The 69,274-nt window shown below is 36.1% G+C and overlaps 9 protein-coding genes across 17 annotated transcripts in view; 2 read left to right on the top strand and 7 right to left on the bottom strand.

Moving 5' to 3' along the window:
* Positions 1–4,368: 4,368 nt before the first annotated feature.
* LOC111788132 (transport inhibitor response 1-like protein) lies at positions 4,369–7,773 on the bottom strand. The gene is made up of 3 exons (XM_023668350.1): positions 6,534–7,773; positions 5,842–6,343; positions 4,369–5,761 (listed from the first exon to the last, which is right to left on the bottom strand). The coding sequence occupies exons 1-3, from the start codon at positions 7,130–7,132 to the stop codon at positions 4,979–4,981; spliced, it is 1,884 nt and encodes a 627-aa protein (XP_023524118.1). The 5' UTR covers positions 7,133–7,773; the 3' UTR covers positions 4,369–4,978.
* Positions 7,774–9,477: 1,704 nt separating this feature from the next.
* On the bottom strand, positions 9,478–21,973 carry LOC111788114 (WD and tetratricopeptide repeats protein 1-like). Of its 4 annotated transcripts, none has more exons than XM_023668313.1 (20): positions 21,765–21,973; positions 20,615–20,683; positions 19,469–19,546; positions 18,592–18,726; positions 18,385–18,492; positions 18,095–18,223; positions 17,761–17,876; positions 17,536–17,653; positions 16,926–17,031; positions 15,734–15,876; positions 15,482–15,649; positions 14,723–14,833; positions 14,003–14,114; positions 12,992–13,335; positions 12,094–12,184; positions 11,638–11,733; positions 11,482–11,552; positions 11,268–11,395; positions 10,286–10,404; positions 9,478–9,866 (listed from the first exon to the last, which is right to left on the bottom strand). In XM_023668313.1, the coding sequence occupies exons 1-19, from the start codon at positions 21,834–21,836 to the stop codon at positions 10,323–10,325; spliced, it is 2,277 nt and encodes a 758-aa protein (XP_023524081.1). In that variant the 5' UTR covers positions 21,837–21,973; the 3' UTR covers positions 9,478–9,866; positions 10,286–10,322. The 4 variants fall into 4 exon arrangements, with proteins under 4 accessions (XP_023524081.1, XP_023524083.1, XP_023524082.1 ...); XM_023668315.1 differs by having other exon boundaries at positions 12,992–13,239; XM_023668314.1 differs by having other exon boundaries at positions 15,758–15,876.
* Positions 21,974–25,113: 3,140 nt separating this feature from the next.
* On the bottom strand, positions 25,114–26,361 carry LOC111788256. The gene is made up of 2 exons (XM_023668559.1): positions 25,475–26,361; positions 25,114–25,154 (listed from the first exon to the last, which is right to left on the bottom strand). Exons 1-2 carry the CDS (start codon positions 26,307–26,309, stop codon positions 25,120–25,122), a joined length of 870 nt encoding a protein of 289 aa, XP_023524327.1. The 5' UTR covers positions 26,310–26,361; the 3' UTR covers positions 25,114–25,119.
* A 2,494-nt stretch (positions 26,362–28,855) lies between these two features.
* Positions 28,856–31,607, bottom strand: LOC111788326 (chaperone protein DnaJ-like). Its single transcript, XM_023668655.1, has 5 exons — positions 31,423–31,607; positions 31,263–31,340; positions 31,099–31,174; positions 29,480–29,553; positions 28,856–29,385 (listed from the first exon to the last, which is right to left on the bottom strand). The coding sequence occupies exons 1-5, from the start codon at positions 31,519–31,521 to the stop codon at positions 29,314–29,316; spliced, it is 399 nt and encodes a 132-aa protein (XP_023524423.1). The 5' UTR covers positions 31,522–31,607; the 3' UTR covers positions 28,856–29,313.
* Positions 31,608–34,362: 2,755 nt separating this feature from the next.
* LOC111788085 lies at positions 34,363–42,099 on the top strand. Of its 3 annotated transcripts, none has more exons than XM_023668260.1 (22): positions 34,363–34,589; positions 34,860–35,477; positions 35,556–35,749; positions 35,925–35,987; positions 36,077–36,211; positions 36,335–36,453; positions 36,532–36,837; positions 36,927–37,014; positions 37,093–37,198; positions 37,284–37,394; positions 37,820–37,983; positions 38,096–38,216; positions 38,332–38,556; positions 38,646–38,836; positions 39,410–39,577; positions 39,673–39,778; positions 40,116–40,253; positions 40,611–40,772; positions 40,851–41,051; positions 41,198–41,392; positions 41,498–41,569; positions 41,694–42,099. In XM_023668260.1, the coding sequence occupies exons 2-22, from the start codon at positions 34,887–34,889 to the stop codon at positions 41,811–41,813; spliced, it is 3,576 nt and encodes a 1,191-aa protein (XP_023524028.1). In that variant the 5' UTR covers positions 34,363–34,589; positions 34,860–34,886; the 3' UTR covers positions 41,814–42,099. The 3 variants fall into 3 exon arrangements, with proteins under 3 accessions (XP_023524028.1, XP_023524027.1, XP_023524025.1); XM_023668259.1 differs by having other exon boundaries at positions 34,363–34,600; XM_023668257.1 differs by having other exon boundaries at positions 34,363–34,719.
* A 948-nt stretch (positions 42,100–43,047) lies between these two features.
* LOC111788149 (probable pectinesterase/pectinesterase inhibitor 20) lies at positions 43,048–47,297 on the bottom strand. Of its 4 annotated transcripts, XM_023668379.1 has the most exons (6): positions 47,199–47,286; positions 46,607–46,651; positions 45,888–45,951; positions 45,373–45,483; positions 44,569–44,817; positions 43,048–43,902 (listed from the first exon to the last, which is right to left on the bottom strand). In XM_023668379.1, the coding sequence occupies exons 3-6, from the start codon at positions 45,907–45,909 to the stop codon at positions 43,208–43,210; spliced, it is 1,077 nt and encodes a 358-aa protein (XP_023524147.1). In that variant the 5' UTR covers positions 45,910–45,951; positions 46,607–46,651; positions 47,199–47,286; the 3' UTR covers positions 43,048–43,207. The 4 variants fall into 4 exon arrangements, with proteins under 4 accessions (XP_023524147.1, XP_023524145.1, XP_023524144.1 ...); XM_023668377.1 differs by having other exon boundaries at positions 44,569–45,483; positions 47,210–47,297; XM_023668376.1 differs by having other exon boundaries at positions 44,569–45,483.
* A 6,836-nt stretch (positions 47,298–54,133) lies between these two features.
* LOC111788096 (ubiquitin carboxyl-terminal hydrolase 16-like) lies at positions 54,134–60,730 on the top strand. Its single transcript, XM_023668278.1, has 11 exons — positions 54,134–54,847; positions 56,076–57,318; positions 57,404–57,492; positions 58,077–58,162; positions 58,264–58,426; positions 58,503–58,623; positions 58,832–58,989; positions 59,134–59,218; positions 59,305–59,517; positions 59,820–59,881; positions 59,963–60,730. The coding sequence occupies exons 1-11, from the start codon at positions 54,570–54,572 to the stop codon at positions 60,327–60,329; spliced, it is 2,865 nt and encodes a 954-aa protein (XP_023524046.1). The 5' UTR covers positions 54,134–54,569; the 3' UTR covers positions 60,330–60,730.
* A 1,727-nt stretch (positions 60,731–62,457) lies between these two features.
* On the bottom strand, positions 62,458–63,648 carry LOC111788257 (AT-hook motif nuclear-localized protein 17-like). The gene has a single exon (XM_023668561.1). It carries the CDS (start codon positions 63,577–63,579, stop codon positions 62,719–62,721), a length of 861 nt encoding a protein of 286 aa, XP_023524329.1. The 5' UTR covers positions 63,580–63,648; the 3' UTR covers positions 62,458–62,718.
* Positions 63,649–68,232: 4,584 nt separating this feature from the next.
* LOC111788230 overlaps positions 68,233–69,274 on the bottom strand; it is a 1,546-nt gene continuing 504 nt past the window's right edge. Inside the window, exon 1 of the mRNA XM_023668511.1 lies at positions 68,233–69,274. This exon is cut by the window's right edge and continues 504 nt beyond it. Within this exon, the coding sequence (XP_023524279.1) occupies positions 68,555–69,274 (720 nt within the window). The 3' untranslated portion in view covers positions 68,233–68,554.

Below are 69,274 nucleotides of genomic sequence, written 5' to 3'. Positions count from 1 at the left end.
GAGAATGAACAGGTTATCTCTGTGGTCCATGCATTCTGGTCAATGTGGTGTGTTCTCTGCTAGTGCTCTGAAAAAGCTTTAAAGAAGTTTTTCAGCAATTCAGTTCATGATGGGCACGGGTCAAAATTCCCACCGTCATAAATGAAATCGAATTTCCGGTATTGCCTAGTGGTTGATCTTTGGTGAGATGTTATATCTTGTCAAGTATCTGGAAAGGTACAATAAGAATGTGATACAGTCACAGTATATGGAATCACAAATTTAGTTCATGATGAACAAGGGTTAAAATTTGAGCATCATAAATAGAATTTGCCTACGCCGTCTAGCAGTTGATCATCGGTCAAGATTTTATATCATGTCAAGAGCATAGAAAGGTACAATTAAAATTAAAACATTGAAGGATGTCATGGTATATGAGACGGCAATTTCAGCCTGTGATAGAACTTCGGTTCACCATCATGAAAGGAAATTATCCATGTTGCCTAGCAGTTGATAATAGAGGTGAGGATGCTAAATCTTTGTCAAAATTTTGTGCATTGAAGAATGTCATGGTTTGTGGAATCCCAAACTCATTTCTCTGTTCATTATTTGCGATTTACATTGTATTTAATATGCATAAATACAAACAAAATACTAAATGATAAGCTAAGCTATCAATGGTACCTATAATGTCATAAATGCTAATCACAGGTGTATTATCTTATACTTTTGCTAGGCAACTTCATATTTACATATGAATCTTTTGTTTCCTAGCATGGAAAGAGCTGAATTTAAAGGCTTTGAGGTGACAAGTTTAGAAGAATCGTCAATTGCAAGTGTGAAGAAAACACTATCAAAAAAGAAACTGAAAGAGCTTACACTTTTCTTTCCTTCTTTTTTGCATGTTTTAGGGTCCCGAGCCAATGAAGTATTGTGCAGAATGGATGACTATAATGAAGTTGAAGTCGCAGGACAAACCGGTCGGAATCATACAGAGAGTTAAGTATCCACTAACACTTCTAACAGTAATAGTATTAGAACTGCTTGAGCTTACAAAGACATTTTAGTTTATCAATTTGGGACTAAAATAAATCAATAAAATACAACTAATAAACTCAGATAGAATAAATGGGTCCACCCACTTCGAATTAGGAGTTTTATAACCCCTTTGAGCTTGGGCTTTAAGAGGCACTCTAGTCTCGCAAGTATGCTAGGACCCGCTTAATGAGTATGGGGGTTGTTAGCCATTGCATGCGTATGGTTGATTAAGTTAAAAAATATTAGAAATATCCTGTATGGTTGTCTTAAAATATTGCATCAAAAGAAAAATAATCTAAAGTAGGTTATAATGTATAATATCTTTAACCAAAATTATGTATAGGCCGGCATATGATTTTTCTTTTGTTGTTTTTGCTGTTGAGATTTGCAACGTTATTATCATTTTCAAGTTAAAAAAATATCATTTTTAGTAGGTTCTAAAGTTTGGGGGGGATTGATGATAATCATTTTGTTTCTATGTTATCTACTAGTGAAAAGTAAAGTTACCCGATAATACATCTTTATTCAATAGATTGGCTTCATCGAAGATAGAAGAGGCTCCTTTTGTATTTATTCATTTTTTCCATTAGATAAGGACCCCATCTAAAACTTTTTGTATTATTGGACATCCACATAGAAGAGGGAGAATGAATATCATAAACCCTTTTTATTATTGGATACTGGCACTAAATCCACAAAAAATAGTTAATAAAAAAACTTGATTTAATTTTATAGTTAAAACTTCCAAGATTTTATTTTAGTCCTAGTTTCTTTTTCCATGTGTTGCAGTCCTACAAAATTGATCGAAATTATGTTGGCCATTTTTCTTTTCATAATGATGATCCATTTTGAAATTTGATATTTTTTTCATTTTAGTTTGTTAACCAGCCTTTATTTATATATATATATATATATATATATATAATGATTTAGTGTTTATACTTTCAAATAGGTAACAATTTGGTCTCTAAATTTTAATATTTAATAATTTTATATTTAAATAAAATCAAAAGAAATTATGTCCCAAATATATCATATTCAAGATATATGTGGAGAGTTGTCTTAATAATGAAACTCCATTTCTAATTATTCTCCAACTTTGACGAATCATAGACTTCAGAACGTGCACAAAGGCCAATCGCAGCTTCAGATTGAAAGGAATGGCTTAATCGGTCGCTGGAAATAGCTTCTTGCCATCGTGGGGTTTCCTCCATGGAAGGTAAATATTTCCAATTCAAGAATTTTTTTGAGAAAAATCTGTTTTTAAGATTGCATATGGCATGACAATAGCAAATACATATTGGGTTCAATCTTTCGGGAAAAAAAAAAAAAAAAAAAATCGCTAGATACATGATTTGGTCCCTATTAAAAGAAAAATTGCTAGATACATGGTTTGGTCCCTATATTAGTGTGTTTCTTCAACGTAGTCCTTATGTTTAAATTTTTTTTTTTTTTTTTTTTTTTTTTTTTTTCAGTTGATGGTAAGGTTTAATGACAAGAATTTAGAGACCAAAATTTCTACCAACTTCTTAGAAATTTGTTGAAAAATTAGAATTAGAAAATTCCTTTAAGTAGATGACCTCGTTCATTTTCTAATACCTTTTCCAACTCAATAGGGATATATTATACAATATAAGCTTATTATAAATTCAATTTTAATATTGATCAAGAGATGGGATATAATTAAAAAAAAATTTAAAAACATGAGGGATTAAATTGAAAATTCTAAAACGATAGTGATTCAATTAAGAAAAAAAAAACCTTAACGTTTAGACTAAAACACATATTTAGCCTATAAATTAAGGTAAAAGCCACTTATTTAATCCTGAATAAACTTCAACTTTATAAAACTTTCAATTTTGTCTAAATGTGAATAAGCGGTAAAATTAACCTTGCCTCCCAACAAATTAGATTATGAAAAAACTCAACCAATAAAATACCCGAACTCTAGTTATACAAATGCTTAAACTAAACTACTCAATTTGCACAAATCAAACTAGTAAAAAAAAATCCAAATGTTCAACTAAAATATATAACACATCAGAAGAACTAATATGCATGAGCAGAATAGCATCATTCATCTACAAAAATGACCCAACTAGCCAAAGAGTAGAGAAAACATAGTTTGGAAACTCGATTAATAAAAAAATATTAATGGTACCATTAATTTAAGTTTTTGTTGAATTGGATATAATTAAATTTTCAATGTTAAACTAGGAATAGAAGTAAAAGTTTCAAATTTCATTAACTTTTTAAGTAGGTATGACATGCTAACATTTTGACAAATTTCTCGATAACTATAACAGAAGAAAATGTAACGCAAGAATGCATTTGGAGTTCAGATAAAAACGAGTTCCATGTAAATAAATATTACTAGAATTGATCACTGAATCCATCAGTGACGTTTGTGGTGTCTCCATCTCTAAATAGTGCATCTTTACAACTCTCTAATTTCTTTAAATTTATACCATTTATTTATCCATAAAATAAAACGTAATTTGTCTTTAATTTCTTTTAACTTGTAACAAATAATTTGACCCATTGCAGGGCAAACGAAAAATCTAATGGAAAACAAAATCTTAAAAAAATTAAAAACTGGGGATTCTTTACTGTTATTTTGCTTTTGTCATTCTCTTTCAGACATATTATCTGGGATTAGTTATAATGGGATTAGGATGTTCTATATTAAGGGGGGAAAAAAGTAATTTCCGTTCCTGACTTCTAGGAGCTTCAATTCTTATCCTTTCGCATTTCCAACCAATTACATTCGACCTCCTCATGATTCTCCCTCCTTGTATAGTAAAAGGGAAGGGTAGTGTGGGGTGGTGGCAGAAGGAGCATACGCTGTTGCCAACTTGCTTAGACAACATAAGGTTAGACAAGAAAGCAAAGCCTCAGCTTTGCTTCCCCACACATTCAATGCCATAGATGCACAGTCAGAACCCACTTTGATGATGGCATTGTCTTTTATCTTCTTCCTACCAAGGAGTGGTTCTTTGTTTCTCTCCTAATAATGAAAGAGAGAGAGAGCCCACTGTGATGGATGGCTCCTTTAAAACGCAAACTCAGGGGATGTGACAAATCATCAAATGATTGACCCTACAGTGACCTATGAAAACGCCCAATCCACATTAAACTCTTCAACAACCCACCCCCCTCTCTTCTTCTAATCTTAACAAGCTCTCACAGTTACACAAATTCAACTTACTTCACTGTGAGAAAGGAGGGTTGAGGGGCCTCCAAGTTGTACTTCTATAACATCTTCCCATAGTCATCAATGTCCATATCACTCTCAATTGATATCGAAATCAAAAGCAGAGACCTTACCATTAGCTAGCATATGGGAATTCTGTCCATCAATATGTTTTAGCATTTATTACTAATCTAACCTTTGCTGATAATTAAACAATATTAAACTCCACAATCAGGTTCTACACTTGGATAAAGAAAACAACATCATCATCAATTTTAGGAAAGAGAAGAATCCTACCTCGGTTTTTAGTGTCCGTCCTCTCATCAATGGCCTAAACCATCTACCGTAGGAATCTAGATAAACAAAAGTTTCTTGTAAGACTGTTTACCTGCGAGGATCCCCTTGCTATTCATGACCTTTAGAGAAGATTTTGTTCTTAGTTCATCAACCCTCCAACGTTTTAAAGTTCTGTCTCGATTCAATGGACAACAAGACCCAGCTCTTCGCTCTTGCTCTACAATTACCGAATGCAGATTTGCAGAAACATTAAGAGTTAGAAAAATACTGATATGATAACATTCTTTAGTCTGATGAATCGGATAGGAATATGCTTCAATATTGAACTTTCTGCGGTGATTCTGACCCAATAAACAGATGGTCAAGCTTGTTAAGAGGGGAGACAGGAATCTTGTTTAGGGCGGTAAAGGACATTCCTGGAACAGTGTGATCTTTTGCTTAACCAGACGAAATAATAGGGAATCTAAAATTCTATAGGATGTCTACACATGCTGGAGCATCATCCCTTGGCCCTTCGAGAGATCGATACATATACAACACAGGAACATAGTTCTCCAAATCACCCATCTGAGGAAGGTGATCCGACTCCTGATTATCATTCCTCATAACTTCAACCACTAAGTGAGGCAATGCTCTGGCAACCTCTTGGCAGCCATAGCGAGACAATTTACAATCTGACATCCAGAGGAATCTCATATTGTAGTAATGATGCAAACCAGATCTTAAGGCTGCATCGCCAAAAGGGCTATCTCTGATTTCAAGTTTTTGCAATCTATGACAGCCCTCGAGCACATATTTCAATCCCAAATCACTGTTTCCAGCAAAAGCAACTGATAGGGTTCGAACCAGTTTTCCGTACTTCCCGATGTAGCTGAAAGCACGATCTGTCAATAATCCAGATATAGCAAGCCTAGTGAGCTTCTTACAGTTGATAACAATGGCACCAAATCCTTCATCCATGGGTTCTCCAGTTTTATGGTCTGGTTGGTGTCGTCCCATAATACACAGTCTAAACACCACAAGATCTTGGCAGTTCTGTGACATAGCTACCACAGCTGCATTGGTCATTCTCTGGCAGAAGTAGAGGATATATTGCAATCTCCTGCAACCCTCAGATATTGCTTGGAACCCCACTTCCGAAATAGGGCCTTCGCCATCTTCTCGAGCATCGGCAGGAAAAACTCTAAGTTCTCGTAGTTCCTTGCAACTTGAAGCAACAGCCTGAAGTCCTTCGTCACTTATCGAATCAAGCGCCTGCAATAGAAAGGAAAAAAGGTTAGCCCTGCATGCCAGATTTCTTCCTAACTTGATATCTCCATCCAAAAATCACATACCCAGAAAGTCTGGAGCTTGTGGCAGTGGCTTATAACTGGTTTGAGTTGTTCAGCAGTTATATTTGCATAGCTCAAATTCAGAGTGGTGAGATTAGCACAAACTGGATAGATACAAGGTAGGTAATCAGGCAGAATGTCCTTGAACCCAGAGAGACAAAGTAAGGATTTGCAAGCAGCAAAAGCTGAGCCATAGTCAGGCTCTGACTCCCCATTAACCATAGCCTCTGAATTACTGAATGAACCAGTTCCAAGATGTGTTAGATGAGGAGCCTGAATCATCAAACGGTAGAGCTGCGCAATGGAAACGTGACGATTCGCCCCGAGTTTCTTCAAGGACGGGGATCGACTCACCAACATCTCCAGTGCCTCAAAATTAATGAGACACTCTACACAATCAAAGATCAGAGATTCAAGACAAGTTTCCTTCTCCGGGAAACAAGATATCCAATCCACTTCATCATCAGTTACGTCTGATTCAATCAGATCAAGTACTCGAAGTTGCCTGAAAAAAACAAGATTACCATTAGTAGCCCCCTCCACATCCCCACCAAAATGCAGCATCCTTCTAAACCATTCTACAACACATCTTTACTTGAACTCAAAGAATCCATCACCCGGAGCACACATTTTTGAAAGACAGACCAACAAAGGTACTATTGAAAATACAAACTCAAGGAAATTTGGGGGCGTACCTGCATCTGGAGGCAACAACGGCAACCCCGCTGGTGCCAAAGCCTTCGCAGCAAAACAAGACAAGCTCCTTAAAGGCAGGAAAAGACTCGGCCAGCAGGGCTAGATCGTCGTCCGTCACAGACATGCGCTTCAAATAGATTTTCTCGAGCCAAGGGTAGGACTTGGCCATGGACGCCACCCATGGGGAGAAGTGAGCGCCCCAGTCAGGAGGCATCATGTTGAAATCTGCGAACCGGGGCTTCCCTTTGATCGTCACGGACCGAACCCGGTTGAACCGCGACATAACACGGCGAGGGGAGACAGCATAGCAGTTTCCGATGAATAAGTCGGATCGGGTTAGTGCTTCCACTCGGTACCACGACTTGCAGACCAACGACGCCGCGTTCCGGTCCTGCCGGGAAGTGAGAAAGTGAAGCACGTTCTCAAGAACATTGTGAAGCACGTTCTCAGCCGTGCCACACCCACCAACGTCATCGGAACCACCGCCTCCGCCGCTGCAATTCCGCGTTTTGTTAGCGGCGGCGGCGGCGTCACTACCCAGATCCAGAGTTGGGGGCCGATCGTTGTCTTGAGACATTTCTACTTGCTCCACTCTCATGTAACTAACACAAATCACCAACTCCACTCTTATTCTCAAAATCCCCCCTTCCGATTTGGGAAAAGAAAAGACAACTTCACATCAGATCATGAATTCTGGGCCTTGGAAAACAGAGAACGGATTGTGAGTTTGAGAGGAGAAATGGAGTTTAGAAGAGATTAGTGTAACAGATCACAAGGACGGTGGAATATGAACTGTGAGCTCTGCTGTCTGTATCTCTGGCCATTGGGATTCTTCAGTCTTCTCTCTCTCTCTCTCTCTCTCTCTCTCTTCCCTAATGGTTCCCACACAGCTGCTCTATTATTTGGGACTTTCCCTCAACAATCTTGTCCTTTCATCTCAATTCTTACTTTTATAATTTCCTCCATATTTATTGCCCTAAGGCTAAAAACAAGTACTCATTTGTTTCAGAAAAGAGAAGGGGGGGAAACGAAGATAAAGAAAAAAAAAAAAAAAAAAAAAACCCAAAAATTTGTGGATCGACCCCCCTAGTTTAGTCGTAAATTACAGAGTGCACATGAAGCGGCATCGAGAATTTACACAGCTCACGCACATAATTGAGGTCGAACATTTACCAGATACCGTTTGTCCTCTACTGCACTTCCCAACATCTTTTGATTTGTGGTTTTCATTTCATTCTGGGATTTTTTTGGAATTTTCATATATTTCAATCGAATATACCCAAATCAAATTGATATTATTTGCATTTAATTCTAATAGTCCCAACGAATAGTGAATTTGTTAAGTGCAGATTAGATAAGGGAATCGGCAGGGTTCCAATATTTGTGTGGCATTTGATGGAAGCTGAACTGGTGAAGATAAGGAAATGCATGTTTGTTTATGACTCTACTTCAACTGTTTTTCCTTTACGAGGAATTGAAATACGCACTCCCCTCCGTACTCTTTCCAGGTACGTAGCCGTATATTTTAATTATTACAAAATTATTTGTGAGTGACAAAAATGACCCTGGAGTTTTTTTTTTTTTTTTTTTTTTTTTTTTTTTTTTTTTTNTATCTAAAGGAGAACTCTGATTGTGCATTCAAAATAAAGCCCTTTTAAGGTTCATGGGGCCAATCACATGGGCCTATTCGAAAATAGGTCAATAGTTGAGTTGAGGGTCGCCCCAATAGGAATGACCGACCATATACACATCCTCATTCAATAAAATGCAAGGGAAAAAATATATTGGAATATGACTTAACCAAGATTCAGGTTCAAATTTGGAATTTTTTAAAATTTAAATGGTTAGTTTTCTATTATCTATATATAATTTCCACTGGGGTGGTATCTTGTTTTGATAATGATTTTGAAAATTAGTGACATGAAGACTTCAAGTTAAGGTATAGAGGTCGATGATAAAACACTATTAGCAAGCGATAGAAAAAGGAAAATATAGAAGATTTTAGCCGTGAACTGTAAAGAAAAGGAGGTGGCGGTAGTTATGAACATGAATGAACCCTACATTTTTGCTTATTTTTTTGAATAACTCCTAGGAATTTGCTTTTGGAGAGCATGTTGATTTTTAGATGAGGTTAATTCAGTCCAGATTATATTTAAAATTAGGATCTAGCCATTATTCAAAAAGAAAAAAAGAAAAAAACAATTATTAGAGTAGTAACTATTTACAAATTTATAGAGTGGTGGGGGCCTCTAGGCGGTACAATGGGAAAAGCCCAGGTAAGAGTGAAGCCGGTAATGGTAGCATTATTGTAGCGACTAGGGATAGTCAGGTCGAGTGGGGTCGTTGAGTATATGGATCTGCATACAACCGGGCCAATTATGTAATAAATTATCAATACGAAGCTTACAAATTCCACTTCTTACATGAATTGATTGAGACCACTCAGATCAATTCTCATGGATAAGGAGATTAATTCTGTCTCATGAATAAGGAGTGTATGAATAAGGAGTGTTTACCGGAGAGTAAAAGAGTGAAAGAAAGAAAAGAAATTTACCTCGTTCAATCAGTCAAAGGGTTAAGGTTTCTTTCGTACTTCCTGTTCAGTCTCTTTGTAATTACCTCTAAAATGGCCCAAAATCCCGAGAAAATGTAAATTTAATTAATTGAAGCAGCTTTTGTTAGTGAAAAAGAGAAATGGCACAAAATCCCGAGACCATTTGATCAATTCATTCTCACTAGCTAACTACTCTCATATTACTTTCTGTAATATATAGTTAATCCTATATTATTTAGTATATCAATTTCATTATCCTATATTATTTATGAATAATATGATAGTATAGAATATTACCAATAATTCTGTATGTGCAAATAACTGTAGATTAATTAGAAACACTTTGATTTAGAGAAACTAAGAGAGCTCTAAACAAAATAGCTATAATAAAATGGAACGAAGGCACATGCCATATACATGTACTCAGAACTCGATTAAGCCGGCCTTCATCTTATTCTGTACATCATAACGTTAAACATCACCACATATATAGAAAAAAGAAAAAACGAAAGCGACGAAATTGTAATGGAAGGAACGGCAAGTTATAAAAGTAGAAAACTGCAGAAAATAAACATTTACAATAATTTACAAAGGCAAAAAAGAGGAGAAAAATTAAATAAAATCCAACACCCTTGAAAATAGTAGCTTGGTTGGTAAATGTTCTATAATGAGAACTTGAACAAGGTTTCTCATGACCTGACTCATCCCATAGGAGTCTGCTTGAACGATATGTTCGGTGCGGTAACCGCTACTAAACCAATTATAACTAGTCCAATTTCTGTCAAAAGAAAAAATAAAAAATAAAAATTAGTACCAGAGTTAAATTCTTATGAGCTTTTGGTAAAAGGAACGCGTTTTAGATAACATAATTTGTTTGATATCATGATCTAAAATCAAAGATTAGTATATAATTTTGTTTAACCAAAATTCACATACAAAGTATGCGTGAATGTGTGTGTGTGTGTGTGTGTGTGTGTGTGTGTGTGTGTGTGTGGAGGTCGGCATCACAGGACAACTAATAAGATGCCAACAGTGGTGCACCAAGGGAACATGACAGGAAGTTGTGAAGTGTGATTGCTTCCTTGAGCACGTGCGTGAAAAGGCTTCAGAGGAATCCCTCTGAAACCTTCTTTACTATGATTGCACGTGAAAGTAATAAACATAGAAAATGTGTGTTTTTAATTTGAAGGCACTTACCTGCGTGAATCCCATATAAACTAATAATACTAGAACTTCAACTCTGAGCACATTCAAATGGATGAAGGCTCCCTTCTGAGAAATCATGCATCCTAAACCGTTCTAAAATTTCAAAAGGCCTGTTGCAAATAAAAATTCATAATTTCCTTAGTAATCATCACAAAAAAAAACATAAAATAGTACACAATACTTGATTGGGATATATATATATATATATAGCTATCGATAGATAGATACAACGAACTGGCATATGCAAAATAGGAAAAAAAAAAAAAAGGGATGCTACTTAGTTACACGAAAAAGATGAGAAGATAATGGACGAAGAAAGAATAACTGGGTATTTGGTATTTCTCCCTCCATTCCTTACATTTGGTATCAGAGTCATGCCCTAAACTTAGTCGTGCCAATAGATTGGTAAATCCTCATATGTCGAACAAAGGACTCCAAAAGAAAAGGAGTCAAGCCTTCTCGAAGACATAGTTAAAAATGACTAAGACTCCAAAGGAGTCGAGCCTCGATTAAGGGGAGGCATACTTTGTTCGAGGGGAGGTGTTGGATGATGAAAGTCCCACATCGGCTGATGTAGGGAATGGTCAGGGTTTATAATTAAGGAATACTCTCTCCATTGGTATGAGGCCTTTTGGGGAAGCCCAAAGCAAAGCCATGAGAGCTTATGCTCAAAGTGGACAATATCATACCATTGTGGAGAGTCATGTTCGTCTAACCGAAAAAAAAAAAACAATTCTCATTGTGGCTACTAGGGGATATTGAAATCTCAAATGTTGTGAGTTATGAAGTGTATATTTAAAACGGTCGAGAACTGATATGATGATAGAAATCATGTGGTCAGTTATTTATTTCAAAGCCTCTCATGAAAATCAAAACAAAATGAGTAATAAACCTCTGAGCCAACAAAACTTTGCATAATAAGTGATGCATATTTAACATATTTTATGAAGACCAAGGGATCAATGAGGCTTACAGTATGGCTTCTCTATTACGGCACAGTCTGCGCTGATTGTTCTCTATTGCAGCCAACACATCGGCAGCCTGCGGTCCGACCACTCCACCAGCAACAACTGAAGGGACCGGAGCAGTTGGAGTCCATAGCTGGGAGAGACGACGACATCAGTAACACTCGGAGAAAAAGATCAATGGCCATTTCACAACATTTTGTCATACATAATAGAACTTACCTTTATGGTATTGTCGATCCCACTAGTAGCAATGGCACAATCAAATGGATGACTTTGCACGCAGTTCACAACTGAAAAAGTGGTTTTGTGCCATTTAGTTTCGGATTGGGTTAAAATGATAACAATTCATCTCTAGAATTATACAATGATATTTACCAGCTCCATCTCCAACGAGGATTTTAATCAGTCTACCAGTTCCTTTTTCCCAAATAAACCATCTCCCATCATCACTTCCACTGGCAACATATTCACCTGAAATATCATTTTAATTAGGTTAACAAAAAAAATCAACACAAATAATAATCCAATCTTTCCACATTCATTTCTTGGAGTTTAATTATCATGCAAAGATAACGTAATACATACAAATTTAAGGATGAAATTCAAATTTTAGGGAAAAGATAGGGTTGATTGCAAATATAAGGATGAAATTGACAAAACCCTAATAGTGCATAAAAGAACTTTTAATTTAACTTAAATGCAATTTCCTCGGGGTGAAATAGGCACTATAAATAAAACAAGGCAACAATTATACACCCAAAGAAACTTTCAGGAACCTAAAATTTTAACAATTTATAATACAATTTGTCGATCCCATGGTTCGGTGAATACCTCTTTGCCCGAGAAAACTAGCTTGTTTGATATCAGTTCCGATATTACAATGACCAACATATCTTTGCTTCATATCAATGACGGGTTCAGGCTGCATGTAATATAACACAAAGCTCACTCAGTATGAAGATACCATTACATTAACTAGGGTAAACATACAGAAGCAAATAATATTCCAGTCCAGACAAAAGACAAGAAGATTCTGGGTACTAGTCAGTTGAAAGCAAAAGTCATGGTTTATAAATAACTTATGTCATGTCATAATCCACCTAATGCGCCCAAACAAGTGGGTCACTTCAGAAGAGACTTTTGTTTGTAATAGCTAAAAGTCATGGTTTAGCTAATGAGTATCCATTTTTTTCCCCCTCATTCCTAATGAGTATCCATTTGAAACAAATCGTATTTCAACTTTTTTCTGTGTATCCCCGGGAGATAAGGGAGGCTGTCAATGTAATCATCCGGAAACCAAAAGTTAAACTTACAGATTTGTCTTCCCCGCCCCCTATTCTTTCCAGAAACTGAATTGCAAGTAAAAATACTATGGAGATAAAGGACAGTCCCTTGGAAAATCGAAAATTGGCCAACCAAATTTGATAGAACACCATACGTCATACTGAATTCTACTGGCACGGAGTTCATTTATCATGGACCCAAGATATGCATAATACGCAATAATAGTAGTGGTTTTCTCAAATGTTCTAAGAAACCCCAAATAATTGAAAGTGGCAGAAAGCATCTATTTAAACATGCATAGCATGTGCCATCTTGCAAACTTCTCAATCCAACGGAGTCATATTTGACTGCAACTTAAGTGGCAGCATAAACAGAATTTTTAAAATTTGTAAAGGAAAAGTTATGAGGAAATTCGTGAAATTCAAAAGAAAAGTATTACTGGAACCTGATAAAGTATTCCATCGTTTTGTGATGATGAAGGAGACCCACAGGTGCCATTTGCGCCAACCCTTTCTCTCGCAGGATCAATTCGTCTATGTATTCTAAGATTTAAACTTCCTTGTAGAACATTGGAATCAACATCATGGGCTTCATCACCTGATAAAGTTTCGAAGTCCAGCTCCACCTCCTCGTCATAGTCAGAATCTTCTCTTTCCGATCTCAGCCCATCTTGTGAGACATCACTATTTGCATCTGAGCGGTAAAGAAAGTCACTTAATGATAATACTCCACCTAACGGTGCTGATCTTAGAGCTCCATCATTGCTTTTATTTGATTTTTCTGATTCAGCTGGTTACAATATAAATTAATAAATCAAAACCCTAAAGTGAGCAGGAAAATAGCAAGATGCAAAATGTTTAAACAAAGTTCACAACATCACTGTGAAGGCATTTAAGCCTCGCAGTCTACAACAAACAAACATTTTGAAGGCATTTAATGATAAGCCAGCATTTCGCACAAATAAATATACCTTAAGAACAAACTACAAATTTTGAGAGATGATATTTTGAATTTGCAAGACTAGGAAACAAGACCTTCATGGAAGATGACAGGGAAAAAAAAATTCATCTACTAGTAGGAGTCAACAAAAAGCACGCTGATTTCAGTTAGTTACAACGGTTGATTCCTTCTTCCAGCCATTATTCTTTTAAAAAACAATTAAGGAGAAGAAGTATTGGTAAATACGGATAGTACAAACAAACAAAAAAAAGAGCAAAACAACAATCTAGCAATGCCAAAAGGATCTACAAAAATGAACTTCAGTAGAATAAATCGTGTAGTTATATAAAGTAAGATCAAAGATTGGTGTGGAGCAGTTCAGTTCTCTCAACACCGTAACAGCAATGCATTTATTTCAATCCCAAAATCCTCCACTGGAAAAAGTTTTGATGTTCAACTACTGAGCTCTCCCAGACCTCACTCAAAGATAAATAAAATCTTCTAAACAATCATTTACCTGCAGCAAGGTCCCTCTTTACACTTTCCACCTTCTCCGCCACTTCAGGATTAGATGGGGCTAAATACTGAGCAGCAAACGCAAAATCTAGGGCTTCCTTATGTCTACCCAGCTGCAAGAGAAGAATAAAAATATAAAAAAGAAGGATTGAATCTTTCACTACAAGTTGAACCATTTTACAGAAGTTGGAAATGAGAATCCAACTTCTTCAGGAGTGTTATTCATTTGTTATACTAATTAATTATAAATAAAAATGATATATCTAGATTTGAATGGAATAAAATGTTTGTATTCCGATTAATTAATTCTAAGGTACATAGCCTTCTTAAATAATAGAAAGACTCAATGCATAAAAGAAAAGGATCATAACAAGAACAAAATAAAATCATTTAATGATTTTACAGCTACTTGACATATTTTCAACCAACCATATCTATAAATCCTCCTGAAATGATAAACTAATGTTAATATGAACAAATGACCGTAGCAGTCCTAACTTCCACCTATAGATCAAGACCAACATGTAATTTCTGAAAATTTTCAAATATTGTTGAACAATTCACACTTGCGAACAAACAAAACAATTTTACTTCAACTATGCACCAAGTAACCTTTGAGACTCTTTATTTTATCTTAAACCAGAAAAGTTATGTAAGAGACATAGCTCCCCAAAGTACGAAAACTGAAGCAAGTGGTAGCATAGAACAAGAAAAGAGTTACCTGTGATAAAGCTTCAGACATGTAGTAATGTGCTCTGAAAGAGGACTGATCAATTTTCCTAGCACTGTAACAATCTCTTATTGCCATATGAACATCATTTTTCCACTTCCGCTGAATAAATTTCAACTTTCTTAATTAGAAACCAAAGAAAATACTAACAGGTAAAAGTTTATAAAAGTAAAGTAATGAGGAAAAAAGTACATCAGCCCAGATGCTCCCGACTAAAGAAAAAATTGAAGTAGATAGTAATTCTATCCTGACCCACGGAGAAAACTAATGGTCATTTTCAAACTTATGGCTGCGATATAATAAAAATAAATAAATATAGAAATGGAGGCTAAGAACCCCTAAATTACCACACATACTGAAATGCCTTTCGGAAGCTTAATTCTATTAAAAAAATTGAGAATATGGAGCCACTGAACCAAACCACCAACTTGTTGTGAGCAGGAGATAGTCAAAAATCACAAGGAAAAAATATTAAACGATTTCTTAAAAAAAAAGGTCCTACAATGGAGATTAGAAGATTCTTTGAAATTCCTTTTGTAGAAAGGCATCGACTCCTTTAGTAAAATATTTGAACAACAAAAAAACCTCTTACATTTACTAGCCACAATATGTTCTCAAGGAATATCCATAACCACCAACCCCACAAAAATTGTTTTCTTAGTACGAAATATCAAGAAAAGTGGAAGACCAAAGATTGTGGGTACATAAGGTAGAATTTCAAGCAATAAAACTAAGGAATTAAACATGAACCTTGAGTAATAAACCAGCACGTGTGCATAATGAATCATGCTTGAAAATAACTCCAATATTACGACCATATCCATCCAAAATTTCATTGCATGCCTCAATTCCACCAAAGTAGTTCCCAACCTCCGTGCATTTTTCAGCAATTTGTAATAATTTTCTGCATTTATCAAGCTGAAAAATTCTTGATCGATTATAAATTTGAACCATTCGAGTAATAACATTGTTTCATTTGAAACACTCATATGAGAATCACACCTTTGCATTAAGACCACAACTTACAGGCAGACTATTGGATAAATTGGAAATAGGATACTGCAATTCCAATCCATTGAGTATGGGAGTGAAGCTCATTAACTTAGATACATCTCCTGATGTATATTGCATCGTACTTTGCCCAGCTTTGGGGGAAAAAAAATATATAGATCAGAAGAACTAAATCAAAACACATTAAATATCAAAATATTCGTTAAAAAATACAATAGTTGGCATTATCTAACTGATAAATAAAACACTGATTGCAAACTCAAACAGAAAATTCACAATAAGATGCGTTCTTAAGAAAATCAACATAACTTGGCTTTGAAACAGCCATCATCTATGTAAAGTGCATAAAATGGCATTCTACAGAAAATTTATAACAAGTACTTGTAGATGCAGGAGTGAGAACGTGATGATTGGAAATAGGATGACTAACCATGTCATGTGGAAATGTGATTTGGTTATAGATTTATTAATTATCTAAGACCCAATAACATTCTTTAAAGCCTAATTAATTGTATGAAGCTAATTTACATGTATTAAGAATATTTTACTTAATATGTTAATTCATACTGAATTTAAAACTAATTTCTAAATAAAAGTTCAATAAAATATATGAAGTAATAATTTTTACGTTTTATTTTCATGTCTATGCCCAAGTATTATGGGTTTAGGATGCCTACTCTCCTCTAACCATTACTGCATAAAAAATGCACCTTTACTATAATCATAATGGTCAATAAACAATACCTTGACTGATAAACTTTTTCTACTACTATATGTCCCTAAGATTTGGGTTTAGTAGTATTTAAACGCCTGAATTTTCAAACTTGACTGTTTAGCCTCTTAGTTTTGGTTTTAGTTGTGGTCCCTCCATAAAATTTTAATGTGACATTTGTTTTTTGTAAGAAAAATACTTTTCTTTTTCTCTCCCTTCTCCCTCCTCTCCCCTCCTCATTAGTAATTAATGGAAAATTGGATGGAGGGACCAAAATGCAACTAAATCCAAAACTCATGGGCTAACTTTTGAATTTGAAAACTCATGATCCTTAATGCTACCAAACTCTAACCTTCAGGACCAAAAGGGTATTTTTCCCAAGAAGTTACCACGAAGAACAAATCAAAATAGTGATAAAAACAAATAAATAGGAAGTATGAAGTGCAAAAGAAGCTAAATATTAGTATGTACCATGATTTACATTCATCAAATATACATGTTCTCCACTGTAGCTAAGCAAGATCTCTTCTCCATTCGGACTAAAAGTAACATGAGTCAGATGCAAACCCGAGCGAACCTAAAAAGAGAGGGGAGTGTGAGATACGGTGTTTGAATTGGTAGAACCAAAGATGGTTAGAAATCTAGCAACAGCAATTACATGTTTTTAAAACAATAAAGTGCAATTCTTACAAATTAAAATAGTCCATTGGGGAAATGTCGTACCAAAAAAGTTTTGGAGACAAATATAGTGTACTGCTAAATACATGAATATATTGTGAATTCTCATTTATAAAACTACTAATTATGCGCCATCAGATTAACATAAACAAAAGGTTTTTTCTTTTTTTTTTTTCTTTTTTTGCGCAAGTAGAGAGAAACATTTAAGATATGCATCAAAATCATGGGTTTTGCAAAATATGAGACATGGCCATACTTATTGACAAGAAGAACCGCCTTTACATCTCAGCTTGTATACACTAAATTGACTTTCAAGATTATTACTACTTGATAATGTTTCCCGTAATAGTATGCTGTTGCCAGATTGATGTTGACTATGATTAATAGCAGTTCCTGAACTCACCCGATCCGAGAGATGCATTGGACAGAAGTAGTTAACACAAGGAGGTGGTGACATCCTTTTCTGGCTGGAAGACAAGGGTGGCAGCATCCTTCTATCATATAACCGTGCAAATGCATCACTGCATATAAAAATCAATAGAAGTTGAAACAAGAACAGTTAGACCCTCATACTTTTTCTTCCTTTTCAGCGATTCCTCTAAGTGGAGTGCCAGCAATAGCAGAATACCTTCCACCAACTAGAAGTAAATGAGGCCTAGTGGTACTAATGTCACAAGATTTTAAAGCTAGGGTTTGTCTGGGAGGATCAGCCAGAGACCTCTTTGCTCCACACCGCAAATCAAGCTGCCAATGAGCTTAACGTGAAAACAATGAACCCCAAAAACTGATACCAATAAAAAAATACATTATGACAAGGAGCCAAAGGGTTGCATAGGCCTCCCAATAGGAAAAAAATACATAAAAGATTAATTACAAAAAAAAAGGAGAGAAAATAAAAACTTCCCAAACCACTTGATCTTTGAACGGAAGACACAGAAAACTCTAGAGAAAACAATACTTACAAGAACATTATGACATTCTTGGTGAGAGGCTCCATCAGGAGGACAAGACATGCCCTCTCGAAAATCATGCTGTCTAAGAGTACCATCCTCACTAGCACTCCATACTACATTTGGATTCCCTATTTCAACCTTCAATGACATGCAGACGAATATTTTAGGAACAATAAATAGGTTTGCTTAACCAATATTTACATAATGCAACATGATCATTCATAGTAAATAAATTATTTCATTACGTGTAGTAAAAGATACTTTCAATACATAGTTCCTTCAGAGTTCTCGACTCTTACAGCTAATTTTTTTACTCTTCTGGTGTGACACTGATACAGAGCTGATGACGCTATGGCATTATCATCATGTCCTCTACCTCTTAAGCGAGATAAATTAAATAATCGCACCTGTTAGGAAACAAACCCCGCCCAAAAAAATGTAAATCATAAGCAAAATCCAACTGGCATCAACATCCATGAGAAAATTTACACTGTAGCATATTACACCTCTGCATCCCCAGCTCCCGAGACCACAAGCTCATCAGAAGTTTCAGGAACAAATTTTGTACAAAATATGTTTGCAGAATGTCCAGTCTCTACAGAGTGCAATAGCTTTCGACCAGAATAGTTCCAGATATTTATCTGCAAAAAACATGACTAACAACTAACTTCGAGAAACATAATTTTCTTCGAAGGATGGAAGTTAAAAAAAGATTAACAAGCCACTATGCAACATGAATACACATTCAATTATCATCTAACAGGTAATGTAGAGTATGCTAAATCTTCATTATCAATTTATCGTAACTACTTTAACTTGATTTGATTCCGAAAAAAATAAGCTGAGATATCCCGTGCTTTCTCTTATGGTGTCATCTTCATTATCAAGTCCTAAAACTCTATTCTTCTGTTCTTGATTCAATGAAAATTGCTCTAGAAAAAATTTGATAAGTCAAGTTCGAAGAATTTAGAAACTACTCATATCCATAAATTTTATAGGACAACATTTGCCATCTCAATGTCCAACTGAAAGAAAACATATCATCACACTCTCAACTCAAACTTTTGGCATTTGAAGACTTATCCGACAGGCAGCATATTGTCCAAAATTGTTTTGGTCCAAAAATAGTTGTCACTGAGAAGAACAGTCAGTGCTCCTCATTCCTCACTAACATGCACAATAAATACTCATACATTTTCATAAAAAGTCACAAATAATCTATACAATAACAGGTTTACTGGTTCAATCTTCAAGAATAACCATCTGGTATCCACTACATATAGTCTAATGATAACATTTTCCTATCATCAAAAACTTGAGTCGTCCACAGCGACTGTAGATCCAGGTAAACAAGTCATAGAAATTGAAGGATAACTGTCTTACCCGAGTATCATCTGATCCGGATATTAAAAGAGAACCACTAGAATTCCAGGCGACAGCATTAACACACCCCTGGTGCCCCTGGAGAGAGAGAAAGAGAGAAGGAAGGTATTTAATTAACAAACAAGGAATTACAAATTGACAGGATAGAGACGGCAAAGAACAATGGAATTGTAAGGGAATGGAAAAACAACAGTTGCACATAATTTTGAGAAACAAAAAAAAAAAAAAAAAAAAAAAAAAAAAAAAAAAAAAAAAAAAAAAAAAAAAAAAANCATGCATCCAACCTAAAGAGGAAAGACTCTAACAGTCTCTCATTCTTTAAAAGATGAAATTCCTCATCCCATTATAGTAAATAGGTTATATGCATCACCTGGAAAATGTCGTCTTAAAGAGATTATGACAGCCCAACCTCAATACCATTACTTTCAGAACCCAAAATGACTAGTATTAGTTAAAAGTGAGGGCTAAAGTTTACAGGCTTCCAGCTTCCACATAACCATGTTGGAGAATCAACATCAAATACAGTTCTACAATATCCAATAGAGACAAGGGGGGAAGAGAACAATAGCAATCTGAGCAGATCACAATGACTCATTTCTCATGCTACTTACTAAGACTACCTCCATCAGGTAAATAATGAACCCCCTTTCAGAATTCCAATTTCTGTACCACATTAATACGATAGTCAATAACTCGTCCCATACGGCTTAAAACAACAGATAAGACGCAAGGTGCAATTGAAATAAGCAATGGGCTGATCATCTCCATCAATATTAATCTTCTGACATATCTAGAAGTATTTTATCTTCATAATGAACAGGCAAGGAAACCAGCAGTATATTAAATGCTTAGGCAAGAAAACTTCGATTTTTGTTAGATAGTCCAAGTATCCTCACCTAACAGTCATACTACTTACCTAATAGACATTAAACATAAATGACATGGAACAAACCATAAAGCAATAATCTTAATGGCATGGATAATAATACTAATTGCTCAGTACACCATGCACTCGACATAATATACATCATAAAATTTATAATTAAGAATACATCACTGATAATTTCACAAAAAAAAAAATTAATAATGTGTTTTAAGAATAATGTGAAAAAATCACAGCACATAGAAACTAAAATCTATACCGACCTCCAGTTCCTTTTCCTGGGAGAGTCTTTGGATGAGTGATGAGTGCATCTGCAAACTATAGTTGGGATTCTGCATACATAAATGACTTGGAAAAATGAAACAAATTCCTAAGAGGAAAAAAAAGTAAAAGCTTCACAAAAGCAGATTTCATCAAGCAGGCCTTATGTTTCAGTATTAAGTAAAACACATAAAAAAACTTTTCCCTTTTCCAAAAAGCAAAGAGTACTTTACAAACATTAAAAAATAGCATATAACATACAAAACGAGCCACCAAGAAAGAAAAGCCAAACAGAAACTTTAAAGTAAGAAAATAGCATGCTGACCTGCTTTTCAACGTACGGTATAGTTTTTATACAGATAGTTCCTTATGTATTTATGGATGGATGACGAACATATTAATCTTCGAAACTATGTTTTCTTATAGAAAAGAAAACAAGAGAGTGAGAACATAAGAAGAATTTAATCCGGAATTTTTTGCAGAATAGACAAACTGCAATATAGTTCGTGCCTAAGGATCATAGTTTTTTCAACTTGTATTGATATACGGACACGTTTTTTTTCATCGTTTTTTTTTCAAGGAAAACAAAGAATACTGCATCTTTTACAAATTTAACAAAGAATATCTCTATGCAATGAATTAAAATGCGTGGAATTCCATGAGTCGTAATGAAAACAAACAACGACTGCAATCTAGGTTCTTACTACTATTACCCTGCTTCAAGTCATGAGTCTGACACATCAAGAAACAGGATCAATGAAGTCAAACAGACGCACTCGAATGAGAGTTTCTTTTAGCAATTTCAGAAAATTCGAAATCGACCAAACCAAAATTGCATTGCTTGTCGTCCACAAACAGCCTTCAAACAATCCAAAATCTCCGATGTTCATCTCATATAGATACACTTCTCAGTTCGCCTCCAACAACAAAAACAATCAACTAAATCCAATAAGGCGAGTGATATATCTAAAATTCACAGGATTCTACACAATCAACTCCGCACAAAAGAACGTTCACGCTCCAAAAACCAAAGACGCATACAATTCACATCCAATCCATAAAATCAATTCTACTAACTCGACACTTGAAGTTAAACGAATGCAAACCCGATGAGAAGGTAGAAAAAGATGAAGAAAAATCAATTACACATACTTGACGAAAGTTGATGTGCCTGCTCTCGAGCAAACCGCAGACGTTACCATCGTGAAAGGCGAAATCCTCCATGAGATAAGGGAGAACTCAGAGAAACCCTAGCGTGGAACCAACTCCGACCGATTATCTGCAGTTGCAGCAGTGAAGGTTCCGATCATTCTACAATTTTCACGCTCCCAGCTGAGAACCGTCCCTATGGCGTACCCAAATAAATATATAGAGTGCTCTGTGGGCGAATTAGATTAAGGTCGTGTGACAACTAATTTAATTAATTTCCTGTTAAGAATGAGAAATAGAAATAGAATTGGGATCGAAAGTATGATCTTCATTCATGTTTAACACGTTTAAATAGGATACAAACTATCAACTAATACCTAAAAATAGAAAAAATATATATCTAACTAAATCTGGTAAATAAATAAAATATACGGTTAATCAAATCTATACTAACAACTCCCTAAATATGTGAGATATATTCTAACTAATTATCACCGCAAAATATCCTCTTAATACTCCCCCTCAAGTTGGAGAGTGTATGTCGATCACACCCAACTTGTCCTTCAAAAAGTCAAATTGTTGTCTTCCCAAAGCTTTAGTAAAAACATCTGCCAATTGCATTTTGGTCGATACATAATACGGTTTGATGATTCCAGCTTGTAACTTTTCTCGAACTATATGACAATCTATTTCAATGTGTTTCGTACGTTCATGAAAAACTGGATTGGCTGCTATATGTAATGCTGCTTGATTATCACAATATAATAATGCTGGTTCGGACAGTGAAACATTCAAGTCTTGAAGAATGTATCTTAACCAAGTTAACTCTAAACAAGTATTTGCCATAGCTCGATACTCGGCTTCTGCTGATGATCTGGACACATTAGTCTGCTTTTTAGACTTCCAAGAAATAATTGAATTTCCGAGGAAAATGCAGAACCCAGAAATAGATCGTCTGGAAGTTCGACAACCACCCCAGTCAGAATCGCAATATGCCTGTAATCTTAAATTGTTTTCAGATGGCAGTAGAAGTCCTTGACCAGGAGTGCCTTTGATGTACCTCAGAACTCGAAGAGCTGCCTCCCAATGTGGTTTTCTTGGTTCATGCATAAATTGGCTAAGCATACGAACTGAATAAGCTATGTCAGGCCTAGTGACGGTCAAATATATTAATCTGCCAATCAACCGTCTGTATTTACTTGGATCATTCAACTTCTCTCCTTCAGTTAAAGAAAGTTTCAGATTTTGCTCCATAGGAAATTTGTCTGGACGTGCTCCTGTAAGACCTGTGTCTTGAAGTATGTCTAGAGCATACTTCCTTTGAGACATAAAAATTCCTTTTCTAGATCGAGAAAATTCAATGCCTAGAAAATATTTCAAATTTCCTAAATCTTTGATAAGAAATTTCTGGAGTAAACTAGTCTTGAGATATTGAATTTCTTCGAGATCATTGCCTGTCAACAGAATATCATCAACATAGATTAGAACTGCAGTGAAAGAAGTACCTTTACTCTTAGTAAACAAAGAGTAATCTGCTTTGGACTGAGTGTAGCCTGCATTTTGTATAGTTGTAGAAAATATGGAGAACCAATTGCGAGAAGCCTGTTTTAATCCATAAAGAGATTTATGGAGCCGACATACTGTATTCTCCCCCTGTCGGCGAAGACCTGGTGGTAAAGACATATAAACTTCCTCGTCTAGATTACCATGGAGAAAGGCATTTTGAACATCCAACTGATGGGTGAACCATTTTCGAGCAGCAGCAACAGTGAGTAAGCAACGAAGTGTAGTAAGTTTCGCTGTAGGGGAAAATGTTTCTGTGTAATCAATACCTTCAACCTGAGTGTATCCCTTTGCTACTAGTCGAGCTTTATAACGTTCAACAGAACCATCAGAGTTGTATTTAATTTTGTACACCCAACGACAACCAATAGCTTTATGACCAAGTGGTAGAGGAACGAGAGACCATGTATGATTACGTTCCAAAGCTGCAATTTCATCATTCATAGCCTGCTGCCATAACGGGTCGCCAACTGCCTCGTCATAGGTTTTAGGTTCTGTCTGGGATGTAATAAGAGCTAGAAAAGCACGTTGAGTAGGAGAAAAACGAGAGAATGAAAGGTAATGATGAAGGGGATACCTGGTGCCAGTGCCGGGACTTGAGCTAGAGGTTAAATGATTGGCTCCAGAAGACATCTCATAATCCTTATGCCAAGCTGGAGGCTGTTTAGTACGAGTAGAACGTCGAAGTGGAGCTGATGTATCAGGTGGGATAGGATTGGAATTAGTGGGCGAATCTGGAGAAGGTGGAGGAGACGACGGAGTAGGAGGTGAAGGAATAGAAGGTGGAGGATGGATGTTTGAGTAGGATGGATCATGAAGTGGTACAACAGGAGTCGAAGGAGCTAATGTCGAAGTTTGTGAAGCTGATGAAAAAGGAAAATCATCTTCACAAAATTTGACATCACGGCTGATAAAGAATTTGTGAGATTGCATGTCATACAACTTGTAACCTTTATGACCACAAGGATATCCTACGAAAACACAAGGAGTTGCCCTAGGTTCAAATTTTTGCTTAGGATGTACTATAGTTGCATAACATTTACAACCAAAAACTTTAAGATGATGAAATGTAGGTGGTCGTTTGTAGAGTGCTTCAAAGGGTGTCTTGTTAGATAATAATGGTGATGGCGTTCTATTTATAAGATAAACAGCCGTTAAAATGCACTCTCCCCAAAAATTAAGTGGAACCTGTGACTGAAAAAGAAGAGACCTAGCTACATTTAGGATATGGCGATGCTTGCGTTCTACGACTCCATTTTGTTGTGGAGTATAGACACAAGTGCGCTGAAATTCAATACCACAAGAAGTAAAGAATGGTTGCAAAGATAGGAACTCAGTCCCATTGTCTGATCGAACTATCTTGATAGTAGTATGAAATTGAGTTTGAACGAATTTAACAAAGTTCATTAACAAATGATGTACTTCTGACTTATGTTGCATTAAAAAAACCCAAGTACATCGAGTAAAATCATCAACAATAGTGAGAAAAAAACGCAAACCAGAATGGGTAGGAATTTTATGTGGTCCCCAAACATCACAATGTATCAGATCAAAAGCAGAATGGGTTGTTATTGAACTTCTTGGGAAAGACAACCTAGTTTGTTTTGCTAACGGGCAGATACTACAATTATGAGAATAACTCGCATTATTAAGATGCAATTGATCAGCTAGAAATTTAAAACGAGAAAAGGAAGGATGACCTAGGCGTAAATGCCACAAATCAGATGACTGAGATACTTGATGAGCTGAAGATTTGATTGGAGATGAAGAAATATGATAGAGACCTCCAAATTGTTTACCCGAGCCAATCATCTTCCCCGTAGCCAAGTCCTGCATAACACAAGAATCAGGATAGAAGGTGACATAACATTTCAAGTTATTGGTAAGTTTGCTGATCGACATTAGGTTTAAATTGAATGAAGGCACACATAAAACGTTGTTTAATTGAAGGTTAGGGCTAAGGGAAATATTGCCAGTATGTGACACACGTGCTGTCTCTCCATTAGGCAAATTTATTGTAGACATGATGGCAGCCTTTGGTTCAGTCATAACAGAAGATTTTGATACTATATGATCCGTAGCTCCACTATCGAGAATCCATGAATTAGAACTCGCAGAGTTAATAGATAATGTAGATATGGGAAGCAAACCTGCAACATTGACGTGATTGTCGGAATTACCAGAAGGGTGATGATTGATTGCAGATAAGGCTTGTGCTATCTGTCGTAATTGCTCAGAAGAAAAATTTGGAATGGAATTAGGTGACTGTTCTTCTGTATTCAACTGTGAAACATCGGCCATATTTGCAGATGATCGATATCCACGGTTATTGTGTTGATTGTCTTGTCTTGTCCTTCCAGAATTATTTTTCTGTCGACACCGATCTTCTGTATGGCCCCTTCTATCACAAAAGTTACAGTGAAACTTAAGAATTCGACACTCATTGATTGTATGACCACTTTTATTGCAGTGTTCACACTTTTTGTCCTTGGCGAATTTTGAATATATTGTTTTCTTTTGCACTGCTGATGCAATCGAGATTTTCTCAGTAGGTTCGGAAGTTACCTGACGCTGCATCTCTTCTTGTACAAGTAATGAATAGGCTTGCCTCACATTAGGTAATGGAGACATCATCAATATGTTAGATCTCACCGTTTTATAAGACTGATTGAGCCCCATGAGCAATTGCATCAACTTGTCTTCTTCGCGTTGATCAATATGTATTTGACGTTGATTACAGGTAAATGGTGTGCGGTACGCTTCCAGTTCATCCCAGAGTGCTTTGAGCTTGGTGAAATATGTTGACAGTGCCATGGTTCCTTGTGACATCGTTGCTATCGAGTTTTGTATTTGAAAAATTGCTGGAGCATTCTTTTGTGAGAATTGATCGTGAAGATCAACCCACACTTGATGAGCTGTCTTGGCGTGAATAATGCCTTTAGCGATATCTGCTTCAACGGAATGAGTTAACCAAGATATTATCATACTGTTGCACTGATTCCAGAGTTCGAATTCGGTTGAATTTGCATCTTGGGACGGTTCCTCAATTGTGCCATCAATGAAGCCAATTTTCTTCTTGGCAATAAGAGCATGCATAACTGATTTACTCCAGGATTGGTAATTTGCTCCATTTAATTTGATTGGAACAAGTGAATATCCTGGCTGATCAGAGTGATGAATATAGTACGGATGTGTTAAATCAACATCCGAAATTTTGAAGCTGGATTTGGCTGATTCCGCCATAAAGGAAATTTTGATATTTAAGAACACCAAGATCGGTGCTCTGATTTCATGTTAAGAATGAGAAATAGAAATAGAATTGGGATCGAAAGTATGATCTTCATTCATGTTTAACACGTTTAAATAGGATACAAACTATCAACTAATACCTAAAAATAGAAAAAATATATATCTAACTAAATCTGGTAAATAAATAAAATATACGGTTAATCAAATCTATACTAACAACTCCCTAAATATGTGAGATATATTCTAACTAATTATCACCGCAAAATATCCTCTTAATATTTCCTGGATTATTCTTTTTTTATTATTTCTTTTTCTTTTTTTCTTTTTTTTCTCCAGAAATATATATAAATATATATCGTGAAAATTAATAAAATAAAATAAAAAATTAACTGTGTAAATCAATTTAAAAATTATTCATACTTCAATTTTTACATATTTATAAATTTATTTAAAAATTGCTTATGAAAATAAATATAAAAAATAAATTGATACAATTATAAATTCATAAACTAATAATAATTTAAGATTTTTGTTAATGTAATTTTAAAGTTTATGAATATAAATATTTATTTTACTTTTTACTTTTTACTTTTACCCATGTAATGTTGAAATTATGATAAGAACAAATTTACTGATGGAGATAAATATTAAAAACACGGAATTAGGTGATCAGTTATTAACACGAATCTTCTCTATTTGAGGGTTATTATTGAGATTTCTCGCAAAATAAAAAAAAAAAAAAAAAAAGAAAAAAAAATCTAAAAGTTTCCGTAAATAAATCAAAATTAAATTAACATTTAATTAATAAAAAATATTTTAATAATTTAATAAAAAATAAATTGAAGTGCTATTTATTTATTTATATGAAATGATAATAGATCAACTATCATCGTCAAGCTTCAAAGTTTAAAAACGTGTTAATTAGAAAGAGGTTTTCACACCCTTGTAAAAAATGTTTAGTTCCCTTCTTTAATCGATACGGGACCTCTTAATTTACTTCCTTGGAGCCAACGTCCTTGCTGGCACACCTCCTAGCGTCTGGCTCTGATACCATTTGTAACCGTTCATGTACATCGCTAGTAGATGTTGTCTAGTTTAACTGGTTGCATATTGTTATCAGCCTCATAATTTTTATACGCGTATGCTAAAGAGAGATTTTTATGCCCTTTTAACTATATCACTGGTTTAATACCCTAAAGTTTTTGTGAATTATAAAAAAAATAAAATGAAAATGATGCGGTTTATGGGACCCACATGTCACATCAGTTTGAAAATAATATTTTCGAGATTCTATTTAAAAATAAATAATTAATTAATTAAGATTTCTTAAATCTTTTTATTCTTATATTCCTATCTATACAAAAATTGCATATTATAAATCGAGAGAAAATGTGTTTAGTCATTGTTTGTGTATATATACATATAGATATGCTCTCCTATATGTTCTTACTGTCACTTTTATATAATAATCATTCTAAATTCAATTTCGACTAGATTAAGAATTTATTTGAATTTGAACCGGATTAATAATTTATTTGAATTTAGTTTAGTTCAAATAAATGAAAATTTTTATAAATTAAATTGATTAATGAATTTTCAAAAGACTAAATTGGATTTTAGTCGAATAAACTCAAAATATTTGTTTTTAGAAAAAATTATTTATTTTGTTTTTATATAATTTTTAAGAAGATAACCTTTTAAAATATATATTAAAATTGAAGTGGTTATTAAATGTTTGAAAATAAATAATAGATATTTTACTACTAACATTTTACTTTTATTAAAAAAAAAAATGAATAAATGACTCAAATAACGAGAATCAACTCAACCCAAAATATTATAACTAGGTTGAGTTGAGTTTATTATTTAATAAAAAGTGTTTGAGTCGGACTTGCAATCCAAGGGAGGGTAAATATTGAAACTCCTTACGCATAACACGATGTTCATTCAACTCTGAGAAAAAAAGAATTTCCAATCGAAAGAGAATAACAAGGCTGAAATTCTAAATTGTACGAGTCTACGATCTAATAGAGTTCACTCATTCGGTAGCGAGAGGAAGATGAAGAATGATAGCTAAATAGCTTTCTTAAATGCGGGGTTATCAGTGATTGAACTAATAAAGAAACCCTATACAAACAACCGACAACATAAATATAGATCACGAAGTTGGATGTTCAAATTAATATGGATCCATCGTTCATTTTGAATATTCAACTGAAAAACAACGATATAAAATAACAAGTCCCTAATATTATTGCACAAATGATACAATAGAAGCATTGAACAAATAACATAACTTCCACCGCTGAGAATTCATGACACAAGTTCCTATATCAAAAACTCAAAGAAATGAAAAGAAATTTGAATGTTCGGAATATGAATGCCATCGACTCGATCAAACAACCTAAACTTCAGTTATTTCAAAACAAATCAAATGATCATTCAAATTGTCACGACTCTCTAGAACAGTTGTTTTAAACACTTGAAAAATCATTCCAGACAAACGTTTGATCGAATGAAACAAAAACACTTCACCGAATCATAAACTCATATTCTCTACTGTCACTTCCTCTAAGCTAAAGGGGTAAGTGGGTTTGTACATTATGAGAAAGAAAGATGTCAAAATGCAATAATCCTAACTGCTCTTTCATTCTTCACTGATAAGTGAAAACTGGGCCAAAGAGGATCCTAAATGTACTAAGAAAGACCTATTTTTTTTCGCATTTGTGGGAATTTCAGTTCACCAAATAGAATGCTTCATACCGAGGCCATTACAGGTCAAAATAAGGCCTTTGTATCGCTTGAGATAATCCTGCAGACAAAGAACTATATTGGAACACAAAGAACTGCACGGAAGCATCATAATAAAGTTCCACAAAGAGGAATGATGGAAAGAAACTTCGTACCACTATGTTATCATCGTTTACATAAAGCATTCCCTTCTCGTCGTATTCCTGCCTCCTACAAGGATCGCTTAAAACTGCGGAACGAAATCACACAAGAATCTTAAATTTCAATAACCAATATCTATTTCATGCCCAGTTAACACAATACTCAAACTCAACAAAATGAATAAATGGTACTAATTCAAGCCAGGGAAGTTCAACAACACGTGGGTACATTCGTGGGATATTCGAACCTCTAACCTTCTGGTAAACTACGGGTGAATGTTTGTAAGCAAGAGAGAATTTTGAAAATTTGTTACAAAACAACCTAAGAAGGATTATGATGGGATGGATGCTCTTACTCGAATCGTTCTTTGTCGGGATGTTAGATCCATGGTTACATTAATAGGTACCGAACTTTTTATCCTTGTGCGTGTCAACATTTTCGAACATAATATATTGCTAAACGAGATAAAAAAATACGAATGGGGATTGAAAATCTCCAGAACCAAATTTAGTAATACAATGCACTTAAAAAGTTCTTATGTGGTTCCGTGCTCATCTTGGGATAGCTAACTACAAGGACATAGACCGAGATAATCAAAATTTTACATTTAACTACTTAATTTAAGACAAATCAATTGCTATCCTTCTTCTTTGATTTGCCTTGGTAAACAACTTACCAACATATTCATAAACAAAGTTGAACTCAAACCATAAAACTCGCCTAAAAGAAGCAACCCAAAAGTGCTGATGTTCAGCTAGAATGAACATCACACAGAGAAATATTCCCAACATCTAGAAAATGGCAAAGAAAAAAAAAAGAAAACAGAAGAGGAACCAAAAACAAAAGAACGGTGCCCCAATAAGATTCTTTTAAAAACAATTCTTTAGTTTTTGCTCCTTCAATACTTGAAATGGAAAATTGTAACGGCCCAGATCCACCGCTAGCCGATATTGTTCTCTTTGGACTTTCCCTTTCGGGCTTGCCCTCAAGGCTTTAAAACGCGTCTGTTACGGGAAAGTTTCCACTCCCTTGTCCAACCAATGTGGGACACACAATCCACCCCCCTTCAGGGCCCAATGTCCTCGCACTCGTTCCTTTCTCCAATTTGATGTGGAACCCCCACCAAATCCACCCCCCATTTGGGGCCAGCGTCCTTACTGGCACACCGCCTCGTGTCTACCCCCTTCGGGAATAGCGAGAAGGCTAGCACATCGTCCGGTGTCTAGCTCTGATACCATTTGTACCGACCCAGATTCACCACTAGCAGATATTGTCCTCTTTGGGCTTTCCCTTTCGGGCTACCCCTCAAGGTTTTAAAACACATCTACTAGGGGAAGGTTTCCACACCAAATGATGGTTTGTTCTCCTCCCCAACACATAAAAAAGGTTAGATATAAAACTAAGCCATTGCCTCACAGAAAGATTTTTTAACTGTGCCACTAGAGAAAAAAAAAAAAAACTCCTAGAAGTTGCAGAAACATATACGGAAGGCAGAAGAATTTTCTCCCCAGAAGCTACTGGTTGTTTTGAAATTCTAAATAAATAAATAAAGATAATTAACAATCTTCTCTGACTTTGATTAACTATATGAATAACAAAAAGAAAAAAAAAAAAGTTATGGCACGCAACTGACCTTCATATGCCTCGTTTATTTCCTGAAATCTGGAAGTGGCACCGTCGTGGTCTTTCTTCTTGTCAGGATGCCATTTCTGCACACAATCCAACCGATAAACAAACGAAAATCAAAAGAAAAGAGATAAAAATTTACCGATAAACAATTACAGAGAGAGAGCGAACCAGAGCCAGGCGTATGTAATTGGAACGAATTTCATCGTCCGTAGCATCGTAATCGACCTCCAAAATTTTGTAATAATCCTAGAAACAGGCGGAGATAAGAAATTGCGGCCAATACGCTTCGGTAGATGGCAGGAAAGTTGAAGAACGTTAATTAAAATACCTTCGGCTTAACAATGGCGGAGAAGAAATCGAAATTGATGTGGGAATGTTGATGATCGGAGTCGGTATCATTGTGATTGTCTTCCCACGCACCCGACATCGTTCTGGAGTGTTTGGCATCCGGGAAAATGGAGAGAAATTGAGAGAAAATGGCGGTTTCTTGATATGATTGTTAATTGTTGTTATTCGTTGCGTACTGGGTTTGGGGAAGCCAGTGGTCCCGCTCTGTCTCTGCGCGTGGGATCTCTTTTAGTTTTCTTGGGCCTGTTACTGGGCCTGGGCTTCTATCTTTTTTTTATTTATTATTATATAACATCTTAAATGTCTGCCACGTGGCAAGATCAGAGAACGAGTTTCCTTCTAAAAAAACTCTCATAGTACTACGATTGGAATGAAACTTAGGCCGGCGAGTATAGTAAACACCACAGAGGATCGCCTCTCTCAGTAAGCTATCATGCCCAAGACATCGTGTATCCCTTCCCTCCCTATAACACTTCGGTCCACGTTCTGTTTTATTGTCGAAACCATAACAAGCAACCCGAATTGAAAACATCGGTTGAAAGGGAATGAATGGCAAGTAAGAAGCTGAATCTTCAAAATTATCTCCCACTGAGAACCTTGTAGTCCCGTTAGTACTATTCCAGTACCTGATTCTACTATTGAAGTAAGCGGAATACCCTTGCCCTTTCCAACCCCTGTTCTGGTTCGTTTAAGATTGATCATGTCAAACTTGAATGATTCTATGTTCTCCTCACACTTGTTAAGATTGATCATGCCAAACTTGAATGATTCTACGTTCTCCTCACACTTTTGTTTAAGATTGATCATGTTAAACTTGAATGATTCTACGTTACATAGAATTGCAAAGAAATTTAGTCATTGGCTAAAGAAAAGCACAAATGCGTACATTTCTCAAAATAAAAATTTTAATGTTCATCACGCATTTAAAGCGGCTGTAATCATATTTCATGACCATAATTAGCCACTTTGTATACTTTATGACTATAATTAGCTATTATGTAAATAAGTCTGGACAACATTTTATTCGCGTCTTTCTTGAATTTTTATATTACACGATTCATTTCTATTTTTTTATAATAATAAATTTAAATAAATATTAATTTTAAATTTTATGTTAAATAAATATCTCAATTTTAAAATTCACCTTACACAAAATTAGAAATATAATAATAAAATAAAGTAAAAATATGAACCGTTATTGTAGTTATTATTAATTGGAGGGAAACAATTCTATCCATGTAATATTAATTTCACAATAACAAAGAAACAAAAAAAATAATAAAAATAAAAATTCCAGCTAATTATAAGCTATTAATTACTTCAAATAAATAAATAAGCTATGAAATAATCGAGTAGGGCCACCGCCACCGCACACCAAAAAGACAATATTATTTATTAAATTAATTTAATGAAAAAATGTCAGAAAATGATCAATTTTATTCTATGATTCCGCTTGTTTCCCGCGAGGCGTTCAAAAATTTTCAAACCAAAGTTGTTTTCATAATGTTCGATGATTCTCAATCATCCAATGGGGCGCCGACACGTTGCATAGAGTAATCCTCCACGTGGCACGACGAGAGCATGTCTTGACGATCTCGATCTTGTCTGCCCATAATTTCCCCTAGCCGTTGGTCTCCCATCAATTCTATTTATCTAGTTTATGCGTTTTTATAATAAGCTTTTGGCATTAAATATTTGAATTTTCAATTTTGTATAAAACTTTATGTAGTTGAGTCGCCTCGCCTCTTCTTATTGTTTCGTCCGCCTGCTTCTTTTTTTTAAACGTGCCGGGTTGTTCGGTTTTCATTTTTGGGTCTGTAAAAGGGAGCCATTAAGAGCAAATTGTCCCAATCCGCTCATGCGATAAAAAATAGTCGTGCAACGAGATATTTCATATCCTCTCTTTCAGCAAGGCATGTCTGCCTTAGTGGTGTAAGAATTCACACGCAAAACTTAAAATATATTATAATTTATTTCTAAAGCAATAGATCCCTATATGATTTTAAAGCTCGATTTTATTTTTTAATTTTTTAATAAAAAATAATTCACCCGATCAGTATGACTGTGGTTGACTCTAAAAAGTAAAGGCTCCAGTTTTGCTTAAGCCAAGTCATAGCATCTAAGACATTGTATGAGCATCGATTCAATCGACCCTATCTTAATAGCCAAACCCATGGTTCAACCTTTTAAATTTGGCTATGAATCCGAGTTTGTCTAAGTTTGAGTTGAGTTGAGGGCGGGGACTTATTTGACCCGTTAAATATTAATTATTTTTTAAAAGATTTTATTGATTAAACATTATTATAATCCATTGATTTTCTACTATTTATTTTTGTATTTATTTTATTACTTTTTTACACGATATAATTACTGAAATTATAAAAAGTAGTATTTTAATTTTTTTTTTGGGGATATTTTAATTAAATTTTAGCTGTCCCAAATTGACATATTGGAAGAAATTTTGAAATTTTTACTCGTATTTTAAATTCGAATATTAAATAAAGCAAAAACTGGAAATTCGGCACCGGCTCAAGCTGTGACGAAAAAGGACAGAAAGTAGGGGCCAAGTGGGACCCGCACTCACATGTGAACCGGTTGCCAGTCGTCTTCTATCGGCTAGTGAAGGAAAGCGTTGCGTCCCCACTTCAACGTTCACTGATATTTTCCCATTATTAAAAAAAAAAAAAAAAAAAAAAAAAAAAAAAAAAAAAAAAAAAAAAAAAAAANGCGCACACTTGAAGTACGTGTCCTTTAATTTCGGCCTAATTAATGAATTATTCCAAATAAAACACCATGAAAACGTCGTCGTTTCCTTTAATGCAAATACTTTATTTAATAATTGTGAAAAATATGGAATCTAAAATAAATAAATAAATAAATAGATAAATAAATAAATAAATAAAAGCTGGCCAAAAAGTAGCACCATAAGCCGTAGTCCCTTGCTTTCCAGTGGGTTTCAGAGCTAAAAAGCTTGCTGTATAAGCAAACTTTTGTCTCCATTTTTTCTTCAAATCTCGTACTCGTTTTCCCTCTCTATTGATCTTCTCTCTCTCTTTCTGTTCATCTCAATCTGCGTGATTTACCGAGCGGCATTGCCTTTTTTGTCGAGGTTCTTCGTGCAGTGAGCTCTGAGCGTTCGATTCTAATGTGAGTTCCTGGTAATTTCTGAACTCTGGATTTGAGATTTGATTTCGCGGTTGTGAGATTAGGAGGTTGAAAGGGAGGTAGAATGTTTACCGACGGACTTGATAAAAGTGCCCTTCGATGGGTTCGCGAGGTTTCATTCTACTTCAATCCCTATTATTTTGCTTTTAAATTGATTTTGTTGTCAAATTGTTCTTGTTCATCTTTCTTCACACTGTTGAGCTTTGGTGTGGGAATTTCTGCTATCAGTTGATTATTTTGTTTTTTTGACAGAAGGAAGTACCGTTTGGTTCTTCGAATATGAGGTCTCGAGCCGATCCAATCACTGGCATCAGAGCGGGTACCGGAGCAAGGGGGTTTGGATTGCCACCGCCGTCGAAATTCAGAAGTGGACATTTGCCGGGGAGTGCGATTCCAGTATCGAGAACCATATCAGGCGATGTGGACAATAGTGCATCAGCTTCAGAGAATGATATGAGTACTGATTCTGAGGAGGATGTTTATGGAACTAGATATTCTATGGACTCATCACCGCAACGGAACGGAGTACCAAATCGTTCTGGTTATAGATATGGAAATCATCTGCCGGGGAGGTTAAATAATGGGAGTGATTACTTTTTCTCTGATGTTAGTTCGTCGAGGGAAACTTTGGTGGGGGGCCATAGGCCAATGGCTGAAAGGATGAGGGCTACAAATGGGAGATTCCCAACTGGGCAGAATGTTTATACAGAAGACGATTCTTCTGATTCTGCTGCGAGTTCTGAATTTTCTACTACACAAGTGGGGGGAAGTATTAATGGAGCTATACCCAGGAATAGAGCTTCAATGGCTTCAGATGGATACTCATCAAGCCAGCCTTCTCGTATGAATGCAGGCAATGCGCCTAGAAAGGTCTACATTTCTTTGAAACTTTTATGTTCCTCATTTTTCATCTGTGTAATGCTGATTTAGTCTATTCTGCAAGATCAGCAAAATGGAAGGTTTTCGGACGACGATGATCAAGATGACGTTCCCAGTGCGCCTCCTTTTTGTGCTTCATCGCATGAAATTAAACAATGCCCTGAAAAATGCCAAGACGTGAAGCTTAACGGCGCAGATGATCGTAAAACTCCGTCTGGGGTTGAATTGCAGAATGGGAAGAAGAGCAGTGACCAGTTTGTGAGGTTGGTTTCTGAACCAGTGACCGGTTTGAACTGCAGCACGAAAAATTTCCCATTAGAACAGTCTAAATAAATGACAGCCAAGTCTTTGTATTCATTAACATTTCATTGTTACGATTTATTGTTCGTTCTAAAAGTTGGGATCGGAAATGTTATCATCTCCTTGCTCTATTTGCAGACCTGTGAATTCGGAAGCTGCTGGGAGTTCAGGATTAGCTCGCCTCCCCACATATAATGCCAGGTTTTGCCATCTAAACTGTTTAGGGTTTGTTGTTGATGACAAGCTATCTTAATTTAGTTTGCTTATGGGGTTTATAATTCCAATATCAGTGCTTTAGGGCCGTGGTATGCTGTCATAGCATATGATGCCTGTGTGCGTTTATGTCTTCATGCTTGGGCAATGGAGAATATGGAAGCCCCGACGTTTTTGGAAAACGAATGTGCAGTACTACGAGATGCATTTGGGTAGGTCCATTCTCATTTCATTTGACTTCTTACAATTTTTCTTATGCAAAGAGTCAAAATCTTGAGTTGAAAACTTGCTCTTCATTGCTTTTACCAACTTATGTCTCGATCGATATGCTGCAGTTTACGCCAAGTACTCTTACAGTCGGAGGATGAATTGTTGGTGAAGCGTACTTCTGAACTCGCCAATGAGGGAGCTCCCACTAAACCAAAGAAAACAATAGGAAAAATAAAGGTGCAAGGTAAAGTGCATGGTATTCATAAAAAACCTCATTGTTCAGGTGGCAATGAATGTGACCTAAAGAATGTTTATTGTGCAGTGAGGAAAGTGAAGATGGGGCTGGATCCACCAACAGGCTGTAATATTTTATCTTTAAAATCACCTGTAGTGAACCTAGAAACCATCAAGTACCAATTTTCTAGCTTTCAATCAGCAGTAGTTTCTGGATGGCATGCTTTGAATAAAATTCGCGTTGCACCACGGATACCTGTAAACAGTTCTCTATCTAGACAAAGCATGGCATATGTGCATGCAAGCACCCAGTACATCAAGCAGGTATCCAAAGTTCTTAAAGCTGGTGTAACGACCCTGCGCAGCAGTTCAACTTCTTACGAGGTGGTACAAGGTAATGCTTACTTACAATTCTGATTTTTTACATGTTATGCCCTTGGTAATGTTTGACACGAACTGAATCCCGTCTTTTGCTGTCATCAGAAACATACCCATGTTTGCTAAGACTGAAAAGTTTAGCTGAGGAAGATGCCGTCAAAATGCAAGCTGGATCAGGAGAAACTCATGTCTTGTATGTTATTTGCTCATGTACCATTTTTTAGTTAGGAATCCTTGTTCACGAAATCGCTGACAAGTGACAACTTTACAGCTTTCCAGATGGTCTTGGTGATGATCTAATAATTGAAGTTCAGGATTCCAATGCAAAGCATATTGGTCGAGCAGTCTTGCAAATAGCTGCCATTACTGACAACCCAGTAAAATCTTTTTTGACCCTGAAAATGCGTTATGTTTAAGAGTAATTCAACTATATTTGAAGATTTATACAAAAATTAAATGCAGGCAGAAAAATTACGTTGGTGGTCTATTTATCGAGAGCCTGAACATGAGCTCGTGGGAAAAATTCAACTATATGTAAATTACTCAGCAAGTACTGATGATAGTCAACCGAAGGTATATTACTATAGATTTCCTTTCTCAAGTTTAGATCGCCTTCCCTTAGCCACGTAACTTTCCCGTTGCCAATTAGATCTCTTATTAAGCATTCCACTCTTTTTCCTCATTTGATAATGTACTGATCTTGTCTTTGAAATTGAATAAACTGATTTTCTTTCGAGGATCCCCCTTCGCCAAATTTAGGCAAAATGGATCTTACCCGATTGTTTCGGTTGAATTTTCTGATTCCTGAGCTTCTTCATGATTTTAAGAAGCACTTTTCTTCAAGCTGATCTCAATTAGATCTCTCTGGCCTATTTGTACTTGTTGTGAATTTATTAACAAGGAAAAATGTTTTAGACAACCTTTGGTTTTCCAAGGTGCTTCTAAATTATTTGAAGTTTGAACATGTTGTAAATATATTTTTTATTTGTGGTCCCTAGTGCGGTTTGGTGGCAGAAACAGTAGCATACGACCTAGTTCTTGAGGTTGCCATGAAGGTTCAGCATTTTCAACAGAGAAACCTTTTGTTGCATGGTTCCTGGAAATGGCTTTTGACAGAGTTTGCATCATACTATGGCATTTCAGAAGTATATACCAGATTAAGGTAAGAGGGCTATGTTAAGATAATTACTTATTCGACATAAATGGCCGGCACTGTGAATAAAGTTACACTATTATGTGGTGATGAATATTGATGGTACCTGGCATGTCAATAGATATCTTTCATATATCATGGATGTTGCCACGCCAACAGCTGACTGCCTCACCTTGGTACACGACTTGCTCATGCCTGTTGTTATGAAGGGCCATGACAAAAGCACGTTGAGTCATCAAGAGGTAGTAATTCGAGCTTCCTTGTTCAAACCAGTAGATGCTTATTTTATCTCTACTATTTTATACTTCAGTATTGTATATAATGAACATTTTGCAAATCTTGTTGGTTGTCTCTCAGAACCGAATTTTAGGAGAAACCAGGGTTCAAATTGAGCAGACACTTGCTCTTGTTTTTGAGAATTATAAATCACTTGATGAAGCAGCTCTCTCAGGTCTTATGGAGGTGTACAGACCTGCAACTGGAGTTGCAGCGCCTGCTATCGAACCTGCAGTTAAATTGTACACACTTCTTCATGATATTCTTTCTCCAGAGGCGCAAACTTCTTTGTGCCATTATTTCCAGGTTTTGAGAAACTTCATATCTGTAGGAAGTAGGATTGCATTGTCAAGTTGAATGTTCAATTTTTGCCCTAAGGGTTAGCGTCTTTTCAGGTTGCTGTGAAAAAGAGATCAAGGAGGCACTTGAGTGAGACAGATGAATATATGGGTAACAATAACGAAGGCAGTTTGGTCGATAATGTCACTATGTCCACTGCTTACCAAAAGATGAAATCAGTGTGTCTTAACATTAGGGAGGAGATATTATCTGACATTGAGATCCATAATCAGCATATACTTCCCAGGTACCGCCTGCATGTTAAACATAAGCCAAATTAAAGGGGAATTGACTATATTTGCATCTCTAGAGAAAAGCTACGAGATCCCAAATTGGTTGGAGAGGGGATCGAAGCATTCTTTAAAAGGGTGTGGAAACCTCTCCCTAGTAGATGCGTTTTAAAACCTTGAAGGGAAGGCTAGAAAGGAAAACCCAAAGAAGAAAATATATTCTAGCCTTGGGCCATTACAAATGGTATCATAGCTAGGTATTGAGCAGTGTGACAGCACGGACGCTGGGCCTCCAAGGGGGGTGGATTGTGAGATCCCACATTATTTGGAGAGGGGAACGAAGCATTCCTTAAAAGGGTGTGGAAACTTCTCCCTAGTAGACATGTTTTAAAACCTTGAGGGGAAGCCCAAAAGGTAAAGTCCAAAGAGGACAATATCTGCTAGCGGTGGATTTGGGCGGTTAGAAAAACTTCCCTTTTCTGTTCAGACAGATTCTGTTCAGCAAAAGTTCATGGACAATGTGTTCAAATAACTCTTTTTAGTATTTGTCAAGGTTTGAGAAGCTTGCTGACATAAGTTTCTATTTACAGTTTTGTAGACCTACCAAATCTCTCTGCTTCCATATACAGCACAGAGCTTTGCACTAGATTGCGTTCTTTCCTTATTGCTTGCCCACCGACAGGCCCCTCACCTGCAGTAGCAGAACTTGTTATTGCTACAGCTGATTTTCAGAGGGATCTTGCCAGATGGAGTATTAGGTAACTTTTTGTTTATGCATAAACTAATTTTGTTATGTTTAGGAGAACTTCTTGATGTCCTTGTGAATTTCTAATGCATTTTTTTATTCTTTCAGTCCTGTGAAAGGGGGTGTTGATGCAAAAGAATTATTCCATTTGTACATTCTGGTGTGGATCCAGGATAAGCGTCTATTGTTGCTTGAAACCTGCAGATTGGATAAGGTCAGTCAAATTAATTACATTTCTATATTTTGAATATTACGAACTTCTTGCGAGCATGAAACATGAAGGAACACGGTTTCTATTAACATTAGAAAGAAGATTACAATTTTATCAATCAGAAAAGGACAATATGTAGTTTTTAAAGATGAACAAGGGGAATATCAGTAGAACATTTTTGTTTTCCTTGCCCACAAGCTTACCGTTACTTAAAGATTCACTTTAGAGGAAAATATAACCTAAGCATCAACTGTTGTGCTTATGAGACTATGATCACTGTATTTGAGGAAAACATGCTCAGTTTATTTTACTTCTCAAGTCATGGTTGTGGTTAATGCAGGTTAAGTGGTCGGGAGTTAGGACTCAACATTCTACAACACCTTTTGTCGATGAAATGTATGACCGATTAAAGGAAACATTGAGTGACTTTGAGATTTTCATTTGTCGATGGCCCGAGTACACCTTTGTTTTGGAACAAGTAAGTTCATAATCCTGTGGTAACTCTTCTTGCTGTAAACACCGTCTCTTATCTCAACATCTCGGTGTATACCATCTCAAAAGGCATTGTTTAATTGTTTGTGTCGAGATGCAAACACTTCTTATGTTGACATGCTTGCACCACTATTGTTTAAAAAATTTCAACACTAAATTTTATTTGGTTTTCATAGCAATAGTTGATTTTTAAACCAAAAACCATGGATAACAATTTGCCTGTAATTTAAGGTCATCTTTATCAGAACTTCTATGGGATCTCTGAAGGTCTCTGATTTCTTCTCTAGTCTCGTCATCAGAAGTCTCTCTAACTTGCTTCTTTCTTTTTGGACTTCTATAATAGGCTATTGCAGATGTTGAAAAAGCATTAGTGGAGGCATTGGATAAGCAATATGCTGATGTCTTGGCTCCTCTTAAGGAGAATTTAGCACCCAAAAAGTTTGGACTTAAGTATGTTCAGAAACTTGCCAAACGAACCCCAAGCTCTTATACTGTTCCTGATGAGGTAAGTTGACTCTTAAAATTCGAAGTTTTCTTTCATATGTGTGTGTTCCTTAATATTGAAATTCAATGGTGATTTCAGCTGGGGATTCTATTAAATTCCATGAAGAGGATGCTCGACGTTTTACGCCCAAAGATAGAAGCCCAATTCAAGCAGTGGGGTTCCTGCATTCCTGAAGGTGGAAATGTAATTCCTGGAGAACGTCTTAGTGAAGTGACAGTCATGCTTAGAGCCAAGTTCAGAAACTATTTGCAAGCAATTGTGGAAAAGTTTGTTGAGAATGTAGGTATCATTTTGCTTAATCGAGTCTTTTGTTTAAAATTTGTCGTTCTCGAGCGTTTCGGTATGGGATTTTAGACTAGAAGTAGGATATTTCTTTAAGTTTCAGTGAGATCATCTTGTTTTATCTGCCTTGTTATTTACTGCAGACGAAGTTACAAAATGCTACAAAGCTAAAAAAGATTCTACAAGACTCCAAGGAAGCTGTGATTGAATCAGAAATACGAAGTAGGATGCAACCATTGAAAGATCAGTTGGCAAACACAATAAATCAGATTCATACTGTCTTTGAGAGTCGTGTCTTTATCGCTATCTGTCGGGGTTATTGGGATCGAATGGGACGGGTAAGATAAACCTGGATTTTTCTATACATGTTTGCTTCAAAATTGCTCCAAAATTGGGAATTCATTCTTTGATCCTTTACATTTTTGGATTTTTATTTGGCACAGGATGTTCTAAGCTTCATGGAGAACAGGAAAGAGAACAGGTCATGGTATAGAGGCTCACGAATTGCAGTTTCGGTAAGCAATTACTTGAATTACTTGAGAGTTCAAATGTAAATAATAAAGGGATCTTAGCAAGTCATGATGGTCACCTATGAGTTTTCTTGTTCCTTTGTCATTCTCATCACTTGTTCATTTGCAGGTACTCGACGACACATTTGCCTCACAAATGCAACAATTGCTCGGGAATTCGCTACAAGAGAAAGACCTCGAGCCACCAACTTCCATCACAGAAGTGCGATCGATGCTCTGCAAGGATTAAGGGCAGGGAAACCGTATCGCACCATAGAAATATATTGGAGATATATTTTCAAGAAGCAAGAAGAGCCAAGGGCGGCTAACCTATAATCTTGTTAGCATGAAGGTTTTAGAAGTCAATTTTGATAAAAGAAAAGAATTAGAATCCTGATTCCATTTTGTAAAGGGAGTTAGCAACTCAGCTGCTCCAAAATTTTCTTTTGGTGTCTCTTATATGATGTACTAACTATAGAGATGCAGATGTATATGTACAACAATTACATAAATATAATCCTTCCAATTCTTAGAGACACTGCCTTCGAACATACTCAACAACTGCATTCATAAAAATAATTAGAAAATGGGCCTGGTATGAAAATCGTTTATCATATAATTTAGGATAAATATTTGTTTTAATCCTAGTTTTTTTGTTTCTTTTCAATTTAATCTCTACCAACATTTTTTTATTCATACATGTTTAATTTACGTTCATGATATTTAAGCTAGTACAAATTTATAAGAGGAATTAGAGGAATTAGAACCTTTAAAGATGAATCGTTCTAATTTCTTCTCTTAAATAGCACCTCTACATATCTATCAAATTACTAAATATCATGTTTGATACCATTTGTAACGGCTTAAGCCGTTAGCAGATGTTGTTCATTTTAACATGTTATGTATAGTCGTCAGCTTCACAGTTTTAAAATGCGTCTATTAGAGAGAAGTTTTCACACCTTTATAAAAAAATGTTTCGTTCCCCATGCGTCTATTAGAGAGAAGTTTTCACACCTTTATAAAAAAATATTTCGTTCCCCTTTTCAACTGTTGTGGGACCTCACAATCCACTCCCTATTATACACGAAATACTATTTTTCGTTCCGATATGTTGAGAATTGTTCCCTTTAGTTTACCTTCAAATGTTCAAATAATTTTCGTTCCTATATGTTGAGAACTGTTCCCTTTAGTTTACCTTCAAATGTTCAAATATAGTTGTAAAACTATCAATAGATCAGTTTACCTTCAAATGTTCAAATATAGTTCTAAAACTATCAATAAATCAGCTTACCTTCAAACTTCAAATGTTCAAATATAGTTCTAAAACTATCAATAAATCACAAAGGTTCAAATATAGTTATAAACTATCAATAAATCAGATATCCAAAATATGGAACCGAACATATTTTAACTCATTTATATTTAAATAATTCTTAGAAATTGAATTAAACTAAAATTAACGATAGAGGCCAGATTAAAACATAAAAAAAAAAGAGACTAAATATTCACTTAGCCTTAATCATACAATTAACTTGCTAGTGTAAGAACTATCATTAGTTCAAAACAGAGCACCAACAACTTTATTAGGCATGTTGAATATGGGGAAATTAAATATTAGCAAGAATAATATGGAGAGCTGACCAGTTATATGAAGCCTCCTGTGTAGGGCACACCAGTTGGAGGCAGCCATGCATCCCCAACCAGGAAGTTTGAAACTGTAAAATTAGAAGCATCAGTAGCATTAGAAATGACATGGTAACCAGGCCAGGTGACTCTGTTCTTTGTATTTGATCCAGCTCCTGTATTATTATACTCTGCATAATACAATGTGCTCAAGTATTCCCCTGACCATGGATCCCAACCAGCAGGATTTATGAACCCATCAATGAATGTCTGCATATAAACTGTTCTTGAATATTGCTTCCATGGCCTTCCCAAATATGTCTTGTTCATGTAACTCTTGCTTGCAGCTAAATCGCTCGTGGCTCGGATCGTGCAGTTGTGGATCGAAGTACCGGTGTTTTGGTTCGGATCTGATCGACCTTGAGCAGTGATCATGTTGGTCTGTCCAGAACGCGGTAGACGGGGATATATGTTACAGTTTTGGAACACAACAGCTGCATTTCCAAATATGAAGTCCACTGTGCCATAAATGTCACATTCTCTGAAGAATTGTCTTAGGGAGTGAGTGTATAAGGTGTCTTGGTAACCCTCAAAGCTGCAGCTGTAGAAGATGGACATATCGGCCCCGCTTCTCATTGCAACTGCTTGGCCTTTGATTGCTCCAGCTGTGTTTTGGAAGGTTATGTTAACTGCCATGAATCCTTCTGCTGCCACAGCTGCATCATTCATGTAAAACCAAAAGACATCTCAAAATTTGGTTTAGTTTAGATGATTACACATTTGAAGTTTGAACTTCCAGCCATCTAATAAATGTTTGAACTTGAATCATGTTAATAGACCATTTACTTTTGATTAGAAGTAATAGCCGCTAACAAATATTATCTTTTTAGGCTTTTCCAGGCTTCCTTTCAAAGTTTTAAAATAGCACAGATATGGTCTTCTTTGGACTTTTCCTTTTGAACTTCCGTTCAAGGTTTTAAAAGATATCTACTAGGGAGAGGTTTCAACACCACTTATAAGGAATGGTTCGTTCTCCTCTTCAACCAACGTGGGATCTCACAATCTACTCCTTTGGGGCCTAGCGTCCTCACTGACACACCGCCTTGTGTCTAACTCTGAAACCATTTGTAAAACTCAAACCTACTGCTAGTAGACATTGTCCTCTTTGAACTTTTCTTTATGGGCTTCCCCTCAAAATTTTAAAACGCGTCTATTAGGTGAGGTTTCCGCATCCTTACAAGGAATGCTTCGTTATCCTCTCCAACGAATATAGGATCTCACGTATTCTCACAATTGAACCTTAAATCATTTCGTATAAGACAATCAATGTTAATCAAAAGCATGCTTTTGTTTCTAATCACATAGTATTTCAAAATGCTTACCAAAAGTTGCACTGTTGAAGGTAGTCCAACCGTCAGCGACGCTTTGGTTGCCCGTAATGATGGTCTGGTTTATACCATCTCCAATCATGAGCAAGTACTTCTTCTTTGAAGGGATCGACACATACTCTTGGTAAACACCAGCTGCGATGTAAATCAAGAAGTAGCCATTGACAGCAAGAGAGTTGTTTGGAGCTGCATTTACAGCTTCTGTGATGGTGAGGAAGTTTCCTGTACCATCTTGACTCACAACTACAATACCATTAACCAAAATTCCATCATCTGAAGAAGATGAAAGCCTTCTTCGATTCGCCACCGAATTATAAACAACACGGTCATGTTTCGACATTCTCAATGGCAACGGACCTTTCCTAAACCGGAGGTGTTTGGTCACAGGATGATCACGTGTTCTGTTTCTATTCCTAGGCACCCAGCCTTTTGTAAAAAGATCTAGAGAAAGACTGTATGATTTGGTACAATCAATGAGTGGTGCTAAGAGATCTTTCTCCAAACTAGAACCTGAGGCTACGGTATTTAGGCCATCAAGACAAGTATCAATATTGGTTAAGATAGCACTTAGAAGACTCTGGATATAATCAGCTTTTGAGTAGGTTAGCTTTTTATCAGTGCCATTGACAGCCCGAAAAGAGTTCGACAAGAAATTAATGTTTAGTTGGGCAAGATATTGGCAATCTTTAAGACCACCAGTGACAGATTTTGGTAGAGTGGAACTGTTTTGAAGATGCTTCTCAATCAAATTCAAGAATGCAGATGCTTTAGACAAAGACCGACGCATCGAAAACCTACCTGATTCATAGACATTGCCTGAGGATTTTTGAAGCACAGAGATGCAGTAAGAAGGATTTGAGGTGAATTTGCAAATGGCTTTTGCAGGGAATAAATCATTGAGAGACCCATCTGCAGCAAAAGAAGAACTGAAAAGAGTTAAAAGTACAAAAAATGAAGCTATTAAAGCCATTGGCTTTGAACAAAAACTCAATTGTGAAAACAGAAGAGAGCTAAGTCCATATATATAGTGGCCAGATGAATAATGGTGAAATCTGCAACTTGTCAAATTGTAAGTAAAAGTCAACAAAATAACTTCAAGTACAAAAAAGAAACAGTAAGCCTAGCCACTTTCTAGATTAATTGTCGCACAAACATATTCAAAACACACCCACTTTGGGTAGATTGAGTAATCCATGCTTCCTTAAATGCTGTGCTAAGAGACAAGACTTAGTCTTTTTCTTGAACATTATAATACCGAAACCAATGGTGGAATTTCCATGTGAGTTTGACCTCGAGAAGGGCTCAAGAGATACCTGGATGGAACCCTCCCTGCATGAATTGCACGTTTCCAACCTCTACTGCTGTTCATCAAACATGCTGCAGCCACATAGGAAGTGAGCTTAGTTCAACCTTATAATTGATATATACTGCTAATACAGAGACTGAAGTTAAAAAATATTGGATATTTCAGTAACGTCAAAGTATATTTAAATCCTAACTTGTTCCGCTTTTGCCTCCAAGTTGTTTAAATTTTTTGTCATAATTTAGATCTTTGTATAAAAAATGTTTTGAATAGTTAATAAGTTAAGGTAGGATCGTGCGCACACAGATTAATATCATGTAAAATATAACGAGGCAAATAAGGAGGGAATATTCAAGAAGGAAATGACCCTTAAACAAAGATGCACTTGACACATTTTATATATGTATGTGTTATTATATTAACCTAAGGAGAAGACTTTAACATAGGCCATGTTTGAAGCTACCTGCATTGTAAGTTACTAGTTCTTGGGCCAAGTTAAAAAATAAAAATAAAAAATAAAAAATAAAAAAAACGTTTGACTTATTGTTATTTATCTAAAAAATATCTTTATTAGTTCAAAAGTTTCAATTCTAGCCTCAAAATATCTTAAAAAAACGCTATTGTATCAAATGACAAAGACATTATTCACAAAAAGATGGCTTTTCCGGGATGAAATATTTGTTGCTATCTATTACAATAATAACGAATAACTAAATAAAATAGATTGACCTTCTCTTCGTCTTAGGTCGACCATCTTCTCCATTGAAAAATCTCCTACATGGATAATACACAAATGTTTCAAAAATACCCTTTATTATTATTATTTATTTTTTTTTTGACATAACTTAGAGCTTACTTACCATTTATGTCAATTTTACTTTTTTTTTCTTTTTGTTGCTTCTTTTTTCCCTCTCTTTGACTTCTATTTTTCAAGCCTAATTCTTAAGAGAATAAAAATATTGTTCTAATTTAATTTTAAAATCTATTTTATTTCGTTAAATCAAATAATTTTCTTGTAAATCACTTAGAATAAAAATACATTGTATTTTTGTTTTGCTTCAATTTTTGAGACATTTGTAAAAAATAAACCTAGAATTGAAACTTAAAGAATAAAATTATTTTTTAAACAAATAGTAAAGATAAAGGGTATTTTTCATAATTTAGCCTAAAAAGGTACCCAAGAAACCCAAATTATATTTAAAAATAAACCATTTAATCAAATTTAATTAATTACTTTTTCAATTTTATCATTTAAAAAATATATATATATATATATATATATATTTGGAGAGAAAAAGAAAAGCAATTAGGCATTGAGTACCTTAGACACACCTTGATCGCTGTGTAATAACGAACCAGTCAGCGACCCGATCGGTTGGATGAATTTTGATCCATGCAAATGAGAGAGACAGCAAAATTAGGCATGAACCCTCAACTTCCTGCGCCAAACCCAAACTGTTTTTCCGACAAGAACGTTAAACCTCACACTAATTCTTCTGTAATCTCTCTATTTCTTCCATTTATGCCACACTGCTCGACAGATCCAGCCGAAACGAACAAGGGGAAAAGGGATTGTACCGAGAAGAACTTCTCTGGTCGGTGGTGTTGTGTGGTTTCTTCAGCCGATGCGTCGTCATTAGGACGCATAAACTGGAAATATTTGGAACGAATCACACACCCATCGATCTGGGGACTATCAAAGAAAAACCATGGAGGTTCTTCGGATGAGGCAGTTGATGTTGTTGTGGTCAACAATTCAAATCTCCCGGGTTGCTCTCGTGGGTGGTAATCACACCGCTGCCAGATTTTGCACTCGCTAAAATTCCCTTTTCCCCTGCTTTAGCTTCCCCTTTCCCTCTCTGCCTGTTTGCTCGTATCTTTCTGCAATTTTCTTTAATTCTGTTTTTGCTCCAAATTAACCGCGCAACGAGGCGATTTAGAGAAAAAAAATCTCCATATAGTTTCCAAGTTTTCATTTCAAGCAACCAATTCATGGCGTTCGGCTTGGTACATGCTTTGAAGTCCCAGGAGTTCGACCATGTTCCTCGTATGTATTTGGTAATCAAGCACCCTGCAGCATCTGGAGAATCTAGGGTTATTAGATTTCTTGCTCGAGCTGTGCTCTTGGCTTTGTTCATTGTTTCATTGCCTTATTTAGGATCAATTCTCAGAGGAGGATCCTCGATCGCGTCCCAATCGCTAAAGGATGCTGAATTTGGCTCTGAGAATGATATCGGCACTGTCACTTTGCAACTAAACGGCAACACAAATAGCTACAGAATCGTTTACCTCGAACAATCTGATTCTACAAACGTCGATGTGGAGAAGACCGAATTAGGCAAAAATGAGATCAAGTACCCCGCTCAACGACGACTCTTGGCATACGAATCTGACGCTAAAAGAGCCGCAGCCCTTAAAGAACTCGAAGACGTCCTTCTCGAACCGCCGCGATCAGCATCGCGAAAATCTAAGCGATACTTGCAACGAACACGATACCTTCCAGATTTGATGGGCGATTCTCTTGAAGGCTATCCCCGACATGTTTTCATCGACGTCGGACTTCCGGAGAAGGAAGGCGGAAGCGGCACAAGCTGGTTCGACAACAACTACCCTACCAGAAACAAGAAATTCGAAATGTTCAAAATCGAGACAGTGAGTACCGATCAAGAGACATCCTCGAATCCGCCGCAAGTCGGTATATCGGACTGGCTGTCGAATAACGTAAGAGCGGAAGATTACGTCGTAATGAAAGCAGAAGCCGAGGTTGTGGAGGACATGATAACATCCAAAGCCGTAGGGTTGATCGACGAGCTTTTCTTGGAATGCAAGCCTCGTAGTAACGGTGGACGGAAGGTTTCCGGTGGCGGCCCACGACCTTACTGGCAGTGTTTGGCTTTGTACGGCCGGCTCCGAGATGAAGGTGTGGCGGTTCATCAATGGTGGGGCTGAAAAGCGCAGTAGAATCAAATTCGAACACCGGAGAGAGAGAGTTTCCATTTCTTTCTCTTTTAGTTTTTAGTTTTTCCTTTTTTGTGCGGTTTTTCCTCTTTTTATTCTTTTTTTTTTCTTAAAAAAAAAAAACAAAAACAAAATAGTTTTCATATGATCCAATTCTTCTGTTCTTTTTTTTTTTTTTTTTTTAAATAATTTTAATTATTTGTATACATTATATTTCAATTTCTTTCGTTTTTAAATGTCTATTTACTTGCTATATATATTAGTTAATAAATAAATAAATAAATATATATATATATATATTTAAAGTGTTAAGATTATATTATCTATGGAAATTTTTAGTTAAAATGAATATTATTAAAAAATATGTAAATACAAAAAAAAAAAAAAAAAAAAAAAAAAAAAAAAAAAAAAAAANAAAATAAAAAAATAATAATAATAAAAAATCCATCTATAACCCAACAGGTAAAATACATTATATAATCGATTTTAGGGAATGGCGTTTTAGGGAATGGTGACTTAACCATTTAGCCGTTTTAGGGAATGGTGACTTAACCATTTAGCCGTTTTAGGGAATGGTGACTTAACCATTTAGCCGTTTTAGGGAATGGTGACTTAACCATTTAGTGAATTTGGCACTGGACGTTTCAGAAATGGGGTACTATCGAATCGGTTGAATTTAATAATATCAGAAATTGGGTACTATCGGGTGAATTTAATAATAGATGCATGTTGGCATTCCAGCCTTCCTTCTCCCTACCCGAAAGAGAATCTAATGTTTATTGATCGTAAATATCTGAATATGACGAACTGGATGCATGTTGGCATTCCATGTTGGCATCTAGTGTTTCTTGGTCGTAAATATCTGAATAAGATATATATAGGGGATCTTTCATCGTAGAAGATCTTACAAATAAATATATTGAATATTATATTGTCTATTAAAATGTATATACGGCCATTGTTTTTTTCTCCACAAAAAAAATTAATAACCAAAAATAGAACTAGAATAGATATTTTTTTAGTTCCGATCCATTTTTATTTTTTTATTAATTTTTTTTTTAAGTTGGGAATACGACTGATACGCGGGTGTTCAATCTTCCCGCCCTTTTTGTCTCACATTTTCAGACTTTCCAAAGTTAGGGTTCTTTGTTCCTCTGTTCTTCTTTTGCTGTTTAATTTCTTAAGAATCTTTGCATCAGGAGGGCTTCGTCTTCCTTTCGGATTCTATTGCCGAATCATCCGCCATATCAATCCGAAGTTCTTGAGAGCCGCTTCCCGCTTTTGAGTCAGGTCAGATTTCGCGGTAATAATGTGATAATCTATTTGATTGGACGATTATTTCATATGAACTATTTTTAGATTAAACAGATATAGCTCCACTGTCGCTATGCTTGAATTTCATTTATCAATTGTTTATTTGATGTCTATAACAACTCATACTCAATCCTTGATATATTTGATTTAAATTCGTTTAGAACAGACTTCATTCCACTGCTACTGTGCTCGATTTTCATTCATCAATCGTTTATTTGGTTTCTGTGATCAACTGGCACTCAATCCTTGATATATTTGTCACAGACATCCATGTCTTTCCATTTTATTCTTCTTCTTCTTCTCAGTAATGCATCTCCTTCTTGAAACTACTCTTTTATATTAGTTTTTCTGACAACTCCAGTATGGTACTGCAACAATGATAGGACGGTTATTTAGATTTATTATGTTGTAGCATCATTCCCGACACTATTATGAACATCCATTAAAAAATTTCACCTCTAAATACTTCTTGTAGTCTATGATTTAATCGTTGGAGGGGGTTCATGAAAACATACGCAACTGCATTATCATCTCTATTCAATGGTGCAAAACAAGGTATGTTAGGAGTGTTTTCTAATGTATGATGATTGATTTGTTGTTAGTTACTCGACATTTTACTCTAATTGAGAAAACTTTCTTACAATTTGCTGATTGGTGATCACAGTAACTTCCTTTTTAATTCTTATGCTATAAATTTTCATCCATTCATTTCTTCACTATGCAATAGCTATAGTGTCTATTTGGTACTAAAAGTGGGATACGTAGAGGAGAAATCATGAAAACAAGCAGCATGTTTTGTGACACGGATTGAACGAGAGTCAACTTCCATCCATGACAGAATAGGGAATCCTTAATAGGGATTAGAAAAAAGGCAGAATCCCACTTAGTAGAAAGCATTTCTTTGAAGAAAAGAGGTACTTTTGAACCTCTTTCAAATTTCATCATGAGATTCCAAAACACAATTGATATATGATTAAGTTTTAGTGGGAGACCATAGTAGGTAATAGGCATGAAGATTAATGCCACCCATGACCAATAGAACACTTATTTACATTGATCCTATTCTTAAGCCTAGAAACGACCTTGAATAATGTACAAAGTTTTATTGAGATCAACTTACCAGGGGACTTTTGATCATCCTAGAGGGAAACAGTCCTCTGGATTCCTCCTCAAAGGGCCTTTCAGTCCAAGAGCTCCATTTTCCATCAACTGGATATCAGCTCCCTTTAAAGTGAATGTCTGTCCTCCAAATTTGTAAAGTTTGGGCTTCTTTATTTAATTCACGGCTTCAAGATTAAATATGCCTGCATCTGACCACTTCCTGATTCTACTCCAGTTTCGTGCTTTCAAATGGGGTCCTCCCATTTTAAATTATATATATAGATGTATAGATATAGATATAAAGTGTGTGGCTTGACCATTGCTAGTTTCTTTCTTCCTTGAAATGTTGGAGTGGGGCTCAGGTTCAGGGATGACTGGTTTAATATGGAACAGAAAAGGTTTAGTACTTATTGGTCTCAAAAGGTCTTCTAGACTAACCAACATTAGTATATTAGAATTGGACAACCTCTCTCAGATTAAAAAGAGAAATATGTAGCATGACTGAGTGGTTAAGAGTAAAACATCTTTACTTTTCTTATAGGGTTATCTATAGATTCAAATCTCTACTCTTCACGTATCAATTGTTTTTCCAATAAGACATAAAGAAATCCCTTTCTTTATGATCCGGAATCCATATACCTTTTTCAAAAGATTCATTCAAATAGAGGAATGCTTGTAGAATGAAGCTTAGCGAGATTTTGCATATGACCCCAAAAAAGTCTAGGCTTAAAAATGGTGATGATAGTTTAGTTGTCGAAGAAAATGTCTCGAAAGAAGTAAAAGTTTGGAAGCATATCTTATCAACAGCTTTCTCATATCTATCCCACAGTTCATTGACATTAAGAATTGCCTCATCACCAACTTCACTACAGATAATAATAGAATAGATTGAAGGCATAGCATTAGCTGCCCCCATTGGAAGGGGAAGATGGGAGGAGTGGAAAGAAGATGGGATATGTTTATCTTTTGCAAATAAGGAAGGATGGTTGAATTTACACGTAATATTGTCTTCATTGGGTTTATTCTTTCGAGTTTTCCCTCAAGGTTTTTTAACACATTTGCTAGGGAGAGTTTCCATACTTTTATAAAGAATATTTTGTTCCCCTCTTCAACCGATGTGGGAGAGGTTTTCTTTCGAGCTTTCCCTCGGTGTTCTCGCTGGCATTCATTCCATTTCTCCAATCGATGTGGGACCTCTCCATTCACCTTGTTTGGGGCTCAACATCCTTGCTTGCACACACCGTCTCGTGTCCACCCCCTTCGAGGCTCAGCCTCTTCGCTGGCACATTGCCCAGTGCTGGCTCTAATACCATTTATAATAGCCCAAACCTATCGCTAGCATATATTGTTCTCTCTGGACTTTTATTTTCGGGTTTCTTCTCAAGGTTTTTAAAATTTGTCTGCTAGGAGAGGTTTCCACGCCCTTATAGAGAATACTTCATTCACATTTGTCAACTTCGTAAATTGAAAAAGTCAATTGAACTACGTAGTGATAGAAATTAGATACCTTCCAACAGAGAAATGGACAATTCGAATTGTTTGGAAGCCATCAAATTCCAAAGGTGGAACATATGAATCCAAAACGAAAAAAAAAAAGAAAAAAAAAAAAAGTGGGAAAGTAATTACAGGAAAATACGTTTTTGTCTTTTCGAATGTTTAACCGTCCAAATTGTTCTTCCAAGGTGGGCCCAATTCTCTTGCCGGCCACGCACGAATATTCCCCTCTTCATGCCCCTCCACTTCCCCCTTATTCACTCTCTTCTTTACCCAATTTTCATTTTAATTAAATGTTTACATTATTTCTTAAAGTAATCTTATTTTCATGGTTCCGAATCATTTTTTTTATTGTTATAATAATATGAAACTAAATTAGTTTATTAATTTGTTCTTTGTTGAACCCTTGACGTGTTAACATCATTTTTAAAATTTTAGGGTGCTTCACATGTATTTCAAAGTATTTAAATATGACCCAAAAAAAAAAAAAAATAGTGTTTGGCTTAAGTTTTTTAAGGAGGGTTGTAAAATGCTTTTCAATAATTATGATTATTAAAAGGGGTTTGAGGAATTCTACTTTTAAATTATGTATTTAATTAATTAATTTTCTTCCTGAAGTGTTATATAATAAATGGTTTGCTTTAAAAACACTTAATGCATTCTAAATTTTATAAATAAGAAAGAAATTAAAATCTGGGAACGACTTTTATAGGTATAAAAAATAGGTAAGGTTGTGGAGATAATTAAAAAGTGTATTATAAAACAAATAAATTAATTAAGATGCACATGTGTTTTTTAGGAAAAAGAATAATTATTAAATAAATTTAGTTTACTATAATATAAAGAACAAAATCAGCTGGACCATCAACTACCTAACACTTCAACAAATTTTCAAAATAAAAATAAAATGGTTATTAAAAAATCTCTAGAATTTTAATTTGAAAACGATCTCAAAGTATTTTTAAAAAAAATAATAATAAATTGAAAAAGGAAGAGAATCTCATTTTTAGTGGATGCTAGCTCCCTTCGTGTTTCCATCCCCATCACCGCCCCGTTGTCCCTCTATATCATTCTTCAACCTTTTTGAGAAAAAAAAAAAAATCAATATTAAATGTCTTATTCTTATTTATTACAAAAAAAATAGAAATAAAAGTTATAACGGAACGGCATTTAACGACGAACCGAAATTAATTAAAAAAAAAAAAAAACCTGACCGCAGCGAACCGGACCGAACCGGAAGTACGAGAAAAAGGGGAATATTTGAGGAGCGGAGAATTCACGCTTTCCAACACCAAGAGAGAATGGAATTCTTTGCCCCGACCGCGAAACAAACAAAATAAAAAAAATAAAAAAGTTTTTTTTTGGGATATAAATATTTATTATTTTATTCATATGCGTAATTTCATTTTCCGCGTTCTACCCTCTCTTTTTTTCAGTTCCAGAATCTGATTGGTTCTCTCTTTCTCGATAAATTGAAGGAGCCCTAAATTCTTCTTGATCTGCTCTGTGATTATTGCGTGGATTGTCCGAATCGAAGCCATTAATGTTATCGCAAGCTTATGCTCTGTCTCTTGCTTGAGCTGGGTATTATTTCTCTCCTGGACGGAGATTTTACTTTCTTCTTCTTCTCCTTTTTGCGTTTGTTCGTTTCTTGACTGAACTTTGTATGCGGTTCTGAGTTTTGGGGTTATTTATGCTTAATCGGCGTCATTCGCGGTATCGTTGGCCTTCGAACCAACGCAGTCCTTGTAATTTATGCGTGGTGGCGCGGTTAGGAGCTTAGGGCGTAGTTCTTTTGGTGGACGTTGTTGGCGGGGGAGGATAAATGCTTGTTTTTGGAAATATAGGGCTTCAGGTCCTCTTGGTGTTTGTGGTTTTCCCTGTAATCTGTTTGGTAATTCGGCGGAAATGGCGGCTCTCTGTGGCGAGGAAGGAAGAAATTAATCGTTTGTTAGTTTTGTCGTCTGAGGAGGCTTTTAGAGCTGAGCTTGAGGCCACTTCTGGGTACACTTCTTTATCGTTTACTCCTCCTGGACACCAATGTGCTGTCTGTTACTCTCCAACAACCACACGCTGCGCTAGGTGCAAAGCGGTTCGGTATTGGTATGTTTTTCGTTAGTCCCCGATACTTAGAACTATGAATCTTGATACTAGGGGTTGAATCTCGTTTATTTCTTGTTGCTATCTTCATTGCCTCACCACTTGAGTTTTAGATCGGGTCTATTTTGAAATTAATGTTTGAGAAATTGTTGCTGTCAGATTCATCTTTTGCTGTTCTTCTTGAAGAGCAATATGCCCAGTCATATGTTAGCTTGCCTTACTTATCGTAAAGGGCAAATCGAGTATTAGTTTCTCATCCGTTAATGTTAGTTTAATCACAAACTTGTTGGTGAGGCTAGGCTATACAATTGGTGTGCAAATTTTCTGAAGGGATTGGAAATGGTTAGTCCATTGAGTCATTGGCTTAACCTTCTCAACCCAAAATGCAATTACTTCTGCAGTTTGATGGAGGGCACTAAAGTGTCTAAAAGGAGATACTACTGGGAGTTCTTGAATAATCTATTTGGAATCGAATGAAATTGACTGTAGTGTTTTATTTATTTCTTTTAGGTATTTAAATATTCCAATTTATATTTTTCACTAAAGAATTTTTTAGGAACTATCTAAATCTTTTGCTTCTTGGTCTTCTACTACAAAATATTTTTGTAATCATGGAATGGCTCAAATCTTCACCAATTGGAAGTGTATACCCTTAGGTGTGTGGGGACTTTATCTCCCTATTTGTACTTCTACTTTTGTTTCCTAAAAGAAGTCTAAAGAAATTTATGTCTCCTGTTTGATGGAGGGCACTAAACTGTCTAAAAGCATTCTTCTTGTGGTACCAATACCAAGCAATATCCATATTAGTCACGACTAAGGAACTTATAACACTTCTCAACATTTCCTTGTTAGCAAGTATTGTGTGTTATTGTTGGAAATAGGTTTGGTCTCTTGTCTTTCTGTTCCCCTACGATGTGTTAATTCCTGTATGACTCAGTAATTGCGAACTTCCATGTACTGAATGAAAGTGCAGCCCTGAAAGCTCCCAAATCAAAACCATTGCACCAAAATTAGGCTGCATTTTAATTTGAATTTCAACGGCTGTTGGGATGCTTTTTATCATTTTGGCGTTGCTTCTCAGGTTCTTGTAATCAGTAGTAAATGAAAAAATAAATAAATTTAATGCCCTGTCTGTGAACCTTTAACTTCCTCTAATTTTTTGGTTATGCTAGTTGGGTTTATTCAACTGCTCTTCATTATAGTTATGTTGAGTGTTTTGAATTTTTTTCAGTTCTGGTAAGTGTCAAATCATACACTGGCGACAGGGCCATAAGGAAAATTGTCATCCTCCAAGCATTTCCAACCAGGCTGTTGCGTCTAGGACAGATTTCGAGCAGAAAGTGACAGAACAAGATCATTATGAATCATGTACTTCTGATTCATCTACTGCATCATTTTCTGGATTCTCTACTACAAATATAAGCAGCGAATCGTCTGATGATACTTCTACTAGTGATAGTAGTAGTCAAATTGAACCAGAGAAATTCGATGGATGTATGTCTGCTGATGCAACTCCTGACAGACATGAAATTACGAGAGGCATTGACATTCCTGATCCAACCAAGCCATTGTCACCCATGTTTGGTAACTTGGTTGATTCTGTGGATCGTTTTCCCTCATCTTGCAAACTGAATCAGCTTAAGCCCAGTTTTGTAAATAATGGCAATCATAAAGATTCTGGTCCAGCAGCTTCTTCTGATTTTTGGGTTAGAACTCTTGACCGTAAGGGATCTACAACCGATTCCCTGGATGATTCCGCCTTACCCAAATTCAGTGGAGGTCATTGTAGGAAGTTGTCTAGTCCATCATCATTTTCATTGAACTCTTCAAATGTTTCCCAAGCACACCGCTCTAAGGAAAACAATGCATCCAACATCGTTCTTCCTGATGCCTCAGAAGATAAGAAAGATAAAAATTCTGTGGATGGGGAAATTTTATCAAAATATCATTGTATCCCTTCAAATGTCTGCAATTCTGCACCTTCCAGTTATCAAGGGCATAAAAAGACGGATAGTTTTAAGCCAGCTTCAAATTTCCATGTACTTAGATCCAGGTCAACTTCAAGTGTTCGTCCATCGAATGGTTCAGGAGGAAAATCACTTGATTCAAATGTCAGTATCTCACCACCTTTGAAACCTGAACGGTCAAGTAAAGTTGTGGGTGGGCCTATCAATACAGTTTCAAAGGTACAGAATCAAGATGGAAATTTCTTACAAAGAAAATTTGATTCTGAATGTTCTCTACCTTCAAGTGCTAGAGGGACAGGAGTTTCACTTTCACGAATTCAGTCAGCAAGAGTTGATAGCGTGCAGGCAACTTCTGGCATTTCCTCACAAGTCACTTGTACTCTTAACTCAAAAAATTATTTGAGATCGTCTATGTTGAAAGTTGTTGATCAGTTTAGAGGGTCCAAGTTGTCAAAGAACAATTATGCGGGCACTGTCACTGAAATTCCTGGAAAGCTTAACTATAAGGTTTTCTTCTATTTACTTTTTCTTCTCCTTTTCTATGTATGGAATTTATTTCAGCCTTGGAATTAATGATTCTATACATTTTTAGGGGCTTTTCTCATACGACCACTTTGTTAAGCTTTATAATTGGAACGAGTTGGAATTGCAGCCGGCAGGCCTCATTAATTGTGGGAACAGGTTAGGGGTTTCTGTTTGAATCCTTTGAAATAAGTTGTTGCTGTGTCCGGGAATTATGGACAACGAATCTTCTTGTTCTTGGCTGGTTAACCCTGATTACAACATATATGTTGATTTAATATGGTTTGTCTTGAATTATATTTCCATTTTATTTTTTGTGGAATATATGATCTCACGTTTCTAAAATTTTATGCATCTCATTAACGTAGTAATAGAAACTTTCTAGTTTTATGTTGAATTAGTTCAACTGTTGATACTTTCTGTTTCCTACTTCTAGCATCTTCCTCTGACACGTCATAATAGTAAATGAAACTTTTATTTGTTTGTTATGTTACCCATAGAAACCTTCAGTTGTCGAGGTGTGGATTTATTGAAATGTGAAACCAGATAAAAACCAAGGCTAGATTTGGTTTTGTGCGCCTTGTATGCTTGGAACTGAATTCAGGTTCATCAACTTATCTATTTTTTTCATGGTCTTTTGCTTGGAAAGATATATGTGGTAGTCTAGTAGCCCTTTTTAGTTGAGTTCTTGCATCCAATATTTATATAATTTTTCAATCCTGTCTTCGTATACTTCCTTGCAGCTGCTATGCTAATGTTGTACTCCAGTGCCTTGCATTCACTCCACCTTTGACTGCTTATTTTCTCCAAGGACTTCATTCCAAATCATGTATGTTTCATATTGACTCTTTGTCAGCAGTTTCAAACTTCCAAATCTTCTGATTGCTCCATTACATGTGTGTACATATATATATTTTTTTCCAATATCAGGTATAAAGAAGGGGTGGTGTTTTAATTGTGAGTTTGAAAGTATAATTTTGAAAGTCAAGGAAGGGAGATCCCCATTATCTCCTATCGGAATAATTTCTCATTTACCTAGTATTGGCCGTCAACTAGGTAATGGGAAAGAAGAGGATGCACATGAATTTCTGAGGTATGTGATATGCCTTAATTGTCGTGGTATAACTTATAAATGATGTTAAACATCATATTGACGAGGTGAATGACAGGCATGCTATTGATACAATGCAATCTCTTTGCTGTATGGAATCTGGAGTGAGCCCATCTGGCTCTTGGGAAGAAGAAACAACGTTAGTAGGACTTACTTTTGGAGGCTACCTTTTATCGAAGGTAAATTTGAACTTGGAACTTAGAAGTTGGATTTTTTCTTTATAGAGGGAAAAACATATAATGCTGTAATTAATGCTATTCCATATTTATTCAGGTAAATTGAAACTTGGAACTTGAGACATTTATGAATTTTATCCACGAGTAATTTTACAGAATAAGGTCATCAGAATATGAATTGCACCTTTAACGTTGATATGTCTATTATCAGATAAAGTGCACAAGGTGCCAATCCAGGTCAGAACGACAGGAAAGAATTATGGACCTTACGGTCGAGATAGAAGGGGATATTGGTACTCTAGACGAGGCTCTTCGAAAATTTACTACCACAGAGATATTGGACGGTGACAACAAGTATTTGTGTAGCAGGTTGGTTCTAGCACAGAGATTTGTTTTGTGATGCTCGTAGTTTTTTCTTAGTTTCTGCTGATATTTGACGAGTCTAGCTATCCAACTTTTAGTCACTTCCTTTATGATCATTACCTGAAATTACTCCCTTTCAATATTTTTCAGATGCAAAACTTATGTAAGGGCGAAAAAGAAATTTAAAATACTGGAAGCTCCCAATATTCTAACTGTTGTATTAAAGCGATTTCAGGTACCTCTTTTATTCATTGGCTATTTGCTCTGTATTGCATATATATATATATATATATGCTAATGTTCATCTGTAATGTTTTGCAGTCAGGTAATTTTGGAAAGCTCAATAAGCCTATCAAGTTTCCCGAGATGTTAGATCTGACACCATTTGTACGTGGAACCAGTGATAAATCACCCGTATACAAGCTCTATGGAGTGGTTGTTCACTTGGATGTCATGAATTCTTCATTTTCGGGACACTATGTGTGCTATGTCAAGAATGCCAAAAATAAGTGGTTCAAGATTGATGATAGCACGGTATTCGTTTCGACTTCATTTCTCATTTATGATCTTTTCAGCTTCATTTTAGCCATTAGTTCATAAGTCTCGATATGTTTTCCTTTCATTATCATAACTCAACTCCAACAACGATGGTTCTCAGTGAATTTTACTAGGATAGCCTTATCTTCTCCTTTCTACATATTTCTGCTTTTTAGTTATTACAGTTGCCATTTTATCTACAATCATTTAACAAGCTAGTAGTTCCTTCTAATAGTCTCTCCATTTAAACATCGACATTATTACTAAGCCTTCTCTTTTCATCGCGTTGTAATTTTTAGGTAACTCCGGTCGACATTGATTCTGTCTTGACGAAAGGGGCCTACATGCTTCTTTACTCGAGGTAACCAATCTCAGGAGCTAGTAAGATCCCAAAATTGTTTTACTTATCTTCTCTGTTCTGATCTTGTTAGCTATATTTCAGATGCTTGCCTAGGGCTCCAAGATTATTACGTCACGGAATCGTTGCTCCCGATTCCAAGACCAGAGCAGCAACACATTACCCGACCGATAAAAGGAACGCAACAGCTAAAACCACAACCACTTCCACAGATCAGTCTTACACCAAGGATACTCCTGCTGAACCTGGGAGCTTTGGTTCCATTCATTTTGGACATCCTCAGATGCGTAGGTATTTTGAAGAGGACTCGTCCAGTGATAATTCATCTCTCATCAGCAGTGCCTCTGATGAAGGTTCCTACAGCACCGAGAGCACTCGTGACTCTACGAGTGCCGATGAGTTATCAGATTATATATTCGGTGATTCGGGGCGTGTATGGAACACTTGGTAAAAACATTCCAAGTCAACTAACTCTTCATCTTCATCCCTCATGAATTTGAAGCATTCATATCTGGCTGATCGATCTGGACATGTACGCATCCGCTCCTCCCCCTCGCAGCACAGAGGCTGTGAGAATTACTGGTCTTGCAGATTAGGAAAGACGAAGCGTCCCGTTTTTTGCCATCTGACTCGAGTGTAGGTAAGGTAGAAATATAGTAACTAGTGGTAGTAGTAAAAGAGTTCGGGAACTAACACTGACCCATGTAGGTTATATAACAATGTAAAGTCTAATGTATGTAATTAAAAAATGAAGGGAAGAAAGGATATACTGAATTATTCAACTGTCATATAACATTGAGTTAGAAATTGGTAAATAAGAGTTGAACAAAAAAAAACATTTGTACTTTTCTATTCGTGCATTGAAGAGTTGAGGTAGAACATGTTATTTTCCACATCCCAATTGAAATCAAAGATTATCCAAAAACCAGATGAGTTGATTGATACCCATCTTGTATACCAACTTGTCCATACCCATTTTGTTCATATAATTCCAAAGCTCTGATGAGATTTATTGACCTTTTGGAGGCAACTTGGAAGAAAAGGCAATCATAGTGTGTTCCAAATGCCTTCCATACTTGGAAATATTCAATGCAACAACAAGATAAGAAAATTAAACTTTCCTTTTTTTTTTTTTTTTTTCCTCTTAATCCAAATCCAAATCCAATCCATGGGACTCCTTTTTTATATTTTGCTATCGTGGCACGTACCGATAATAATTCGTTAAATCATAAATTTGGCTTTTATGACGTGACGAAAGCTCGAATTTATTCGGTATAGTTTTGAGTTATTTACAATAATTCTATCGATTAATCAATTTATACTCTTAAACTTGGAGAGTATTGAAGCTGAACTTTGATAAGGATACCAATTCACATCTAAAATTTTGTCATTTGTCATTAAACTTCTAAACTTTCGTGAATGGATCGATTTGAACTCTCAATTTCAAAATCCTAACGAAACAATTAAAAAATATTGAAAACCCATTATTTGAAAATCATTCATGGGTACATTTAACATAAAAATTAAGAATCAAAATTATTAGTCCATCCAAAATTTAGAAACATCTAAAGATGGTGAAATATTTAGGGTTTGAGAGGAAAGAGAAAAGGATTAAAAAAAAAAAAAAAAAAAAAAAAAAAAAAAAAAAAAAAAAAAAAAAAAAAAAANTCATTATATTTTTGTATTACTCTTAATTCAATTATTATAATATTCACTCAATAATCCCTCTATTCCTATTAAATTAAACTTTACTAACTCAATTTCAATTTATATAAATTTTTCCCTTATTTCAATAAACAAGTTATACCGAGGTTGAGTTACAAGGACCGGTCGAGACTGCAACTCAACCAGTGAAAGGACAGGTCGAGACTGGTCGGATTATTAAAAAAATTCATCAAACCCCAACTCATAAAATTTTGAATTATTTGAATTCAACTCAATTCAACCCGACCACAACTGAACTGGTGAAAGAATCAAGATAAAAGGACCAATCTAAACTGGTTGGATTGATTGGATTATTACAAAATTCATGAAACCGCATCTCATAAAATCTTCAATTATTTGAATTCAACCGAGACCTATCTCGGCCACAACGGAACTGGTGGAAGGACCAAGATGAAAGGACTGATCTGAACTGGTTGGATTGATCGGATTATTGAAATATTCATGAAAACGCAACTCATACAATTTTCGATTATTTGAATTCAACCTTATTTAAATAAGTTATACCCAACTCAACTCAACTCAACCAAGACCTATTTCGACCACAACTAAACTGGTGGAATGACCAATTGAGACGGTAACCGAACCGATGAAAGGACCGAAACTGAACTGGTGGGAGGACCAATTGAGACGGTAACTGAACCGATGAAAGGACCGATCTGAACCGGTTGGATTGATGGAGTTTTTCTGGTTAGCACCCAAGTACACAATTCTTTCACATTTCTTATGAGAAAAGAAAAGAAAAGAAAAGAAGGAAAAGGAAAGGCTGCAATTGGCAGAGGCAAAGCACAGATACTCATGGTTGAACAGCAGCAGTCTGAAATGAAACGCCAAGTCTTTTCTTCCATAAACATTAATGATAAAAGCAGTGCTTCCAATTACCCATCAGCCAATAATTTCATGAACATTCAATCCCAATTTCAAGAACCAATAATCCATCTCCGATCATGGAACGCTCTCCTCTCTTGATTCCTTCAAACAGTTTTCATCTTCTAAACAACTTTTAATTTCATCACAACAAAAATCACAGCCGCAACCCAACCACAACAAAATTTCACCAATTCAAAACACAGAGACAGAGAGATTCAGATCAACAAATTAACAGGGGAATCGAAGTATTAGTACTGGCGATGGTGCGACGGCGCCGCTGGTTGTCGAGACCATATTGCGTCGGAGGAAGAGTGAGTACTGTACATCGGCAGCAGGCCGCAGGTATCGGCTGCGGCGTTGGTGTTTTCGCTATCTTTTCCACCAGAGATCGGTGGAGAGTGACCTTCTTCGACATCGCTGAAGCCTGATTTTCTGACCTCGTCCTCTGATGGAAGCCGTTGATAGGAGGGATTGTTGAATGAGGCGGCTATTACAAAGACGGTTCCGGCGCCGATTAAAGCTCCGGCAACCAAACCGCCGAAGATCTGGCCCTGCGGCCCTGCTAGCGTGATGGTGAATCCGTTAGGGATTGGAAACGACGTCGTATGAGGAACAAAAGTAGCGCAGACGGAAAGGATATCGAATCGTCCATGGAAAGTGACGGTCGCCACCGGAGATGAGGACGGCTGCCGGAGTGTGACATCGGCGACGGTTCCATAAGCGTTGAGAATACAGAGCCCTGTGTTTCTGCGGCGGCAGAATCGGGAAATAGCCTCGACGATATCACTGCCGCCAGGAACTTCGAGCACATAAGGACTCATCGCCGGCTCGGCGTCGCGTGCAGCGACGACAACGGCGGCTGGCTTCGGCTTGTTCTTGGATCCCGGAGGTCGACCACGGGGACGGCGAACGACCTCGATAGAAGCTCCGTCGCCGCCGGAGGCCGGTTCTTTGGGGAGCATAGCGTGCGTGAGAGGCGAGTGGCCGGTGGTGGAATCGTCATCGGCGGCGGTGGAAGAATCGCGCGGTGGCGGAGTGGCCGCGACGGCGAAGGAGCGGGGAAAGGGCTGGAAATGGGGCGGTGGTTGATGGTGGGGTTTTGGGAACATGTTGAGGCCTCTGCTTTCTCTGGATTTAGATCCTTCAAACAAGCATTCTCTGCATGAATTTTCTTTTTGTTTTTTTAACATTATTATATATATATATATAATATATAGTATTAAAAATAATAATTAGGAGAGAGAAAGGCTATGTAGAATGTTCGGGACAAATTTTTTATTTTTGCTCAATAATTTTAAAAATAGTTTTTTTTTTCTAAAATAAATTTTAATATATTTCTAAATTTAATAATATTGTATGTATTTGATTTAATTTGTTTTAAAAAATCATTAATAAATATTTAAATCTTTTATTTCGTATTTACATTTCGAGGTGAGCGCTTTTTTCACTTGTTTAATGTCTGGTACGAGCAATACAAGATGAATATCCGAACCATACGAGATATAGTTAGTTCATTTTAATAGATCGTTAATCTAAAGATTTCAATAAAACATTATGCCTAAAATACGAGAATGATCCAAGTATTGTAAGTTAAACCTTATACACTCATCTCTATTAAATTAAAGAGAAAAAATATATTTTTCATTCCCTCTCTCTAAATTAGTTACTTGTTTAAAAAAATTTTATGATTGAAAAACAAATTTAGACGAGATTATTTACCTAATAAAGTAAAAATAATTGTCAAACTCAATAGAATTTAACATTTTACTTTTGTTACCGCGAGTAAACTTTTTTACTTTTTCTTTTACCTCAATTAGAATCATGATTTATTTTTATTTTTTAAAAAAATAATAATAATAATAATAAATAGAATTAAGGTGTTAATAATATAACAGAAAAGAAATAAATAAAATAGCATTTATTGTTTATTTATGTTTTAATTAAAAAAAGAAAAATTGGGGATGAGGACAATTCTAGGACTGTTTCTATAAATGGAAGATTTGATATCCACTTCACCACTTTGTAGACATTTGAATTTTGGAAAGACAGATTTATTTATTTTTATTTATTATTCGGTGGTCCATCATTTCCCTCTCTCTCTCTATTCTTCGCTTATCCCATTGGCTTCTAAACTACTTTCATTTTGTCCCATTATATCATTATAATTTCTTATTATTATTATTATTATTATCATCACACAATTGTTCAATTAGACCCCTAATGCTTGTTATGCATTGCTCGGTATGCGAGAGAAAAACAAAAGCTAGTGATCATGTTTGTTTCTTACCATTGTGTCGAAACCTGTCCATAACAGACGTATTTCAGAGTAATACGTAACCTCTGGTAAAATGCTCACTCGTAACCTGGCAGATAAAGTACATTACATAGTCCGTTTTAGGGGTACTATCGGGTCGAGTGAATTCAATAATAGACGTTTGTTGATATTCCTACCTTCCTTCTCCTTTCAGGGGCTTACCCAAAGGAGAATCCAGTGTTTCTTGGTCGTGAATATTTGAATAGGACGAACTGCCCATCCTTCTGCTTTTCAAGGCCTACCTAAAAGAGAATCCAGTGTTTCTTGGTCGTGAATATCTGAATAGGACGAACCGCCCGTGGTTTGCTTTGGAACAAAACAATTAGAATTAGGCTCGTTGAATTGGAATGTGTATTATCCATATAGGGGATCTTTCAATAGAGAAGATCCGTCGACCTAAGACAAAGACAAGGGTAACGGGCCAAAGCAGACAATAGCTGGTAGCAGTAGACTTAAGCTGTTACAAATAGTATCAGAGCCAGACACCGGGCCAGTGCCAACAAGGACGCTAGCCCCAAGGGAGAGGGATTGCAAGATCCCTTAAGCATTTCTTATAAAAGTGTGAAAATCTCTCCTTAAGAGACGCGTTTTAAGACCGTGAGGCTAACGGCGATACATAACAGACCAAAACGAACAATATCTGCTAGGGTAGACTCGGGTTGTTACAGGTTTTTTGAGGTGAGAGGGTTTTTGGGTTTGAATTTAGAGTATCAAATAGTATAAGAGCTAGACACTAGGCCAGTGCCAACAAGGACGCTAGCCCCAAGGGAGATGGATTGCAAGATCCCTGAAACATTTCTTATAAAAGTGTGAAAATCTCTCTCTAACAGACGCGCTTTAAAACCGTGAAGTTGACAGCAATACATAACACAGGTTTGTTTTTGGGTTTGGATTTAGAGTATGAAATAGAAAAGGAAATGAGAGGAAAGACCCACACCCATCACTTTTGTGGTCTGGCAAAGCCATGTGAAAGGGTGGAATGGAGGAGGAATAATGAAAGGTGAAATTTGATCTTTTGGAAGGCAAAAAGGATCTGAAGTAACATGACATGATAGCTTAGCTTCCAAACCCATTATCCACACCAGACTTCTAAGAACACCCACCACCATCTTTCCACCTATTCTCAAGAACTTTACACACAAATAACTTTAAACTATTAAACAGTGATTGCCCAAAATAAGATGGTCTAAATCCCCCTATCATTCATTCTTTACTCCATAATGCCTTTTTTTTCTCCTTCAAGTTGCTTAGTGGCTAACAAGAAATGCCATTAACACAAAGTGGGTGAGAAAGTGAACCAACCTTGAATAAGCGAAGCCCATATTTTCCTTCCCTTGATCATCTGCAAGTACAAACAAAACAAATATCAACGGTAGAATTTGTAGTTGGAGACTACCCATCAGAGATAAAGCAATCAAGTAGGCCAGAAATGACTTTTTTTCTCACAGGATAGCGCGATATAATAGAGCGGAATAGAACGTACCAGATCCTTATATCCTTATAAAACGAAACGGTCGAGTAACGTACTTTCTTTCGAAACAAGAATTGCTATGTCCAGCCCTAAATCAAATGAGTTAAGTAGAAACAAAAATCTATAATCTACAAGAACTTTCTCCGAGCATGCTCTTGAAGATATCGAAATTGCCAGGATCGATATGCAGCACGCTCGATAGTATTTAGAAACTGGGTTTTCTAATGGAAGCATATCTTATAAACTTCACACCATCTTATATAATACCCAGCAGAGCAGTGTATGTATCAGTTAAAATCTAGCTCATCAGACAGAAATCAACCAAATTAGCAAGAATTCACTTTATTCCTCATTGCTCCGAGCTAGCAATGAAAAGTAGGGAAGAAAGTAAATTAGGACCACAAAAATAATTCTTCTGATCCTGTAATGGCCCAAGCCCACGCCCACCGCTAGCAAATATTGTACTCTTTGGGCTTTCCCTTTCGGACTTCCTCTCAAGGCTTTAAGACGCGTCTGATAGGGAAAGGTTTCCACACCCTTATAAAGGGTGTTTTGTTCTCCTCCCCAACCAATGTAGATATCACATATCCTCATGTGAAATCCTTTTAAAATATGCATCCTAACACTTCAATGGAGAATTTACAACTAGTTTTCTAATGTTGCAGCAGAGAACATTTTCGATTTTTTTATGGGAAACGTACAGTTTTAAAACTGAAAGGCACAGGTGTACAATCTATAGAACACATCAAGATCATTCTTCATGAAAATTTATGGTAACACCACCATACAAACTTCCTTCGGCTAAAATAATCGAATACTGTATATCTCACAGAATAAAAGAATTTATCTACCTTAAACTAATGAAGGGAATATATATACTTCAAACTAGCAGTACCAAAAATTCTCCTATACTAGTTTCCCCACCCTACTTGAATAAGAGATTCCTGAGGGACCAAAGGGAAGCAACTATGGCCCATAACCAGATTGCAAAAATGCATAGACAGATCCAAAGAAAAGAACCATAACATTTCTCGAGTTGATTTTATACAAGGTTAAAAACGTATCCACTTCATATCGCTCGCAAACAGAACTATGAAGGCCAACAGTAATAAGTCATAAGTTTGAGTTTTAGGCTCAACACATCAACTAATAAATCATGATGCTGATAGGCATATAACATAAGAGACGTGTGGTTTTGAACTAATCACCAACTAAAGTTGATCAGAAATCAGGCATTGATTGGAGGGAAGAGCTTGGCTGTAGTCAAATTTAGTAGTTTGACACTAATAATGGATAGAAGAAGAGCAATGCTTAAGCAGTTAGGTAAACAAGATAATGGATTAAAGAAAAAAGATCAATAATTGACTCTCCAACAATATGATGCTGAAAGCAAGGCAGCCTCTTCATTTTTTCTAACAGGAAACAAACTTTTCATCGACAAATGAAAAGGACATAATGTTTGAGATACAAACTCCGAAAGAAAAAGAGTGCAAAAACAGAAATAAAGTGTCAAAGAAACCTATGCAATGTGAATAAAAGCATCTGAACTAAAACAGATATCACTCCACGAGAAAAGGACTCGAACAAATTACAGAGAACACCAATAAGAAGCCTTGAACTTGGCAATATGAAAACCGTTCATAACATCATTAAACGATATCCCTAATAATCCACCATTGTGCACAGATTAATCATTGTAAAAGCAAAGAAAACTTCAAAAAATGAGTATACAGAAACATCAAGACACAATAGCAAAGTTAGTAGAAAGGCTACTTCAATAGTTCGTGCTTGCGCCGACTTGCTACAGGCAACTTCATAATTTAGTTCAAGAAGAAGGATCAAAGGCCCTACTACTAACTGTGAAATGGGCAACTCCCATTTGGAGTTCATGGTTTAGTTCATGATATGATAAGCAGGCAATGTGCTGTGGCATTGCAAACTGCACAGAAGGTGTCTGTAAGTGCAGCCTCAATCAAATGGGGTCGGATAAAAACTCCAAATTATCATTGCTGGTTTGAATAAAGTTACATATTACATATCAACATGTAGAAGAAAATCAGGAACTACCCATCTAATTTTCTACATCTGAAGCCTAAAATCAACATAAAAAAAAAAAAAAAAAAAGAAGGCCCACATTACAAACGAAAGGTTACCTCAGGTTTCCCCAGCTTCAGCCTTCTTTGTTCTAACTCGCCCACCTGGACATAATCGCTTAATATATCAAGACTACAACAACATGAATCAGAGATTTCCAATCGGCTCCATAAATGTTATCATTATTCCTGACAAAATTTACAACTTAGGCTGCAATCGAAGGTTTCTTTGGCCTGCCCCTCTTCTTACTTGTGCCAGTGCCCCTCGCTATCCGAGTGCTAGCAACAGGAGGAGCATTCACAGCCGTTCTCTCTATACCCGCCGTGGTTGCCGCCGCCAGGGGCGTCGTTTCTCCATTCCTACTATTTTCTTGCGGCTTGGTCGAGAATATTGGGGGCATCCAATTGGGGAACGTCGCTGCTGGCGGCGTTGTTTCGGTGCCCTTCTCACTTTTCTCGGGATTTTGAGCCGAAAACCCCATCGGAAAGAATCCCCAGCAGCAATAGTAGGCTTCTTGGCCGTGAACCAGCGGCGGAAGCGACGGCAGCAACACTGCCTGAAATGCCCTCTTGCAATTCTGACACCGCAAACAGCAGCCCTCGTAAACCCTAGGATACTCGAATAGTACGAAACAGTAAGGGCATGCGGTCCAGAAACTCGATAATTTCATCCGCTGATTTGGAGATAGATCAGCGTTGGCACTGTCGTTGCTCTCAAACTCTTGCTGCTTCTTCCCACTGGAGCGTTGGCTTCGGCGCACGGGCAATTTGTTCTGCTCCGACAAATCCATCTTATCAAAGAGATTGAGCTCGTCATCGTAAAGCGATTTCTTCGAGTGATCGGACAATACTGCCCACGAATCTGCAACCAGCTTGAAAGCTTGATCGGCATAAGGAAATTTATTCTTATCAGGATGTAGAAGTAA

This window comes from Cucurbita pepo, chromosome LG02 (assembly GCF_002806865.2).
Source record: "Cucurbita pepo subsp. pepo cultivar mu-cu-16 chromosome LG02, ASM280686v2, whole genome shotgun sequence".
In the NCBI taxonomy this organism is placed as follows: Eukaryota; Viridiplantae; Streptophyta; class Magnoliopsida; order Cucurbitales; family Cucurbitaceae; genus Cucurbita; species Cucurbita pepo.
The sequence above is the reverse complement of the archived record's forward strand: the minus strand, read 5'-3'. Positions and strand labels throughout refer to the sequence as shown.

Excerpts from the sequence above, each read along its gene's own strand:
- LOC111788132 (XM_023668350.1), bottom strand. The coding sequence starts at position 7,132 with ATGAGAGTGGAGCAAGTAGAAATGTCTCAAGACAACGATCGGCCCCCA. Across the intron at positions 6,344-6,533 it reads GTTGTTGCCTCCAGATGCAG|GCAACTTCGAGTACTTGATC; the intron begins GTACGCCCCCAA and ends TGTTTTTTTCAG. Across the intron at positions 5,762-5,841 it reads ACAAGCTCCAGACTTTCTGG|GCGCTTGATTCGATAAGTGA; the intron begins GTATGTGATTTT and ends TTTCTATTGCAG.
- LOC111788114 (XM_023668313.1), bottom strand. The coding sequence starts at position 21,836 with ATGGAGGATTTCGCCTTTCACGATGGTAACGTCTGCGGTTTGCTCGAG. Across the intron at positions 18,727-19,468 it reads CCGGATCAGATGATACTCGG|ATAAATATCTGGAACTATTC; the intron begins GTAAGACAGTTA and ends TGTTTTTTGCAG. Across the intron at positions 11,734-12,093 it reads TAGTTTTCTCGGGCAAAGAG|GTGAATATGTTGCCAGTGGA; the intron begins GTATTCACCGAA and ends ATGATATTTCAG.
- LOC111788256 (XM_023668559.1), bottom strand. The coding sequence starts at position 26,309 with ATGATAATATCTTGGTTAACTCATTCCGTTGAAGCAGATATCGCTAAA. Across the intron at positions 25,155-25,474 it reads CAATCACGTCAATGTTGCAG|GACTTGGCTACGGGGAAGAT; the intron begins GTTTGCTTCCCA and ends TGTGTTATGCAG.
- LOC111788326 (XM_023668655.1), bottom strand. The coding sequence starts at position 31,521 with ATGTCGGGTGCGTGGGAAGACAATCACAATGATACCGACTCCGATCAT. Across the intron at positions 31,341-31,422 it reads CCGCCATTGTTAAGCCGAAG|GATTATTACAAAATTTTGGA; the intron begins GTATTTTAATTA and ends GCCTGTTTCTAG. Across the intron at positions 29,554-31,098 it reads AATAAACGAGGCATATGAAG|TTTTAAGCGATCCTTGTAGG; the intron begins GTCAGTTGCGTG and ends TTCGTTCCGCAG.
- LOC111788085 (XM_023668257.1), top strand. The coding sequence starts at position 34,672 with ATGTTTACCGACGGACTTGATAAAAGTGCCCTTCGATGGGTTCGCGAG. Across the intron at positions 35,750-35,924 it reads AGCAGTGACCAGTTTGTGAG|ACCTGTGAATTCGGAAGCTG; the intron begins GTTGGTTTCTGA and ends CTCTATTTGCAG. Across the intron at positions 41,570-41,693 it reads GCTCACGAATTGCAGTTTCG|GTACTCGACGACACATTTGC; the intron begins GTAAGCAATTAC and ends GTTCATTTGCAG.
- LOC111788149 (XM_023668377.1), bottom strand. The coding sequence starts at position 45,909 with ATGCAGGGAGGGTTCCATCCAG. Across the intron at positions 45,484-45,887 it reads GCAGGGAGGGTTCCATCCAG|ATGGGTCTCTCAATGATTTA; the intron begins GTATCTCTTGAG and ends CTTTTGCTGCAG. Across the intron at positions 43,903-44,568 it reads CTTCAACAGTGCAACTTTTG|CTGTGGCAGCAGAAGGATTC; the intron begins GTAAGCATTTTG and ends TGAATGATGCAG.
- LOC111788096 (XM_023668278.1), top strand. The coding sequence starts at position 54,570 with ATGCTTGTTTTTGGAAATATAGGGCTTCAGGTCCTCTTGGTGTTTGTG. Across the intron at positions 57,319-57,403 it reads CTGGAAAGCTTAACTATAAG|GGGCTTTTCTCATACGACCA; the intron begins GTTTTCTTCTAT and ends ATACATTTTTAG. Across the intron at positions 59,882-59,962 it reads TACATGCTTCTTTACTCGAG|ATGCTTGCCTAGGGCTCCAA; the intron begins GTAACCAATCTC and ends GCTATATTTCAG.
- LOC111788257 (XM_023668561.1), bottom strand. The coding sequence starts at position 63,579 with ATGTTCCCAAAACCCCACCATCAACCACCGCCCCATTTCCAGCCCTTT.